This window comes from Lagenorhynchus albirostris, chromosome 6 (genome assembly GCF_949774975.1).
Source record: "Lagenorhynchus albirostris chromosome 6, mLagAlb1.1, whole genome shotgun sequence".
Taxonomy (NCBI): Eukaryota; Metazoa; Chordata; class Mammalia; order Artiodactyla; family Delphinidae; genus Lagenorhynchus; species Lagenorhynchus albirostris.
This window is the reverse complement of record NC_083100.1, coordinates 115,143,991-115,200,399: the sequence shown is the minus strand read 5'-3', so window position 1 is coordinate 115,200,399 and position 56,409 is coordinate 115,143,991. Positions and strand designations below refer to the sequence as shown.

Sequence of the window (56,409 nt, the reverse complement as noted above, 5' to 3'; positions counted from 1 at the left end):
ACACATGGAGAGACCTTGAAAACATTAGGTGATGTGAAAGAAGCTGATCACAAAGACCACAGACTGTATAATTCCATTCATTTGAATGGTCCTGTCCAGAAGAGGCAAATGCATAGAGAAAGGAAGGCACTCGTGGTTACCAGGGCCTGGGGAGGGGAAGGATGGGAAGTGGCTGGAAAGGGTGTGGGGTTCCATTCGGGTGATGAACATATCCTAAAGTAAATTGTGGTGGTTGTACAATTCTGAATATACTAATAAGCACGGAATCGTACCCTGTAAAAAAGTCAGTTTTGTGGTCTATGAATTAGGTCTCTTTCAAACTGTCATTTTTAAAAAGTACACCTAAAACAGCTATTTTGCTCAGATATTTTTTAAGGTTCAAACAAGTTTGTTGTTCTCATTTTCAGCTCTTGAAAGTGATTGTGTAGGAAGAAAAGAGATCAGCCTCTTGCCATGAAGAGGTGGTTAAGTTTTGCCTTGGGGAGTAACGGATTAGGACCTAAATCCTGTTAAATGTATTCAGCGCTTCACTCCCGTCCCCCTAGGTCTCTCCTCTTCACAGAAGCATTTTCCAAAGGCCTAAGCATGTTGGCCTAGGATCGTGTCCAGGGTTTGGGGACAGGAATGACCTCAAACGCCCTGTCCACTGGCGCCAGGGACCTAAAGTTTCCGGACACCGTGGGAGGGGCACACGCCCTCCAGGGCTCCTTCCTCCCCACCCTCCGGGCCTCTTGCTGGAGGGTCTAATCTCAACCTGCAGCAAGGCCCCTGCAATGTAACAAATCACAGAAAGACAGCTTCTCATACCTTGGAATAGCGCTGGCCTGGTGGTTTGGAGACTTTGATGGTGCTCTGATGGGGCTGCAACTCAGTTGTGGCAGGGGCATGTCACTCTACCCTTTGGGGCCTCAATTTCCTTATCTGTAAAATGAAATATTTGGACTCGATCATTTCTAAGCCTTGGGTTACATTTCCTTTCTATAACAGATACAGCTATGTGTGGTTACAGCTAACAAGACCAATATTCAAACTTTGCATTTCCTTCTCTCCTTTTAGAAATATTTCTATTTCCTTATTTAATAAAAATTAACATCCATTCCAGACATTTTATTAAACTTTGACATGTTAATTTATAGTAGTAATACTTTATCCTTGTTAAGGGGGTAAAAACTTTCAATGCAGCGTTGGCTAGCAGGTCTGGTGAGAGTGGGCCCCCCACACACACTGATGTGAGAAATCCACGTTGGTTCGTTTGTCCCCTCTGCTTACGGGCAGAGTCACAGAAAGGAAAGAAAACAAGAGCCCGTTCACTTCTCCCCCTGCCCTTCCACATCTGCCTTTCCTCTCCAGGGGAACCACTGTTAACAGTTGTGTCTATACCTCCTGTCTTTTTTACCATAGAGTCACATGCAGATAGATAAACATGTACAGAGACACATCACAGCGATTTGACAGTGATGAAATGAGACCAAGTAGGTCGCTGGCTTTTTCCCTTCACAGTTTCTTAGAGAGTAATCTTTGCTGGTGTGGGGTTCCACCAGGCTCTTTTTCCCAACCACGTGGTTTTCCTTCTATGAATCCACCATAGTGCACTCTGGACTCAGTTTCTCTGGTGATGAAATTAGGTGGTAAAAAATGCTTTTTTTGCATCGTCAACAATGCTGCACCACCTTGTATTCACGTTTTTGTGCACATGTGCGTGACATCTAGAAATGGAGTGGTGACAAAACGTAGTTCTCCGGAGGAAACTGCTAACAGGTGCTATACATCCTTCTGGTCTTTTTTTTCCAATCTGTGGCATGCAAATATATATGCATACAGAGAAATACATGTATGTATAGAAATATATCACAGTGTCTGTAGCCTAATGAAAACAGGACTAAGGTTGGATTTTGGTAGGTGCTGCTGAGGTAGGAGATCGATGGGCCCCAGGCTGAGCGACTGCAACCAGTCTCCTGCTGACGCTTCAAGATAAGATACTAGCAGGAACCTTGGGCCCTGACTGAGTGGAAGACAAAGCAACCACGTTTTCCTCATTCTCGTGGTCAAGGGGATTTCCCAGCCCAACACATGCACAGAGGATGTCCTCTAGTCTAGGGAGGGGCCAAAGGAGGGAGGAGCCACCAGCCCATAATATGTCCTGCCAACCCCTAGAAACCTTCGTGCTGGAATCCATCGTGGCTGAGAGATGCGTGCACCTGCCAGGAAGGACCCTGAGTCAGGCCAAATATGGGCACACGCAAGAAGATTGGCCATAGACAACCAGGAAAACTGCCCCCATGTAAGAGATCTAAGCACGCCTACTGGGTGCAACTCACTCTTGAGTTCGCCGTCGCGCTCTTCCACATGTACTCAGATTATGATCTGTTTCACAATCTCTGTCTCTCGGCTGAATTCTTTCCTCAAAGAAGACAAGGACCGAGGCCTTCCTCCCACCCACCCCACCCTCTCGCGGAGATCACCGCCAAGTCACTTTCCCACGGGACTGCGTCACCACTCCCCACTTGTCCACACTCCCTTACACTGGCAAGTGTCAGTAGTACTACATTGTACCAGTCGACGGTGGGAAAATATTCGAATTTACATTTTCCTAACCGCCAGGAGGTTCAATCATTTTTACTTATGTTTATTAGCCATTTGCATTGTTTATGTTATTCATTGCCTATTCATATTATGGCCAAGTTTGGGGGGGGAGGGTTGTGTGTGTGTGTATCCTTTTCTTATTAATTTGTGATTAGTCTATAATTGTGCCTTGATGTTACCATCTCATTTCAAGAAAAACAAAACAAACAAAAGCTAAGCTCCTCATTTGCCCTCTTTTTTTTTTTTTGCGGTACGCAGGCCTCTCACTGTTGTGGCCTCTGCCGTTGCGGAGCACAGGCTCTGGACGCGCAGGCTCAGCGGCCATGGCCCACGGGCCCAGCCGCTCCGCGGCATGTGGGATCTTCCCAGACTGGGGCACGAACCCGTGTGCCCCGCATCGGCAGGCGGACTCTCAACCACTGCGCCACCAAGGAAGCCCTGCCCTCTTTTTTTACACTAAGTTCTCTTATACCTGGGTATGATACATTCATGCACGTTAACTTTAACATTGGTTAAAGTTAACCAAACAAGTCTTTTCCCCCAGAACATTCAGGAACATTTTTTCTGAATTTCCCATTTGCACAGCAGCAAGATGACACGCCTTCTGAGAACCTTTCTTTCCCCCTTTCTGCTCAGGTCACCAGTCCACAGGCCCCACTCCTTTGAAAGAGCAGGTCTGCAAAGACAGAATGCAGGCGGCCATGAGCAGCACTCAGATGACACTCCCTCTGCAGCACAATTGTCTGGCTCTTGGCCTTAGACACATCTACTCATTCTTTTTTTTTTTTGGTAATAGATTTTTTTTAAATTTTTGGCTACGTTGAGTCTTTGTTGGTGCGCGCGGGCCTTCTCTAGTCATGGTGACTGGGGCCTACTCATTGTGGTGTCTTCTCTTGTTGCGAGCGCGGGCTCTAGACACACGGGCTTCAGTAGTTACAGTACACGGGAACTAGAGTGCGCGGGCTTCAGTAGTTGTGGTTCTTGGGCTCTAGAGTACAGGGTCAGTAGTTGTGGTGCATGGGCTTAGTTGCTCCTTGGTTTCTGGGATCTTCCTGGGCCAGGGATCAAACCCGTGTCCCCTGCATTGGCAGGTGGATTCTTAACCACTGTGTCACCAGGGAAGCCCCATCTACTCATTCTTTTTTTTTTTTTTTAATAAATTTATTTATTTATTTACTTACTTATGACTGCGTTGGGTCTTCGTTGCTGCACGTGGGCTTTCTCTAGTTGTGGCGAGCCGGGGCTACTCTTCGTTGAGGTGCACAGGCTTCTTATTGCGCTGGCTTCTCTTGTTGCAGAGCACGGGCTCTAGGCACACGGGCTTCAGTAGTTGCAGCACATGGGCTCAGTAGTCGTGGCTCGTGAGCTCTAGAGCACAATGTTCAGTAGTTGTGGCGCACGGGCTTAGTTGCTCTGCAGCATGTGGGATCTTCCCGGACCGGGGCTCGAACCCGTGTCCCCTGCATTGGCAGGTGGATTCTCAACCACTGCGCCACCAGAGAAGCCCATCCCATCCACTCATTCTTGATCTTTGATGTACAGATACTATGAGAGTATAATGTGGACCTCGTATACCTAGAACACGATGATGTATGGCCTTTTACTCATTGTAGGGCCAAAGTGACATGGGAGAGCATAGGGGCTGTAGGAGATGAGACTACTCCTCACCTTGGTGGTTAAGTAAATCCTGGAAATTGCTGTTACGGGAGTGATGTGTGGACGTGTCTACCATCATGTGTCGCATAGCGGGGCCTGAGTAAGTGGTGGCAATTAACACTGTGCGTGTTTTTCTTTTTTCCAAATGTTTATTTATTTTTTGGTCGCAGCCTGTGGCCTGTGGGATCTTAGTTCCCTGACCAGGGATTGAACCCGCGCCCCTGCAGTGGAAGCACGGAGTCCTAACCACTGGACCACCAGGGAAGTCCTTGTGCGTGTTAATACATATCATATTTCCACAGGCTTTAGTTGGATGACTTTACTCCTAAGTTTCACAGGATATCCAAGAGCCATTTTAATCTGTCCTGATGTAATTTCCTGCTGAGTTTCCTAAAATGTCCAGGCTGAGGTGCAGGCCAGAGAGGCCAGGACTGGCTCTTGTTGGCAGTGAATAGACAGGAAAAGCTTCCATAAAACATAAAACTGCCATTAGCTTACATTTTCTAAGGTCACTGTGTTTGGCACGATGGTCTTGTCACAGCCATTACCAGCAATGAGCTTAATGCGTGGACAGAGCAGCTGCACCTGCAGATCATTTCCTTGAAGGTAGATTGTGAACAGTGTTTCCTGGAAAGCTTCACTTTCTAGAGCAACGTTGAAAGCTTCAGCCAATAAGCTTAGGGGTTCATGGCCACTGGAGAATCTGTATCTCAAGCTGCCTGCACATCCATGGTGCAGACTGCAGTAGTGTGAGGGCTTTGCATGCAAGGTTTCCCAGTCATCATGTAATAGGGAAGAATCGGGGGCTTCCCTGGAGGCACAGTGGTTAAAAATCCGCCTGCCAGTGCAGGGGACATGAGTCCAAGCCCTGGTCCGGGAAGATCCCACATGCCGCGGAGCAACTAAGCCCATGTGCCACAACTACTGAGCCTGCACTCTAGAGCCCGCGAGCTGCAACTACTGAGCCTGCGTGCCACAACTACTGAAGCCCACACGCCTAGAGCCCGTGTTCCACAACAAGAGAAGCCACCGCAAGGAGAAGCATGTGCACCGCAACAAAGAGTAGCCCCCGCTAGCTGCAACTAGAGAAAGCCCGCGTGCAGAAACAAAGACCCAGCACAGCCAAATATTAAATAAATAAATAAATAAATTTATTTTTTAAAAAAAGAATCATTGTATTCTATCACAAGTTAATCACTAAAGGCCTATAAGCTTAAATTACACACAATGGCCCATCTCTGGGAAACTTGCCTCCCAAGTAATGAGTATTAATCTAAAATATCTTTATTTAGCTCACAGGAAGCATCCCAACCAGGTCCACCTGTGAATGACTGTAGGAAAGAAGAAACACATCCCCTCTGGAGACTGACCAGAACCAGGAAATGTTTGACTTTACTCCCTCCCCTTTTAGTATAAAACAAACCTGAATTCTAACTTAGTCAAGATGGTTCTTTGGGACACGAGTCCATCATCTTCTTGGTCTGCTGGCTTTCCAAATAAATTCACCATTCCTTGCCCCAATGACTTGAATCTTGATTTATTTTCCTGTTGTGGGGCAAGCAGTATGAGCTTGGACTTGATAACAATCACCATCATGCTTACTGCTTACTGAGCACCACTGTGTGTGTACAGGTAGAGTGCCATGACAGGGCCTTTGTGTAGGTCATTTAACCGTGGCAAATCACCTGTTGAGCAGTTATTAATCAGATGAGAAAGCTAAGGCTCAGAGAGGTAAAGTGACCTGCTTGGTAGGTGGAGGAACTAAATGCAAACCACAAATCTGTGCACTTTGCTCTGTGAACATCTTACTCTTTGTCATGGACTGGTGATCCATTCCTTACCCACTTTGGTCATTTGCATATTCACCTGGCCTTTCATCTAATGAGCAGAGCTGACACATAAGCTCTAACGAGTATGTCCTGTGTGCTAAAAACTGTCAGGTGCCTTACATATGTGATCTCTTAATCCTCACCGTTCTGAGAGGATTTGAACTTTTTATTTGAATAGTGTCAATTTTTTAAATTTATTTATTTATTTATTTTGGCTGCGCCAGGTCTTAGTTGTGGCACATGGGACCTTTGTTGCGGCATGGGGGATCTTTAGTTGGGGCATGCGGACTTCTTAGTTGTGGCATGCGTGCGGGATTTAGTTCCCCGACCAGGGCTCGAACCTGGGCCCCCTGCATTGGGAGTGCAGAGTCTTACCCACTGGACCACCAGGGAAGACCCTGTCATTTGTTTTTAAAGTGTATTTTTTAAATAAATTTATTTATTTTATTTATTTATTTTTGGCTGCATTGGGTCTTCATTGCTGCGCACGGTCTCTCTCTAGTTGCGGCGAGAGGGGACTACTCTTCGTTGCAGTGCGTGGGCTTCTCATTGCGGTGGCTTCTCTTGTTGTGGAGCACGGGCTCTAGGCGTGTGGGCTTCAGTAGTTGCAGCACGTGGGCTCAGTAGTTGCGGCACGCGGCCTCTAGAGCGCAGGCTCAGTAGTTGTGGCACACCGGCCTAGTTGCTCCGCGGCTTGCTGGATCTTCCTGGACCAGGGCTTGAACCCATGTCCCCTGCCTGGGCAGGTGGATTCTTAACCACTGCGCCACCAGTGAAGTCCCTCATTTATTTTTTAAGTAACAAGCCCATACAGAAAAGTACATAAATCCTAAGTAAACAGCCCAGTGGACTTTCACAAAATGAACACACCTGTGTGATCACAGCTGATCAAGAAACAAAACAGTGTGTCTTCCCTTCCTCCCTCCTGCCCATCCACCCTCTCTCTGGTTAACACATGTATCTTTATGCAGCTCACATGAGGATTTTTTTTTAATAAATTTATTTGTTTATTCATTTTTCACTGCATTGGATCTTCATTGCTGCACGTGGGTTTCCTCTAGTTGTGGCGAGCGGGGGCTACTCTTCGTGTGCTGCACGGGCTTCTCATTGTGGTGGTTTCTCTTGTTGTGGAGCGCGGACTCTAAGCATGCGGGCCCCAGCAGCTGTGGCACGCAGGCTCGGTAGTTGTGGCTCGTGGGCTCTAGAGCGCAGGCTCAGTAGTTGTGACACACGGGCTTAGTTGCTTCACGGCATGTGGGATCTTCCCAGACCAGGGCTCGAACCCGTGTCCCCTGCATTGGCAGGTGGATTCTTAACCACTGCACCACCAGGGAAACCTGATGACTTTTTGTTTTCTCTGGCCGCGCTGTGCGGCTTGCGGCATCTTAGTTCCCAACCAGGGACTGAACCCGGGCACCCAGCAGTGGAAGCTCAGAGCCCTAACCACTGGACCTCCAGGGAATCCCCTCACATGAAGACTTTTGTATCTGATTTGGAGAAGGTTGCAAATAATTAATGAAAAAGCATTTTTTTTAAATACAGGTTTTATATTCTATAAACTCAGAATGAAATTGATAAGCCAGGCCTCGCCTGTCACATGGGACTAAGTTCAAAGTGAAAGGCACAGATCATAATTTTAAATCAGAACCTTTGGTAAATGTCCTACACCTTTTCTTTAAATAAATTATTTAATGTATTTGGCTGCGTGGGGTCTTAGTTGAGGCACACAGGATCCTTCGTTGTGACACGTGGGCTCCCTAGTTGTGGCGCATGGGCTCTGGAGTGCGCAGGCTCAGTAGTTGCGGTGCTCAGGCCTAGTTGTCCTGCGGCACGTGGGATCCCAGTTCCCTGACCAGGGACCAAACCTGCATCTCCCACATTGGCAGGCAGATTCTCAACCACTGGACCACCAGGGAAGTCCCCTACAACTTTTACTAGAATACCCCGAATGTCCCACATTGCAAGGCATTTCAGCAATACTTATTTTAAATCAACATTTCTTCTACAGGTACCAAGCATCTGATATGCACTAGATACATGAGTAGGCCTGCCCGCCCAGGCTCCTTCCCCACAGATGTCTCCTTTTGGAGCCAGAGAAAAGGCCACGTGTACCTGTGGTTCTGAAACCAACCGTCAGACACTCTCTGACACCAACTAGATGTCCAACACTTCAAGTCAATCCAGTTCTGACCCTAACTACCCAGGTTAGCGGCAGACCCCGCTGGTTTAAGAAGTCAGTTCCACGAGACCTAACCCAGCCCCCGCTTCAGACGCCAATTGCAGGTCCTGGAGAGCCACCCCTACTTCTGACAGACCAGCTACAGATCAGGGGTACCCCCAGCCCCTCCTCAGTTTCAATACTCACTAGAATGACTCACAGAACTCAGGAAAACACTTTACTCATGGTTACTGGCTTATTATAAAGGATACATCTCAGGAACAGCCAATGGAAGAGTTGCAGAGGGCAAGGCGTGGGAGAAGGGATGCAGAGCTTCCACGAACAGATTTTGGAGGGACGCAAACATTCAGTCTATAGCACCTCTTCTATTGTAATTTATTTTTAAACCTCACTTCCTTCACAATTATTTGAAAAGGTGTTTAGTTCAGATATCTTGAGGCAGTTCCTGCTTCCTGCCAAGGTTCCTGAAATATCTCACAAAGAGTGTCACTTTGTGATGAGAATTTGGGAGTAATTTTCTGCCCAAATTGTTGAAGTCTCTGGGTCCTAATGATAAAGTTGGCTAATACAGCTTGTTATAATACTGTAGTGTGAAATTTGGGACCAGTACGAAGTTTCCTGTGGGGCAGGTGGATTGATTTTGAGATCAGAGGATTGGTGGGTTACTTGTGCCTTACCTGGGCCCCATCTCCTCAATGTCCCACTCTTCTTGCTAAAAATCAGGCTCAGCTCAGGAATTCCCTGGCGGTCCAGAGGTTAGGACTCTGCGTTTTCACTGCCGAGGGCGCGGGTTCGATCCCTGGTCTGGGAATTAACATCCTGCAAGCCTCGCAGCGCGTCCAAAAAATAAACAAATAAAATTGAAAATTAAAAAAAAAAATCAGGGGCTTCCCTAGTGGCACAGTGGTTGGGAGTCCGCCTGCCGATGCGGGAGACGCGGGTTCGTGCCCCAGTCCGGGAGGATCCCGTATGCTGCAGAGCGGCTGGGCCCGTGAGCCTTGGCTGCAGAGCCTGTGCTCCGCAACGGGAGAGGCCGCGGCGGTGAGAGTCCCGCGTACCGAAAAAAAAAAAAATCAGGGGGACGTTGCACCCTCCCGTGGACCTGTCCCAGGGAGGGTGCAATGGCCAGCCCCTCGGATAGACAGGAACGATAACCAGGCCTCTGGAGCCTGACGTTTCCTCGGCACCAGCTGAGAGAAGTGAAGGCTAACAAAGAAGGACCAGTTTCCTCGAAGCTGCTAAAACCACATTCATGTCGCTTCTCCGGCGAAGTCTGGAGTGTGAGAAACTGTGGCCTCTCCTGAGTCAGCAACACCCCACATACACACCCCAGTCTTGGCTCTCGGGGACGGAGGAGGCATTACACCTTGCCTATTTGTTACCCGTCTTTTGAGTCTTTACTCTTTAGAGCCAATCCTGGCTCCACTGATGGAACTGGAAATTTATTCCTTAGTGAGACTGATACAAAACAGGGTCAGAAAACTGGGTGACAGCCCCTGCAAAAATCTTCTGATTTCTTTAGGATCTTCCGTTTTTGTGAGGATGGAAGATGGAGCTCAGGGGATGCACAATAATTCTTCCCTAACATACTCCTCTTTCCTGTAGACTTGAGGATTTCAGCTACTCTCGCATTCAGGCAGAGGCATTTTTGTTGTCTCATGCCATGTGACCTGTTCCAGGGTCACTTTATATTATGCCTATTCTTTCAATAGAAGACCTCATTTATTGGCGCACATAAGTGATGAGCCTGGGGGCAGCTTTACCTCCAGGCATGGACTGTGTCTTAGGCTCAGATGGTACAATCAGCCTGGTGTCTTCCCAGCTCCTCCAGGTCATAAGCGACAAGGCGGCAAGACCCCAGCCGGCAGTGCCAGGAGAAAGGCAAGCCGCCAATCTTGCTCGGCAACTGTCTTTGGCCTGAATTAGATCATGGGGTCAGGCCTGACCACTCCCTGGGACAAGGAGGATGAGATGCCAGGCCTGGCTGCATCCTGACCTTGCCGTGAAGCTGAAAGCTGAGCCGACCTGAAGGCTGGGCTGAAGCATGGTAGAGGTGTGCTCCTTGAGGTCTCAGAGCCCACGGCCCCCAGGTCCTGAGCCTCAAGCTCCCTCTGGGCAGGGCTGGTCAGCCAGAGTTTGTTCACTTTTACGACTGAGCAGTATTCGAGATTTAGGCTAGTACAAATAAAGCTGCTATGACAATAGAATAAGGGTTTTTGTGAGGACATAACTTTTTTTTTTTTGCGGTACGCGGGCCTCTCACTGTTGTGGCCTCTCCCGTTGCGGAGCACAGGCTCCAGACGCGCAGGCTCAGCGGCCATGGCTCACGGGCCCAGCTGCTCCGCGGCATATGGGATCTTCCCGGACCGGGGCACGAACCCGTGTCCCCTGCATCGGCAGGCGGACTCTCAACCACTGCACCACCAGGGAAGCCCAGGACATAACTTTTTACATCTCTAGGATAAATGTCTACTGCTGCAATTGTCAGATCATATGGTAAGTATATGTTTAGCTTTCAAGAAACTGCTGAACTATTTCCAAAGTGGTCGTACCATTTTACATTGCCATCAACACTGTATGAGGAACTGAGTGTCTCTGCATCCTCACCGGCATTTTGTATATGCGCTACTTTTTATTTCAGCTCTTCTGATAGGTGTGTAAGAACATCCCAGCGTGGGGACTTTGCTGGCGGTCCAGTGGTTAAGATGCTTCCACCACAGGGGGCAAGGGTGAGATCCCTGTCTGGGGACTGAGATCCCACATGCCGCGGCCAGTGTGGTCTTAATTTGCCCAGTGGCCAGTGATACTGACCATCTTTTCACGTGCTTATTTTCCTTCCGTATATCCTCTTCAGTGAAAAGTTTATTCATACATTTTGCCCATTTCCTAATTGGAGTGTATGTTTTTTACAGTGAAGTTTTGGGAATTCTTTATATATTCTAGGTATGAGTCCTTTATTGGATATGTGGTCTGCAAATATTTTCTCCCATTCTGTAGCTTGTCTTTTTATCCTCTTAGAGGCGGTTTTTCACGGAGACAATGTTTCTATGAAACCAGCTTATCATTTTTTTCTTTTACGGATGATGTTTCTGGTTTTCATGTCTGAGAACTGTTCACCAAGCCTTAGATCTTGAAGATTTTCTGCTGTTTGCTTCTTCTAAAAGTTTTAGCGTTTTACACTTTAAAGCCTTTGATCCATTTTGAGTTAATATCAGGTACAAGTTGTGACGTGAAGCCAGATTCTTTTTTCTTTTTCTTTTCATATTTTTTTGTTTTGTTTTGTTTGCCTAAGGATATCTAATTGCTCCATCACCATTTGTTGAAAAGACTCTGTTTTCCTCCACTGAACTGCTTTCTCACTTTTTCATCAGAAGCCAGTTGGCCATACTGGGTAGCCAGTAGCCTGTCTCTGTCTTCCCTGTTCTGTAATCTATGTGTTGGTCCCTCAGCCAATACCACAGTCTCTCTCTTTCTTTTTTCTTCCAGTTTTATTGACAAATAATGGACATACATCACTGTATTCGTTTAAGGTGTACTGCGTGACGGTTGGATTTACATATATTGTGAAATGACTACCACGATAGGTTCAGCTAACATTCATCATCTCATATAGATACAATAAAAGAAAAGAAAAAAGAAAAGAAATTCTCTTTGTGATGAGAACTCTTAGGACTTACTCTTAATGATGTTCCTTTATATCATACATACATATAGCGTTGACTATAGTCATCATGTTGTATATTATATCCCCAATACTATGTATCTTATAGCTGGAAGTTTGTGATTTTTGTGTGTGTGTGTGTGTGGTACGCAGGCCTCTCACTGCTGTGGCCTCTCCCGTTGCAGAGCACAGGCTCTGGACGCGCAGGCTCAGCGGCCATGGCTCACGGGCCCAGCCGCTCCGCAGCATGTGGGATCCTTCTGGATCGAGGCACGAACCCGTGTCCCCTGCATCGGCAGGCGGACTCTCAACCACTGCGCCACCAGGGAAGCCCAGTTTGTGCTTTTTGACCACATTCCTCCAATTCTCCCTCCTCCCACGCTCCTGTCTCTGGTAATCACAAGTCTGATCTATTTTTCTATGAGCTTTTTTGTTTGTTTTTAGAGTCCACATGTAGGGGAAAACTCAGTTCTGATGGGGGGTTTTGAAGCCCTCTCTCTGAGTAGGCAAGAGATAGGAATATGTAGAGGAGATTTTGTATCTAAATCGGGTTGCTGGCAGAAGCTGCGCTATTGCTGTCCTGTCAAGGTGCGGAGTCAAAAATACGTCTGTGTTTAGAGGTTGGAAATACCGTATTCACTCCCAACCAACACAGGGAGTAGGTGGGTCCGGGGTGTGCCCACTTGTGCACACATCTCCCTGAGCAGAGATGCTCTGTTCCCCTCCCCATCCTTGGCCTCCTTTGCTGTTCTCCCTGCATCCTCCTTCCTACAGCTTTGTGTAATTTGGAAGAAAAATAATCACTCATTGAGATGTCTGGGCTCTCTCTTTCTCTGGAGAAACGTGTGCTAGGGTCCTGAGGCTCTAAAGCTTAGGAACTGTTTCTTCATCAGTTAAGATCCATGCCCTGAGAAGTAAGAAAATATTTATGACCTTTGAAATTCACCACGTATCCACTCTTTTGGATGGACACATTTGTGCCCAGTGCCGTAGCGATGTGGTACTTCATGCTTTGACATGTTCAACACACCAGCTGCATGGCTTCAGCTGGAAAGGCTGCATGAATTCTGCTGGGCAGCGAGGGACAAGGGTCAGCGAGCTAGGATTCATGATGCTTTCAGGCATGCTGAGCTGCTTTTACTCTGCCGTGGTGTGCACCCTCAGTGACTGAATGTTTTCTGTCCCTCTGTGTCTGTTCAGTGATTTCCGTTCAACGTGGTTACTTCTGTTTTCCCTGAGCAAACCCCAAGCTAATTGCAATCTTCCTGAGCACGAATCAGTCTCTGGGCTTGTGGCTTCTCACCAGCTCCTTCCTTCTGGGTCCCCGTCTCCTACCTCTACTTTTGTATTGGTTAGATGTTAACTGTTTATTCAGTCTCATTTTCCCCCATCACGTCTGCACGTAAAGATCTCCCAACAGAACAGTGAAGGAAAAAAAGGTGGTAGTCGTCAACTGCTCTCATTTGTTTCCATCTCTGAGAAACACTAAGTAATTATATTAAGAGACTCCTCGTAACATTTGTAAGGCATTGACTTTTGGAATGTGTCCCACTGACCTCAGGGAGAAGAAGGGAAAGTATATCTGACCTCTGGCCCTTTCCTTCCCCTCCTGTGTACCTAAGCACTGCAGCTTTAGGAGCTAGAAGTTCAGGAAAGTCAGCAAGCCCCAAGGTGCTAGACAGTTCAGGACAGTGCCAGCTTTCAGCATTATTGGGATAAGGCCCCAGAGGTCGAAGGTTTCAACACAAACCTGAAGGAACTGCTATTAGCATATTCTCAGAAAAACCAGAGGGCAGTCTTATTTTGGTGAAAAGTTGAAGCGATGGCTGTACCATTATTTACCTATTATTGCTCAGGCCAAGCCTGCCTTTCTCTGTTCTGTTCTGAGATAATAGGACTGGAGTCTATAAACTACATTTCCCAGACGCCCTTGCCATCTGATTTCTTTTCAGGTTCTGCCAGTGGGAGGCGCTGGTGGGAGACCGGAAGGTGGCAGGGGAGTTGAGCGTCCCTTCTCATCTTAAGGTACCGTCAAAGGCCTGAGCACCAGCTGCAACAGTCTCTCAATCCAGCACCAGCTGGTGGTGGCCCATCCCTTTGGTTTGAAACGCCTATAGCATTTCAAAGGAAAGTTTCTAGTTCCTGGTTCTTAATTGATAGGATACTCATTACCGGGATTAGGGGTTACTTCCTACCTCCTGGAGCCCATGTGAGTTTCTAATGCATCTGAGTTACTTGCCACTTCCTGCTCCTCAGTCTGTGCAGCAAGATGTCATGACTGTAATGGATCTGTGTGATGTTCTGTGGAATGTCAGGAAGATTAAGTTCTCTGCTGGCATGATGACGACAGTGAGGAGAGGTGACCTAACGCCGAGGCTAGACAAGTGAAGATGTATTGCTGACTTACCTCCTTCCCGACTGGGTCCTGACGGATACAATAGCCATTTTTAGGATTTGCCATTTGAGGATGGACTACACTGAGGTTGCCAAAAAAAAGAAAAAAAAAAAACCCAGGAGATTTTGTAAAAAATCTTAAATCGCTAGACTTGGAGAAGGGGACAAGATTGTTTTAACATAATGCTGGAGAGGCAAATTGTGGTATATTCATTCAATATGTATTGAATGGCATAGTAGTCTACGCAGCAAAGAAAAATAGTGAACTATAGTTGCACAGAACCAAAGGGATGAATTCCTAGCACAAAATGTTGAGCAAAAGAAACTAGACACAAAAGAATCCATACTGTACGAGGCCATTTCTCTGACATTCATGAGCAAGCAAAACTACTCCATGATGGTAGCAGTCAGAATAATGGTTATCTTTTGAAGAGAGATTAATACCTGGGCGGAGGCTCATGGAAGCATTCTGGGCTGCTGGAAATTTCTACGTCTTAATTTGTATGGCGGTTACACACATGTACACTAATGGAAGAATTCGCCGAGCTCTACACTTAAGAGTCTCGCATTCTACATGCGTATCTCTCAATAAAAACCAGTACAAAATTCTCAGTACAGGCTAGACATTAAAAGTATTTATAAGATAAATGGATGTGTGACTTGAGCTTTCCAACTTGGTTTCATTTATTCCACCAATAATGCTAGTAGAAGCTTAGAAACTTTTTGATGAATTGTGTACCCAAGTGACATACAAAGTCTAAAAACACATCTTCTCAGAGTAACATGGTTTAACTCTACCACAAACAAAATACTGTGAGTCTAATCAGTTTATTTAAACTACACATTTCTGAAATACGTAGACATTTGTATATACAGATAAAGATTTATTTTAATCAGGTAAGTATTCATCATCTCTTTTAAGTGTCCAAACGGATTTATCTCGTGGAGGATACACAGGAGACAGGCACTTTTGTGGAGGCCAGAGCACAGAGGCAGACTTTGTATCTCCTACCAAGACCAGACTCATGTCAGTCTGGAAAATGGGACAAATGAAATCTGTAACACCTATCAATATATCCTGCGAAATCTTATTTCATTGCCACAGGCTGGTAAATGCCTTTGGTGCACGAATGCATTGCCAATCCAAGGTGCACATCCAAAAGAATGTATATGTTTGGTGTGCAGGCTAATTTCATGCTTATTCAACACCCTACTAATGAGGCTCACAGTTACGCAGCATTTTTTGACGTGATAACCTTATCATAGCTTTATATGTATAAACTTATTTAAATCTCATAACAACTCTGAGTTAGGGACTGCTACAATCCCCATTTTACTGACATACGAACTTGCCCTCGGGTCACAGGTATTCGTGGCAGGACTGGAATTTGAAACCATGCAGTCTGATTCCATTCTCTCTCGTTTTTTAAAAGTAAGTTTATTTATGGCTGCATTGGGTCTTCGTTGTTGGGTCTTCGTTGCTGCACGTGGGCTTTCTGTAGTTGCGACGAGCGGGGGCTACTCTTCGTTGTGGTGCACTGGCTTCTCTTGTTGCAGAGCTCGGACTCTAGGCACGCAGGCTTCAGTAGTTGTGGCACGCAGGCTCAGTAGTTGTGGCGCACAGGCTTAGTTGCTCTGCGGCATGTGGGATCCTCCCGGACCGGGTCACGGACCCGTGTCCCCTGCATCGGCAGGCAGACTCTCAACCACTGCGCCACCAGGGAAGCCCCCACTCTGTTTATTTTTTGCAACAGTTCACTGTTGCCTCCTGATGTGAGGTGACCCCAAAATGACTTTTTAAAGTCCTGACCCTTTGCCTTTTGGCGTCAGTAAACAACACCAGCAGTGTCTGGGTCCTACTTCTCAGTAAAATGCCATTGACAGCTCAAGGCAAGGTTTGTTTTTGTTTTGAGAGTGTTTCAAATCCAACTTGGTTCCATCATTTACCTCCTGGCAGCCTGATAACCAGGGAGCAGTAACTCCCTTATCTGTGGGCTGTTTAATGACAACACAGTACCACCCTGGGAGCAGTAGCCTAAGGCCCTTTTCCAGATGCCATGTTTTAAGACTTTGAGCTGGAAAGACCTTCACTACGTGAAATTTATTCTGATTATTTAAAGTCAGGATTTGGTCTTCTAATTCAGAAACAAATGAACTCTGGCTTGCTGCCTCCTGCATTTCTGGCTCTAGGCCATGTGATCATCTAATTTGTAGCTTCTCAGGCCGACAGAGGTTAGGAACTGGCCAATGTGGGCCTCGACAGCAGATAAGCTCATCAAGACTGTGACAGGAATTATGAAGACTGCTATAGATGGCTTTAAAAAAAAATCGACCTCCCGTTCTGCAAGGCATCATTGTCCCTTTCTTCCACTGCTGTGCTTTGCCAGGTTCTCTGTGAGTCCCAATCACTCTCGGTGTTTGCTGCCTACAGGTAATTATGCTAAAAGTCTTGTAGTAGATCTTATTATGCTTTAGTACATTATGCATTCCAGAGCAGAAGGTTTTTGCTGGAAAGCTTCACTGTTAGATACGATTTGCATTTTTTACTAGGTACTTTTCTTTGCTCCTTGAAGACAAACACGTTAAGGATTCCTTTGTGCATAAACAAAACTGTGGGGTTGAGTGTGTGTTCTTAACAAGACTGGCAATACTTTAAAATAGGGCATGCCTTTACTGCAGGGCCTAAACGGTTTGTTTGGAGTGGTTAGGGTGAGGGAGCAGGGCAGAAATAAAAGACTTTGAGGGCAAATCCATCTGTAATTAAAATAAAAACGTTAAGTCGTCAAATCAAATAGCAAGGATTTGAAAGTAAAATGATTTACTCCTAATTTTTAAAAACTGAGTTTTTTTGTAGTGCTCTGTTTGAGGCTCTTGCCCTGCTATAGTGCTGAGGAATGTGTTTAGTCGACCTATTGAATTAAGCCTGTACTGTGGGTAATTCCACCTGAGTCGTCTCCAGGCTGGGGACGCACAGGGTCAAGTCAGAGAGGTGGGCTCCTGGCACCACCCGGGTGTAGTTTGCCCCTTCCCGTCCACGAGGAGGCTGGCCTGGAGGCCGAGCCTGGAACACCTCCCCGCAGGCCTGGCCGGAGCCAGTGGGTCAGCTGCATTTAAAGCTGGTCTGAGCTGCGCCTTCTTGGCTGCTTTCGAAGGCTGCGGCCCGGTCGGGGGAAGCGACGCGAGCGTGAGCGCTCGGGAAGAAAAGCCGTGGGCAGGTGAGTGTTGGGTCCTAACGCGGGAGAGGGCGGAGCAGCGAGGCCGGGACACCCCGGCTGACGTCCCCAGCCGGCACCTGGGCCGCGTCGCGGACAATGCCGCCCTGCCGGCCACACTACAACTCCCGGCGCGCTCTGCGCTCGCTCGCAGAAGCCAAGGCGGCCCGGCGTGCACTGCGCCGGCCGGCCTGACAGCCGGGCGCTCCGCTCGGCCCGCTCAGTGACCTGGGTCGGGGGAGAAACCAGCTGGCCAGCCTCCTCTCGTGCCTCACCGCCTCGCCTTCTTTATTCCAACTGCCGGGGACTCGGCCCGAAGACTGGGAAGCAGCCTCCTAAATACAATCCCGTAGAGTCGGCGCCAGCCAATAAAGTGCGCGGAGTCAGGCCACGTGACAATAGCGGGGTGGTGCTCCGATGGCTCCCTAATCTCTATGGTTTTGGCGACTCGCTAGAGGGCGTGTGGACCACTGGAGGACTCCCTACATTCTTCCTCCATTACCTCACTGCCTCCGGTGGCTGCTGGGATACCGGAAGACTCGGGTCCCGGCTCGGCTCAGTCCTCCAGCTGCCCCGGGGAATACCTTTAGCAATTCTTTCCTACCGCTACCGCCGCCCCGCCGCTTCCTCCTCCGCCCGCCCCCCGCCGGCCTTCTTGGCCCCGCCCCGTCCGCGCCGCGCGTCTGGCCCGCCCGCGGCCCGCTTCTCTCGGGAGCCCCCACCCAGGTGCATGGCTCCATGAAGCAGGAGGAGGAGGCAGAGCGCGAGAGGTTCCGTCTGCCCCGGCTGCGTCTGGGCCAGGAGGAAAGGTGGGAAACTCGGTCCGCGCCGCTCCCTCCTCCCCCGTGCCCGCCGGGCCGGCCTCCCTCCAGCTGCCGCCGTGCGCGCCGGGCCTCCTCACCCCGGGGCGACCGGAGGGGCCGGGGAGCGGGTCCCCCCCGGGTTCGGGAAGAGGGTCCCGGGACAGCGTTGGGGGGAGCTCCCGGGCGGCGGTGAAAGGAGGCGGCAGGCGGGGCCTGCGGGCCGCGTGTGCCCGCCTGGAGCAGGGGGGTCAGGAGGCGTGCTGGGGAGGGGGGTGGGCGGACGCCCCTGCCCCCGGGCCGCGAGGCGAGGCCGGGCGAGGCTCCAGCTCCTTTCTGCACTCCCTCCAGGAAGCAGTCTCGGGTCGTGTAAAGTTTGGTGGTCTCCGGCGCCGCCTGGCGGCCCTCGCCCCCAGTCCCACCGCCCCCTCCCCCGCCCGACGTCTGGATTCCACCCCCGCGGCTCGGCCCTCGCTGCCCTACCAGTCGCTGGGTCGTCCCACCACTACTCCCGGCGCCGCACGCTCTCCTTCCACCCCCTTTTCCTTACCATTCACCTTTCTTTCTGCCTGTTTGGTTCCTCCCCACTCTGGCCTCTCCTCTCCCCACTGTATCTCGCCCTTTCCTTGCTGAACTCTCTTTCACACGCACGCTTTTGCCTCTTCTTCTCTTTCTTCCCAACTCCACCCTCATTCTGTCCTTCCTTATCCACCCAGAGTCCCCGTTTCCATCATCCCTCCACCTGACACTCTTGTGGGTTTTATGCCTCCCTCCTTCCCAGGCTGTGAGCTTTGCCCTTCATTCCTCGCCCTCCTCCATCCCCTGTCCTGATCTGAACTCCTCACTTTGCCACACTCCCTCACCCTTATCCCTCTGGGCCTATCCTCTTTCACTGTCCTCTCCTAGGATAGAGTGGGTGGGGCCTGGAGTCTCCTGTTTACATCTTTGGGAATAACTCACATCTCTACTTCTGGGGGGGGTGGGGAGAGTTGGTGAAGAGATTACGAAGAGATTTATGCCAGCCGAAGAGTATGATGGGTGACTCTTACCTACAGTTATCATCTCCACCTGGGATAACAAGATGGCCTGGCCTCAGGACCCTGGCATGCTGTCCAGTAATCTTTCAGCACCATCTTTGCAGAGGATTTGGGAATCTGTTTGTATTCTGAAGCCAGTGGAGAACCTTGAAATGGTGTATCTTGGCCTGAGAACAAGTTTTGGTCTAAATTAGCGGTAGAGGAAGTTTTAATGTGTGTTAATGTTCAGGTTCAATAAAACCTTTGATCCCCCCGTCCTCCCTTCTTGGTGACGGCACCAGGGATGAGATGATTTTGTGCATGGGGTTGCCCTTGCTGCCTTATATTTAGATTTTGAAATGTTTTGAATTAAAGAAAGCCTGTTCCTTAGCTTTTTTTTTCTTTCTAGAAATTGCTCTGTTGAGTTGTAGTTTTTCAGAAACCATCTCTTACCCCGGCACTGCCTTGATTTTGTTCATTCACTGCACCTGCATTTCCATCTTAGGTACAGGAAGAAGGAATGGAATCGGAAGGAAGAAAATTCATTTCAGAGACAAAATAGCTCCCCTCCTCTGTTATAGCTGTTCCCCTGGCAATACAAACTTTCTGCTTTCAGTGAGTATTACCTTGGACATACTTAGACTAGAATTTTGTTGCTTTTGCTCTCTTTTTTCGTTTTAGGCCTGTGCTAGGACTTTAGGATGTAGGTTTACTTTGTTCGCTTCTGTTATTCTGCTTCCGTGAGGGTGTCCTAAAGCTGATGAATCCTTCCACTTGCTCTCTTTATATGTAAAGACAAGTTTATTTTCCATAATCCCATTAGAGTGACCTAGATGGTGGTGTAGTATTACACTTACCCTTCGCGTACATAAGGTCCGCCTCCCACCGCTTCCCAAATTATGCATTTTTTAAAGACAAAGATCATAACTTGTAGGTTAATGCAGTTCCTGTCAAGGTCAATTATTGGGTGTCTTCCACATGGGTATAATCTTCAGAGATTTATGGAACATTTTGCCCTGAATCTGCTAGGGTGATACTGTTTTCTTAAAAATAATTAAAAGTCTACACGTAAACCAAGTTCTGGAAAAATTTTTATTACTGCTGCGTTCCCCTCAAATGTGTTAATAACGGTATGCAAACACTTGTAAGAGAGTTTTCCAGATCGCTTCGCATCTTACTGGAGGCTCACAGCCACTCTGTGAGGAAGGCAGAGGACAAATATTTTCATTTTACGAATGAAAGAAGCAAGGCCCAGAAGGATCTGGCACCCTGCCATAGCTCACAGAGTAAAGGGAGGGGATCTAAAAGGAAAACAGAGCATCTGACTCCTTGTGGTCATGTTTTTCCTTAAGCTAAGTTGACATGAAAGTGTATAGTACTGTGTATTTTTCTAAATCTGTAAATTTTAAAAGCAATTGTATAGGTAGATCTCTTTTTCGCAGGGAAAATTTTCACACAGCAAATGTTTTGGCTGTTTATGTGTGTATGATGGGCTTTCGTGTAGAAATGATTATTTGAAATGATGACCAGAATGTTTGTGGGTCTTTCATCTGTTTCTTGGAATTGTTCCATAATAAGTAGGCCAGAATTATAGCTCAGGTGCCGTTTCACTGCTCAAATAATGATTAAATTGGATTTCAGTTCAACTCTGTGTCACAGAGGAAACAGCAGCCTGTTCCCTTCTGCGTAAAGCTTGGTTTGAATAGACATCCGGAGAGTAAATAATAACAGAAGAAAATACAGAGACCTCTTTTTTCTTTGCTTTTTGCCTACCTTCCAAATCCATTTTCTCTGTTATAAGGTCATGCCCCCGCATAGGCTGTTTGGGGCTTCAAAAGATGACTCTCTCTCTATTTTTTCCCCACCTCCAGGCTCTTCTAGATGTTTTAATCTGGTTATTGTTGGAAATCTAACTGCTTTGACTCAGTAGTTCTGTTAGTACTCAATATATATCAAGGTATCTGTAATAACAACAACAAATTTAGTTTCTTTTTAGTGTATGGCTGCAAGCTTAAAAGAGGACCCTTGTAGAACAGAACTGTGCACAGCTCTCAGCCCAATATTCCTTATATCTTCTGGTGTCTCACAATGAAAAAAACAGTGGATGACTTATTAGAAGCATGTCTCTCCAAAGAGGAAAAGCATCAAGGTCATTAGAGTAATAAGCCCATGTTAATAATATGATCTTTTAATGTATCTACAAAGCAGAAGTAGAGTCACGGTTGTAGAACACAAACGTATGGTTACCAGGGGAGAAGTGGGGGAGGGATAACTTGGGAGATTGGGATGGACACATACCCGCCACTATATGTAAACCAGATAACTAGTAAGAACCTACTGTCTAGCACAGGGAAGTCTACTCAATACTCTGTAATGACCTATATGGGAAAAGAATCTAAAAAAAAAAAGAAGTGGATATATGTATATGTATAACTGATTCACTTTGCGCTACATCTGAAACTAACATGACATTGTAAATCAACTATACTCCAATAAAAATTTTTAAAAAATAATATCTTTGAGCCTACATGGTAGTTCTTAATAGAATTTGATTATGAGGACATTTATCCCTCTAGAAATCGTAAGAACTCAGAGCTATGTTATTTATATAACAAACCCTACTTTTATCGGTAAAGGTAGTCCTAGTATTAGTAATAGCAGGTGCTTTAATGAATAGGAGTTCTGTGCCAGAGAAGTGCTAGATGCTTTTCATGTCTTAGTGAATTGCTCACAGCTAAGCCCTCTGTGGTAGCAGGAGCCCAGGTCCACAGAGATGTGACAGCCTGCCTGAGTTTGTACCTGGTAAGTCAGATTGGGGATTTGAGCCTAGACAGTAACCCCAAAGCCTGGGCTGTGTCCTCCAAAGATGGGAGCTGCTCTGGGAAGGCACCAGCTTGTTGTTTTCAGTGGACTTAGGAGCCTTGGAAGGGACCCCTAGCAAGGGAGGAAGGCCCTCCTGTCCAGCCAGCCACGTCTGTCAGGGTGTTCTCACATCCTCCCCTCAGTACTGGTCTCCACACCTTGTTTATGTTTATAACATCAGCAATTTATGAGACATCATTTGTATTAACTCCTTTTTTTAAAATTTTTATTGGAGTATAGTTGTGTATTAACCCCTGAAATCGTAAATTGCCCTCCAGACAAATAATGCTCCCTTGGGTAGCTCTTAAAGCGCCCCATCTTTGATAAAGAAAAGAAAATTCTTTTCAAGTGCAGTTTAGAAACTAGGTGTGTCCTTTGGAAGGAAAGCCTTGAGCAACCTGCAGTTAAACAGCACCTGTGGCCAAGTCTAGGACTGACCAGTTACTGTGTTTTAGCCAAGAAGCCAGCTACCACCATAAACCAAACCAAGAAGTTACTGTAGGGGATATTTGACGTGTTTTTTAGAACGAATTGTCCACGTTGGCTCTCCACCTTGCTATGAATTAAACCATTCCTTGGTTTGGGCTGAGTAGAGCTGATGTTGTGTTTTGGTTTGGTTTTTTTTGGCCACACCCCGAGGCTTGCGGGATCTTAGGTCCCCGGCCAGGGCTCGAACCCAGGCCCCAGCAGTGATAGTGCCGGGTCCTAACCACTGGACCGCCAGGGAATTCCCTGAGTTGACATTGTTGATAATAATAGATACTTGTATTTTGGTCACTTTTCAGCTTCTGACACACTCAGCAGTCAGCACCTCACAGGGAAACAAGAGTATCTAAAAGTCAGGTTGTGCCATAAATATTCTTTTTATTAGAAAGGCTAACTTAAATGGAATTGCTGGGAGATCTGTAGATAAGGTTGTTGGTGTGTGTACCATGTGCAAGGCACTGTGTTAGGTGTTGCGAAAGAAAAAACACAGATGCGGCTCGGCCTCTGAGACTGAAGGTGTTGGTGAGTTCATTGCTGGCTGGAATTTAAGTGGCTTTGTAGGGCCACTGGGCCCAGACCAACAACACACTGCTCAGCTTTCCCACAGAGGGGGCCGGAGAGGTGCCTTTGTTGTGCACCCTCGTGAAGGCCAGGACCCCTTGAATACTGCATGTCAGGTAAAGGGTGTGGTGACTTTTGCAACACTGAGAGCAACTTTACTTCATTTGACACTTGCTAGGTTAGGCGGTCTTAAGAGGTAAAACAGTGATTCCTGTTATTTCCTCCAGCTTTTTGTGGAAGTGTGGGTATTGTCTCCATCTGGTGGAAATCCAGTTTTAACTAGTTCTTTTTCATTGTTCATTCTAAAGTGGACAGACAGTAGGAAAATGACATCACTGCCATTGGCCCTTAAAGTGGCCCTTGAGTTTAGCTTTGAAAGAGTAACCAACTGAAGGCTCCGAAGGGTCTTAGTGATACATGTGTTGACAAAGCAAGGGTTTTTGCCTGATTCCAATTACTTCAGATGAACCAGCTTGACAGGAGTAACATTTATTTGCTCCTACTATGATCAGTATACCATTGCTGGTAGTGTTTATGAGGTTTGGGGGAAGAGTGAGAACAAATGCACACAGTCCTAGAAGAGGTAGACTGTGCCGTTGGGGTATTTGTTTTTAGCTGGTCAGACAGCAGGTTAGTCTGTTGTATTGAAATGCTGTTATTCTGAGGGATCTCACACTGTGCCCTCAGAAGCCGAGCGGTTGGAGAAATGAATGTGTCTTTGGTCATTGTAGGACAGTCCCGGGAGCCGAGTCTGGGACACTTAGCTGTGGTGAGATGCCCGCTTTGTTGGAGTGGGGTTAGAAGAGTCTCACTTTAAAGAGGAACTTGATGAAATTGATAGGTTGAGGTTGATATGGTAAGTAAAAGTACTCACTGCCAGCACCTTCAGTCTTTCCTGTCGTTCACTTAACATTTGCTTGACGCTGACAGATAGGTAAAATACTGGTCCCTTTAAAAACAAACCTTAAAAATTCAGTAGGAGGTGGGGAGATGGAGTAAGTAGGCTGCATATGTTTGAAATTTTCTATAGATTTAAATTTATGGAAATTTTTTTTTTTTTTTTTTTGCGGTACGCGGCCCTCTCACTGCTGTGGCCTCTCCCGTTGCGGAGCACAGGCTCCGGACACGCAGGCTCAGCGGCCACGGCTCATGGGCCCAGCCGCTCCACGGCATGCAGGATCCTCCCGGAGCGGGGCACGAACCCACGTCCCCTGCATCAGCAGGTGGACTCTCAACCACTGCGCCACCAGGGAAGCCCTATGGAACAAATTTTTAAAGAAATGCCTTCTAATATATTTTTGAGGCAGAAGGTCTCTAACTCTGCCTTTGGTCACTAACTGAGAATATCTATTGAATTGTTTGCTTAGTGGCCTCCAGAGAAAGCTCGGGCCTAAGGAACCACAAGATTTGGGTGGGTTCTACAGATTACACATCATAGGTGGGGAGGGGGAATTGTTAAATGTATTCTCTTGGTGTCAGTTGTGATCATGCCCCACTGCAGATCGGTGATTGTACGTGATGTGTAGGCAGAACCTTCCTAGGCTTGAGCTCACCTGCCTTGGCATGGTTTGAAAATCCCTTCTATTGCTCTGTTGTAGGACGTTTCACAGTCAGGTAGCTGATAGCACCTGCAGAGAAACACCTGAGTTGCCACTATCTCATGACATTTCGCCCTTCGTTCAGGTGTGCTTTGGTGTAAGGCGAATGAGGAAAGATTTCTTTTTTTAACCTATTTTATCCCTTCCTCTTTGCCTCTTTGAATTTTGGGACTCTCTAGAGGCAGAGCCTCAGGGCCCTGTTGGTGCTGTTAAAACTCTAGCTCTCGAGAGATGGTCCCTCTGCTTCATTCAACACGTGTCCTAAACCCCCTGCACACAGTTATGCACAAGGTGGAAAGTCAGGTAAGAGCTCAGAGGGCAGTGCCATCCCTTGTGGAGTCAAGGGACAAGGGCAGGGGTACTGATGATTGTCAGCGGGATGGCGGAGATACTGGCTTTGGGCTTAGGTTTTTTTTTTTTCCCTGCTCCATTTTTGTTGGCAAGATTTTGCAAACTATTCTTTTAGTTTTTAGTATACCCTTGATTTTTTTTCTTTTTTTTTAGTCATGCCCTTAGGAAGGGGACTGAATCCAATGGATATTATTGGCAGGCCTCGTTCTTCTTTGTGGTTTGGTGGGAAGACCCAGGCTTTGGAGTCTTACAGATGGACTGCGGTCCAAATCCTGACTCTGCCACTTAGCGGCAGTCTGGCTTTGGGCAGATTATCTTGCTCATTAAACCTAAGTTTCCTCCTTTGTAAAATGATGGTAACGTTGTCCTCCTTGCTGAGTGGTTTTGAGGATTCAGTGAAATCCTGTTTAAAGAGCACCTGGTCGATGCTCTAAGCCCTGAGTGCCCAGCGAAGTCCTGGCCTTCCGGAAGTTTCCATCCTGGTGGGAGCAGATGATAAGCCCAGATGATAAGAGCAGCTGACTCTATGCCAGACGCTGTGTGGAAGCAGCTGACACATATTAGATTCAGTTCTCCTAACAGCCCCATGAGGCACGTGCTCCTGTTATTCCCCGTTTGAGGAAACTGAGGCATAGAGAGGTTAATCCTGGAGGAATCAGGATTTGAACGCAGGCCATTTGACTCTGGAGGCAGCATTTTTTTTTTTTTTTTTTTTTTTCTGTACGCAGGCCTCTCACTGTTGGGGCCTCTCCCGCTGTAGAGCACAGGCTCGGGAAGCGCAGGCTCAGCGGCTCAGCGGCCATGGCTCCCAGCAGCATGTGGGATCCTCCCAGACCGGGGCACGAACCCATGTCCCCTGCATCGGCAGGCGGACTCTCAACCACTGCGTGGAGGCAGCATTTTTAACCGAGATCTTCTGCTCCCTCTCTTAACAGTCCGAACAAGGCAGTGATATCCGTGCTCAGAAACAATCTAGTCATTGGAGGTTTTACTGCATCACGTGCGTGAGGCTTTCTCAAAAAGAAGCCCCTGTTTCAGGCCAGACATTGAAGCATGCAAGCTGTTATTCCTCTGCTAGAGACAACTTTCATCTTCCGAAGAACTGTCTTAGATACAAAAATGTGTGTTTGTTAGGGGTCAGCATATATCAAGAACATAAGCAATATTTGTGAAATTTTTGTATCTCATTCAACCTAAAGTGGCAGGTTGTTTTTGTAGAAATTACGGCATTGCAAATGGGTACGTGCATATCTAATTTGATGTAAAAGGTTGTAGAATTTACAATCAAAATACTATACAGTAGAGCAGTGCCTAAAAGGCAGTTGTGTGCTACGTGTTCAAACCACAGGGAAAATTTTAGGTAGGGATTATATATATTTTTTTGAGTGGGAGGGCTACAACTAACAGGTAATGACTTGAGGAAAAACAAAGTGTACTTTTCTCAAGTCAGCAGAATTTTACAAACTTTGGTATTATCAACATTGAAATAACTAGGATCGCTTTTCCTGAGCCTGCTGATTACAGACACAGACAACAGAAAGGATCTTGACCATGTTATAACTATATATCTTCACCTTAGGCTTTTTAAGAAAAAGAATTTAGTGGAAAAAGATTCCTTCCTCCCCTTAATCATTTGGGGCTCGCCGGTTTCCTGGGCCATCTGATGCCACATTTGGTTAAGCTGATGGCTTTGCATCTGTCTGCCTTGCTATGACAGGGCAGAAATGGCTGCCTCACAAAAGGGCTGTGAAGCTTGGGTCATTTGTGTGAATAACGGTTTCTCCTAGGTTGTAGCTTTTTTTTGAATGGGGTCTTGACAGAAGTGTAGAACTTGGAGTGAGTTCAGAGGAGAACCAAAGAAAATGAGTAAGGCTGTGCAGGACAGCTGTGAGGACGGAAAGGTGGGAGGGGAGCCCGGTGTTAGAAAGCGTGCTCTCGTCAGAACAGCTGCTGCCTTTCATCTTCACAGAGGTCCGGGGCTAAAATTACACAGAGAAATTGAGGTTAGTGATGAGGAAAATGAGGAAAGGATGTGGTTAACAAGGAAAAGCAGGGCTTCCCTGGTGGCGCAGTGGTTGAGCGTCCGCCTGCCCATGCAGGGGACGCGGGTTCGTGCCCCGGTCCGGGAGGATCCCACGTGCCGCGGAGCGGCTGGGCCCATGAGCCACAGCCGCTGAGCCTGCGCGTCCGGAGCCTGTGCTCCGCAACGGGAGAGGCCACAGCAGTGAGAGGCCCGCGTACCAAAAAAAAAAAAAAAAAACAAGGAAAAGCATGAAAGTTCCTCTGGGGTTCTTTAAAAATAGGGTGGTTCAGTTTGGAGCCTCTAAAAAGGTAGAGAAAGCGTCCTGATGAGGCACCTGACAGGTCAAGTGCAGTCTTCCAGTAGGTCTTGAAGCGTCCCCATTCAGCTGCATGCTGGCTGCCACCCCACCCTTCTTTCTGCCCAGGGAGTCCTGGGCAAGAGGGAGCTGCTTGTGGCCTGCCTCCGTCCGTGGCAATGATAACCTTTATGGAAAGTGGAAAACAGCTCCCCCTGAGGAAGAGGTTAGGCGCCTTCAGTCTGGAACTCAGGGTCTCTTCTAGCCCACTGGTCTGCCACCCTTTGCAACCAATGTGACCTGGGCAAGAAAGAATTTGATGGCTCCTACCCTCTCCATGGAGACCCTTTCTCTTTGAATTTTGTGTTCTCCTTGCGGCTAACCATTTGAGTTAATGCTTGCATGTTCTCTTCTGGGTTAGGGTTCCGCAGCATTCCAGACCTCAAGCACTGGTTCAGGATGGGAAAAAGACGCTGCGTCCCCCCACTGGAGCCCAAGCTGGCAGCAGGCTGTTGTGGGGTTAAGAAGCCTAAGCTGTCTGCAGGTGGGACGCACGGTCACGGGAGCCAGTCCACAGCCGTCCCCGGCTCCAGCGCGGGGCCTCTTCAGAACCACCAGCATGTGGACGGCGGCGGTGGTCGCGAGAACGTGTCGGACTTAACTCTGGGACCTGGAAACCCTCCCATTACACGGATGAACCCCGCATCGGGAGCGCTGAGCCCTCTCCCCAGGCCCAATGGAACTGCCAGCACCACCAAGAATCTGGTGGTGACCGCAGAGATGTGCTGCTACTGCTTCGACGTCCTCTACTGTCACCTCTACGGCTTCCCACAGCCACGCCTTCCTAGATTCACCAATGACCCCTAGTGAGTAAAGCGGTCGCGTGTCGGGGATGGTGAGAAAGGCATGACGCCTCTGTCGGGGGCATTCTCTTGAGGGAGTCTGCTACTTACAAAAAGCTTAACATGATTTGGGCAAAGGTTGTTGGGAATAGGATGATGAGAAACGTGCAGCCGATGTCTAGAACACTCACTGGGCTCAGTAATGGAAGGGCACTAGGCTGTGTTTGCAGGAGTGGTTGGCTTGTCAAAGTAACGTTCCGGGAATCAGGAGGGTTTCGTTCTTGGTCTTCTGTTGGTTCAAATGGCAGTGGGTAGGTCATTTAACCTCACGTGGAGAAGTCACACCATCACACCATTGTGGACCCGAGCACCGTTGAAGCCCAAGTGACCTGCCAGTGTCTGGGTGCCAGGTGGGAGACTAGGAGCTCATTTAGTGGGAGCTGAGATGCTCTTAACAAGGGTCCCCTCACTTGGTTCATTGTCAGTCCCATGGGGCTGCCGGCACCCCACCAAGAATGTCAGAATTTGCTTTACTGTTTTTAGTTCAAGACTCTGTTATTTGTCCCAAGTCCCCTCGAGGTGTCAATGACTTTAATAAGGAATATGTGTAAAGGGTAAAGTTAAGTGAAGATGCTCATGCCAATGCTTTCTTTCTCAATTGGAAGCAGCTTTGAGGTGGCTTTAAAGAGCACTGCTGCTTTTTTATTTTTATTTTTTTAGGAGATGCTTTTAGAGCATTCACTGACTGATCATCATTCCTCGACTGTTAATGCCATACTGAGGCGGTGCATAGCCCCACTGGGCAGGGAATGGAGGAGTATGAAGAAACAGTCCTTGCTCTCGGAAGACTTGAGTTGGCAGATCACACACAGAAGCTAAATAGTGTTCACACACCGTCTGGGCAGAGGTGGAGAGGAAGTTACTCCTGTGATTGTGTCAGAGGAGAAGAAATGCAGAGAAAAATGTGCTCACTCTTTAGGGAAGTATTGCCATGCGATACCGTGAACAGAAAAATCCTGACTGAGTCGGTGGAGAGGCTAAGCCTTGATCTGAGTGGGGTCAGGTGTGTCCCTTGCAGGAGAGGGACGTGGGTTTGGAAGAGTAGGTGGTGGCCGCAGCAGTGTAGGGTGTGGAGACAGTGGAATTCTTGAAGGGTTTCTGAGCAGGTTTTGGAACATTAACTTTGGCTGGTGGTGTTCAGGTGTTTTCCTGGAAGGAAAAGATGGGTAGGTGGGAGATCCTCTTTGTAATAATGATCAAAGTTAGATAACTTTAAAAATTTAAGTTGCTTTTGAGAAGTGTTAACTCAAGAATCAAAGAGGTAAGGGCATAGGAATATGGAGGAATTTCAGGAAGAGGGGACAGCCCTGTAACCTCTGCCTAAAACATCTGTCAGCGTCAATCGGATGTAGCCTAATGCAGCATGACTTGGGCCTAGAAAGTGGTTAACTTCTGCTAAGAATAAGCTTTTTATTTTATCTTAGCGGCGCCACTTGGCTTGCAGGATCCTCGTTTCCCCACCAGGGATCGGACCCGAGCCCTCGGCAGTGAAAGCGCAGAGTCCTAACCCCTGGACTGCCGCGGAATTCCCCGAGAACAAGCTTTCTTGAGGAGACTTTTTCTTTTTTTCTGGAATTTATGAGCAGGAGAGGCAGAAATAATGATGGGCACGATGTGGGGTTGAGCGGAGAAGGTGTGCAGGCCCCGTGTGTCTTCATGAAGGTGGAACTGGGAGCATAGACACCTGGAAAGAGAGTAAACAAGAGGAGAAAGACATGGAGAACTAGAAGAAGAAAGAAAGAGTTGAGTCCTGGGCAGAGGAAGAAGAAAACGGCACGTCCACGTGGTGGTAGAGTGGAGTGAGGCTGTGAGCAGGGGCCTTTCTTCTCGTGCCTCGCGGCGATTTCCTCTCCATTTACACCCTGGGGCTGCGCGGCTCGGAGAGGGCAGAGAGGGCAGAGCCTTTCAGACAGCCCGCGTCAGGAAACCATCCTTGAGGGGAAGAACAGATGAACGGGGATGGAGCCGAGGCTTTCTTCTTCCCTGATTGATGTGTGCTTGCTCTTTCAGTCCGCTCTTTGTGACGTGGAAGACGGGGCGGGACAAGCGGCTTCGTGGCTGCATTGGGACCTTCTCAGCCATGAATCTTCATTCAGGACTCAGGGAATACACGCTAACCAGGTAATGGCAACCGCACGTAAGACTGGTAGATGATTGGCAAGAATGGAAAAAAAAACTGCCTGTCTCTTCTGAGTGGTGAAGTCCGAGTGTTCTCTTTTGGCTAATCAGGAAATGTAGGGGACTTAATCCGGTGAGTCACTTCCAGTCCAAGTGCAGGCAGTTTGTGTCGTCAGGTTGTTGGCAGCATGCTCGGGCTGATGGATAGTGGATGTTTTCTGCAGAGCTCAAGAGCCATAAGCGTTCGGCACATGATGTTGGCTCCCAACCCTGGAGCAGCCTCACTTGTGTTTTCTGTCCCCTCCAGTGCACTTAAGGACAGCCGATTCCCCCCCCTGACCCGAGAGGAGCTGCCTAAGCTTTTCTGCTCTGTCTCCCTCCTTACTAACTTTGAGGATGCCGGTGATTACCTGGACTGGGAGGTGAGAGCAGCCGCATTTGGAACTCTGCGTCTCTCGTTGCATTTGGGTTCGGGTTAGTACATGGTAACGTGTCTCCTTCATTGAGCGAGGGTCTGAGGATGTGAAAGCTGAGCTTGGGAGGAATTGCAGGCAACTTGGGTGACAGAAAAGGTGCTGCGGTATCAGAAGTAGGAAGAAATGGGAAGGCTTCCTTCTCCCATTCTTCCCAGTCTACTCCGTTGCACATCCTTTTCCCATGTCTAATAAGAAATAGGAATGGGGATAAAGGAGAACATTCCTGATTCTTTGTGGTAAGCCCTTATCAGGAGCCATGTGTGCAGAGTCAGGGGCCCAGATCAAAACCCTGTGGCATGTTCTCTTAATGGAGTAGATTAAAGGTGGAATATTCAAGATCTTTGGATGAACTGCTGAGAGAATTTATTTCTGTAGCCTCCGTACTCTCAGAGAGGTGGCTGCACGTAGACTCTTACTTTCCCTAAAGCAGCAGTTTCTTTGGCTTCCATGCCTGAGAGAGAGAGAGTAAGTCATGAAAGGCAAGAGCCTCCCCTTTTCTCAGCCCTGGGTCAAGCTGGTCAGGGGGCAGTGTCGATTTATATGAGGATAATTGAAGTTCCACTAGAGTGAGTAAATGCCATTTACCGGTTGTGTGTTTTTGTAGGTTGGGGTCCATGGGATTCGAATTGAATTCGTCAATGAAAAAGGCGTCAAACGTACAGCCACATATTTACCTGAGGTTGCAAAGGAACAAGGTGAGTTGGACACATGGAATTTCTGTGAATGATACAGTTCACAGTGCTGCCAAGTAAAGGGCAGGAGAGTGGAGTGTGTTGCCTTTCAGCCTAACTGTAACTAAGGATGAGTGCCTTTCTTCCTCTCCCCATATCTGTCAAGTTCTTAAAGAACGAGAAACTCCCCCAAAGATGTAGGAGCTGGGAAGAGAAGAGGGGTAAAGACTTCCCACGCCCAGCTGCTCGTTTCACGTACTTTCAGTGAGTAGTGGTATTTCTTGGCCCCCAAAACTGCAGTGGTTAACTGTAGGGAAATTCCAGCAGTCAACTTGGTCATATTCTGGAGTTCATTGTAAAGGGAGGTTGCCCGTATTAGTGGGTTTTGACCTTCTGGTCGTGAGCTACTACACAGTGTGATAATTGGAAGAATGCAGAACATAATCTCTCCTGTGTTTTGAAAGAACTCAGTAGCTACTTAGTTCTTACAGTGGGACATGAAAGGTAGGAAATGGGTCAGGCAGGTTTTCTCTTTCAAAGCATAGTTAGAAGAATACCTTAAAATGCTGCTCGTGCAGTCTGGTGTATGACCCAGTTTTCTTTCTTTCTTGGAGCTGGTCTGTGTTTTGAAAATAATATGTATCTGTTAGGTGTGAACCTGGAATAGAGAAAAATATCCGGTTCAGTGTATCAGCGAACTGATGTTGTGGAGAGGGCTTGCCTTGTTGGTTCCCGTCGTCGTTGTGTTTAAACTTTTTAAAAGCAGTGAGGATACGACATAAAAAGGAGGAAGCCTTTTAACCGCTTCATTGAGATCCTAAATCTGGCATTTCTGTCCAAGGAGGCACACCAGGAGTTACTTCCTGAGAGTGAGATGTGATGATAATATAGGTAAATAAGCAAGCACTTTTGCCGTTTGAAAACTGGTTGGGAAAATTTAAAAAGCAAGGCACCTACTGCAGTAATTTAGGGGGTTCTCTTTGGTTTTCAGTTTGATATATTTGGTTATATCTGTTGAAAATGTTTCAAGAACAACACAGCAGTAGACATGTGAACACCTTCCCAGCCTTCCTAAAGGAATAGTTTCCTTCCTGCTGTCAAGTCTCTGTAGTAGAAAACGACTCCTAGAAATCATCGCAACGAAGGAAGGCCGCACGAAGGAATACAAGCGCAGAGTATGAATTCTCTCTTCTCCCAGAACAGCCCTGGTTACAGCACTGGGCCTACAGGCTGGTCTACGCTGGGACCATGTTTGCTCCTAGGTAGTTATACTGGGATCATATCTGACAGGAAAGACTCAGAAGCAGGGGGCCTGGGGACAGCCGTTAGTGACGTGTGTCGGGCGTCATCTCACATCTCGGATTCTCCTTGGACTGCCAGTGAGGCAGACGGGGCTCCAGGGACGTGGGGCAGTGCCCAGGCTTGCTCCGCCCGCAGCAGACCGGGCTGCTTCTGTTCTGTCACTGTGGTGTCAGAGCACGGCCCCGTTCTTGTGTCGCTGTGCGCTGACCTCAGTGTGCCTGCCTTCTCCTCAGACTGGGATCAGATCCAGACGATAGACTCCTTGCTCAGGAAAGGTGGCTTTAAGGCTCCCATTACCAGTGAATTCAGAAAAACCATCAAACTCACCAGGTAAGCCACTGTCTTATTTTCCTTGTCATTTTAATTCACTTGGGGTTGGATGGAGGATACTTTTGACAGACAGGGGAAGAGAAAAATTTTCTCTGTTAATGTCTCTAAACCGAAGACGTATGGGTGAGGTTGAAGCTCTGAGGAAGCAGTGGCAGCAAAGGCAGAGACTCCCCAGCATCCTGGGCGTGTCCACGGCTAAGCTGCCAGCACAGCGGGAGCAGAGTAGCCGCTGAGCAGGTCGTGGGTGTCTTTGTCAGACCCACTTGCTGGGAGGCTGAGCGGGAAGGCTGAAGGCAGGAGAAAAGGCTCTCAGTACAGAAGTCCAGGGTCAGTTGAAGTCATCACATGTAGTCAGGTGGCCTGTTGATGGAATAGTTCCAAGGAAACGCCTCTGCCTGTTTGCGGCTAATACTTCTACAGGGAGGCTGCCTAGTGTAGGAGAATATGCATGGACTGGACTCTGAGTCCCAGCTCCACCACTTCCTAGCTGTGTGACCTGGGCCAGTTTTTCCACCTCTCAGAGCAGAAAAAAAAAATTTCCTGTCTGCAAGAGGTGAATGGTAATGCCTTGGGGTCATTTCAGGGTGTGGTAAGGTAATGTATGAAGAAGTTCTAGTCCAGGGCCAGGCAACATTGTAGTAGGTGGTCAGTAGATGTCAGTCCTCTTCCCATCCCTACTGAACTCGGAAACACTGAAAGGTTTAGCTTCTGTGGGGTTTCTGTGGACCTCCGTTGGCCCATTCATCTGTGAAATGCTGAATAATCAATATCGTAACCTCACAGGTCTATCTGGAAGATAACCCCGTGTTTTTGAAATGCTTTGGATTCCAAAAAAAAGAAAAATCTTCAAATACAAAGCATTATTATTATCATTATTATTATAATTTATTTGAACAGCCATTTCCCTGTCAAAATTCAGGAATAATCACCTTGCAGTGGAGGAGTGATTACAGTGGGAAAGAGATGGCTCTGGGTAAGGATTGTCACACCCAGCTCCTGTGGTCTGTAGTAGGCTCCATAGGTTTGTAACACCCCATGCTTCGCATCCTGACTCATGGCTCTTTCCAGAGCAAGGCCAAAGTGCTATGAATTCTGTTCTGATGACCCTGTGATATGATATGGCATATTCATCTGGAAAGTGAGACCCATCCTCTATAGCCCCAGGATCTTTTAACCTGCTTCGTCAGAATTTGACCCAGAATTAGGTATCTGTGCCCCTTTTAGTTTATAAATAACTTGTTTGTTGCTTTTCTGCAAGTTGAGGTTGCATTTCTGTCAAATTTATCACATTTTAACCTGAAAGTAGATATGCGTTTTACACTGGGCATTGGTGCAGCCATCTTCCAGTCTGCTACCCATGTAATTTGACCTTGAAATTCTTCACCCAGACCCTAGTAGCAGATTGCTTAAGAGCAGCCTGGTGATAAGCATATGAAGTGTTTAAAGGTGGGATGTGCAGAAAACAGATTCTCAGGGGTGAATTGTGAGTGTGCTTTTCCATCTCGTTCATTTGTAATAACAACACTGTTCTCTTGTGCTGTCGTCTTTCATTCTCTGTAAGTAAGATTGCTCTTGGTCTTCCATTTTATTCTTTCAAAATGTGGAATAAGCTTTTGGTTTTCTCTGCCGCGTGACTACAAAATGAAGTATCTGGGGTTCCTAATACCCTGTCCTGTTTCCTTACACAGGTACCGAAGTGAGAAGGTGACAATCAGTTATGCAGAATATATTGCTTCTCGACAGCACTGTTTCCAGAATGGCGCTCTTCATGCCCCGCCCCTCTACAATCATTACTCCTGACACACGGCTGCATGACCAGTCCCACCCCCCCGTGGCCACCAATGGCTATGACATCATTGGAGCAGATGCCTCCTCTTCCTGGTCCAGTTACTTTTATTACTGCACCATTTTATGATGCTAGCTTCCGTTGCCAAGTCTGCCTCCAGCTGACTGAGGGGGGCGGGGTTACATCGAATGAAACAGAACTTGAGGGGCCCAAGCCTTATCTCAGCCTTTCCTCAGTATGGGGTTCCGTTGGATTGGGGCTCCTCCATGACTAGTGAGAATTCCGTGTGGGTTCAGAAGACCTTGGCTGCAGGTGCCGCTGGTGATTCGCTGCCTGTGTGTTGGCCACTCAGTGGAAGCTGGAATTGATGGTCCGTGAAGGCTTAGCCCACACACACCCCTGCAGCCTCCCCAGATCGAGTAGGTGTATTCCCCTGGCAGTCTGGGCAACGGAGACCAACAAGAAACGTTTTTAGGTTGTTTTAAATTCCTTTTTTTAAACTTCCAGTGTATAGCATACCACGAGTTGATCTCAACCTCCATGCTTCGTAAGTGGACGCCATGTTAGGGTCGAACGTGGGCACCATGAGTCGTTTGCGGCTCCTGGACAGAGACCCACCTCAAGATCGGAAGCCCTTTGGATGGCGTTGCAGATCTCATTGCTCAGTTAGCCTCAAAGGTTTTAATTCTCATCCCACTATCAGTTGGATTTTCTGGCACTCTTCCTGCATTGAGTCTCCTGGTATCGAACAGAGCGCTGTGGTGTAGCCTGCAGAGGAATGGACTGGGATGCCCGCGGGAGGTCCTGACGGCATCGCTGCATGCAGTGTCGAGGGAGAGACCTCTTCCTTACCACCCGGCTACCTCACTCCTCTACTGGTGGCAGTGCCTATAGCTGGATCTAGGTTCTCAGAGGGCAGAGGTGTTCAGACAAGCACTTGGGTCGGGCTCTAGAAGGGCACGTCGGCATAGGAGAGAATCCAGGGTCTCTAAGCTGTTTTTCTGTTCCGGCAAACATCCTGAGAGACCTTTAAGCAGAGGAGTTCCTTTTTCTAGTTTGCCTGTAGAAGTGGGAAAACTGTTGCTGTTACAGTCCTTACAGGACTTTAGAACAAAGCTGTGTCATTAAACAAGGTGAATCTTTATCTTGCCTAACATGCCGGGAATCTTTACCCCACCATGGCAGAGTTCCAAATAGCTCATTTTATTCTAGGTCATTCATCCTTTCGTGTGGCATATTTCCCTTTCTCGTTGTTGCTGATTCCAAATACCTGTCAGCAAGTTTCTCCTCCCTCTTGCCTATTCTTCACTCATATGGTGGCAAAGTTCATAGAAGCTGGGGACTTGGAAGACGCTTTGAAAACATGGTCGCAGAGGCACTGCTGAAATGATTCACAGGAAGAGGTGGCCACTTGGAAGAAAGGACCCTACGGGTGATACACTGGTTTTCAACAACGTGTTTAGAGAACTCTCGACGCGGATTGGGTGTCAACCCAGTGAACACAATGTTTTAATTTATTTTTAATGTTTATGTGGTAGTGGTGTGGCTTTCCGAAAATGGGCAGATGTTCAAGTCAAAGGGTCTTTGGGGTTTGCTTCTGCCAGGAACGGGGGAGGGGGAGCAGAGGCACAATCTGAGGAACGACACACGTGCCATTCTAGGCATAGTTGTCTCGTTTCTTGAAGAGATGGGTAAGGGTGAGCAGGTGAGCTCGGCACAGTCCTCTGCTGTTGGCGAGGGTGTGGAACGGGCAAGGGAAGCGCCGGCTGACGTCTGGATACGCGGGCTGGGCTGCTGCACGCCGCCGCCTTTCCCTCGCGGTGTTCGTGAAAACAGGCTCCCAAAGAGGAAGGGGTTGTTTCGTGATTTCCTGCTGCTGAGAATAATAAATGTCTTGTTGCACATAAATGTGACGGCAGTTACTCTTAGGTGCCATGGATCGATGTCAGGGTGGTCAGCAGCTCTGGACTAAACCGCCCACCTCCAATTTGTACAACAGTATTGATACATAGGGCTACACTCATTCCTGTTCAAGTCTTCTATGTTGAAAGTTGTGTTTAATTTCTAAAGTTTAAAAAAAGCAAAAAAAATGGTGCTAAACTTTCACCCCTGAGCACGCTCAGTGAGACTGGTCATGCAAGCATTTTCAGTGCCATGCTCTTTCAAGCCTATTTTTTCTCGTAGAAATGTTGCCCTATTTGTCTTCCCCAACGTATAGTATGTTTTTTTATTTTATTGAGGGTGGGGTAGGATACCTGCCATTTAAGAAAATGAACAGAAGATTTTAAAACCCAGGAAATGGGGGGGAAAAATAGCAGTGCACAAGAATCGGGCTCCTGAAGCCCAGCACCACACTGACGAGGGCTCCGTGGGCTCTCTCCACTTTCTGGAGTGAAGAAGCCTGACTCCCTGCACATTCCCTCGCGCCCCCATCCAAGCCCAGCAGTGGAGATGCTCGAGGTCCTCTTGCCTTGGCGAGGGGACTCAGGAGTCGACCGAGGAAAACTGTTTGGCCCCGTGAGGAATGGCACTGGCAGTGTCTGTCCCGAATGGAGCCTAGTCAGGAAGTGGTCTGGAAGTATACGGTCAAGGTCACCTCCTGAAGATGTATGGCAGGTGGCTCTCAGGAAAAATACTAAGTCTGGATCATCCACGTGGCAGCTTTGCGTAGGGAGATGACAGCTCCGAACTGGAACTGACCTGCCTTCCACGTGCTTGACCACAGCAGTGATGAGGGCGGCCAGTCCACGTAGTGGGAGTGGTGGGTTTGAAGAGAAGGGAAGGTTTTTCTGCTCGGTGTTTCCTTTGTCCTTGGGCTGCTCAAGCTGAACAGTAACCACTGTTTTCAAGGAACCAGCTCCACCTTGGCTGGTTTGGTTCGGAGTTTGTTTCATCCCTAGCTGTGAGTGCCTTTTGGTCTGGAAGGTTGGCTTGTCTCATAATACCCACAGCTAGGACATTCTCTGTAATTTCGAATTGTCCTTGTTCTCCATTAACTAAAAGAGAATGTCTGATCACTAGAGTTCGTCGGTGTTGGATTGTTTCCACTGTGAGGTTCTTAAACTTTTTCGCTTCATGATATTAAAAAGCAACTCATGTTAGAGACCCTTTCAACGTGAAAGGTTTGTAGTTGAGACATTACATATATTTTATTGTTTATAATAAATATCATCTGTACAAAAGTCCTGGGTGTTAATTTTAATATTTGCACAAGATCTGTTTTCCATGATATGTTAACACCTACAATTTCACTAACTGTTGATGTTATTTTCTATTGAGATTCGGGAGCCTAGGGAGCTATTTGTTCTTTTTGTTTATTTTCATTCTTATTTCCCTGAAGCAAGAGACTTTGTATGGCCTTCAGTGCAAAGACTTTAGACCAATTCTTTGTATTACACTTGGTTGCCTCTTGGCTATATAACTTCTGAGTGCAAATCATTGAACTCTTTAACAAAGTATTGTAGAGAATAAATCATAATGGGTAAAAATTGTTCTTTGTCTTGCCTCTTTTTTTTTTTGAATAGTAGTAATAGTCATTTAAAAAATTTTTTTTAATTTTATTTATTTTTGGCTGCATTGGGTCTTCATTGCTGCGCGAGGGCTTTTCTCTAGTTGCAGCACGCGGGCTTCTCATTGCGGTGGCTTCTCCCGTTGTGGAGCACAGGCTCCAGGAGCGTGGGCCTCAGCACTTGTGGACGCGGGCTCCAGAGCGCAGGCTCAGTAGTTGTGGCGCCCAGGCTTAGTTGCTCCGCGGCACGTGGGATCCCCCCGGACCAGGGCTGGAACCCGTGTCCCCTGCACTGGCAGGCAGAGTCCCAACCACTGTGCCACCAGGGAAGCCCCTAGTCATTTTATTTTTAAAGACAGCCAACCAGATCATATTTATTCAGCCTGCATGTTTTTGTGTGGTGTTCATGATACCCAATAACCTTGCACTTTTATTTTTTTTTATGTAATGCCATTACATAAAAATGCCATTGGTTTTTTTGAGCCAACTTTTCTGAACTAAGGTTTGTGAACCCTTTAAAATTCGGATTTTTCTAGAAAGAAGGTTCATAGTTCTCATTAGGTTCTCCAGTGAAACTGACCTTGCCTAGAAAGCTACAACCTGAACTCGGGGGTGGGGGGGATGCTCAAATTTAAGATGTCATTGGGTGAGGTTAACCTAAACAAAGACCCTGGGACGTTGGTGTGGTCTGACCTAAAGGAAAATGTTTCTTGCTTTTGGGTGGCCCAGAAAGGATGAGGTGTGTTTGGAGAAAATGGCAAGGAATAATTTTTCAAACCTTACAAACATCCGTATGCTGATATTGTCAGTCTTGGTTTAAATTTTTATTTGCAAGGATGTAAAATTTTTTTTTTTTAACATACCCAGTTCTGCAGCCCTTACAACTTGGCCACAGGTATACGCTGTCAGGGTTAGATGATAATTTTGGAAATAGATCACAACAACTGGTTAAACACAGATTTTGGTAATAACTCTGGGGTGTGTGAGAGGAATTCTGTTCCTTCAAGAGAAATTATAGTTCTAGAGATTAGTATTCCATATTTGCAGTTAAACAGCATGGAATTCCATTTTTGTTTGTTTTTGGTGGTGGTAAAATATATATAACACAAAATTTGCCATTTTAAACTCATTCTGTTGTCTGAAACGTGAACTAAGCCACGTGGTCAGAGATCGGTGGTTCTTGTGAGACTGAGGGTGGAGGAAGTGCTGTAAAGCTGCTTCCAGATCAGTCTAGGGTCTGTGACCTTGGCTTGAATATCTGCCTTTGAAAGGCACTCGCTGGGCTGGTTGAAGAACTTGACCCTGAGCCAATACAGTATAAAGAACCATAGTAGCTCTTGAGGAGCATAATGACCTCTTTCTCTGTATCCTTCCATATCTCTCATACCCCTTGCCACTTTCTGTCTTTTATGATGGAAGATAAGTCCAGATCTTGCATCAATTGCTCTTAGTGAGCTCCTTTTGGGGACAGCTCTAGGACTGATTCATCTTTTTAACCTCAGGGCTTTGCACTTAAGTATTTATGATGGTTTTCCTGAATGAAAATGTAGACAGACCAACCTATGAAACATCACTATGTGTTATCTGTTATTCTCCTTTCCTCTCTCTTCACCTGTTGACTTCTCTCCTGCTGTGTGTGTTGGGTATCCGGCTAGCCCTGGGGGCAGCCCATGGTAAGTCCAGTAAGTAGTAGTTGCTCTGTGAAGCCCTGTTGGATGGATAGATGAGAGAAAGGGGCCTACGCTGAGTACAGGACCATTTCCCACACCCAGCTGCTGCATGTCCCCAGACTCCTCGGGACATCGGTCCACAGCTGTAATGAACTGTGTAGGAAAGCCCTTCAAGGCGGTAATAAGCTCTAACAATACTATAGAACCTGCCATTAATTCACCGGATACATTTCTTCTGGAAATACAGATACAAGGCAAATTAACTTTGTGAAAATTATATTTTAAATCAAAGGAATACAAGTACATATTCTCGTCTGGTAATATCCTCATTCATTTACTGTTAACAGAGTTCACATGATACCTAAACGTGGTTCACTCCGGAGCCAAGTAGCGCACTGTGATTATTTCCTTCATTGTACAGCCATCTGTTTTCTCTCAGGTTGGAAACTTTTTCATTTGCTTACTTATCTTTTTCTTTTTGCGGTACGCGGGCCTCTCACTGTTGTGGCCTCTCCTGTTGTGGAGCACAGGCTCTGGACGCACAGGCTCAGCGGCCATGGCCCACGGGCCCAGCCGCTCCGCGGCATGTGGGATCCTCCCAGACCGGGGCACGAACCCGTGTCCCCTGCATCGGCAGGCGGACTCTCAACCACTGCGCCACCAGGGAAGCCCCTCTTTTTTTAAATATTTATTTATTTATTTATTTATTTTTGGCTCCACTGGGTCTTCGTTGCTGCCGGCGGACTTTCTCTAGTTGCAGCGAGCAGGGTCTACTCTTCGTTGCGGGTGTGCGGGGCTTCTCGCTGCGGTGGCTTCTCTTCTTGCGGAGCATGGGCTCTAGGCACGCAGGCTTCAGTAGTTGTGGCACGCGGGCTCAGTAGTTGTGGCTCATGGCCTCTAGAGCGCAGGCTCAGTAGTTGTGGCGCACGGGCTTAGTTGCTCCGCGGCATGTGGGATCTTCCCGGACCAGATATTCCAGGGATTGAACCCGTGTCCCCTGCATTGTCAGGCGGATTCTTAACCACTGCGCCACCAGGAAAGCCCCTGCTTACTTTTCTAAGTATCATCCAAATGTTCCAACAAGGCCTCTCAATATCACTATCCACATGTTGAGAATTATTGGAAAAATCCCACTACAAATCAAACATTTTAAATGCTTAAGGCATTGTAAGAAATTACACTGTATGTTTTCGGAGTCACCTACCCAGCTTCCCATCAACGACAGTTCCTTGGGTCGGTCAGCGCGTTACTGCATCTCATCTAATCCTTCCCTACGCCCTGGGAAGCAGGTATCGTCATCCACACTTCACCGGTGAGTTAGCTGAGGCTCAGAAAGGTCAAGTGACCAGTCTCCACGACGCGCGGCGAAGGGCGTACTGGAGAAGAGAAGGACGGTTTCTCCGGAAGCGACCAGCGCAAGATGCCCCTCGGCCCTCCGGGAACCCCCGCGACCTCGCGGCTCTGACCTGTCTCCGCTTCCTTAAGGGAAGCGCAAGGACGCTGCAAGTCCCTCGGCTCCGCCCGCCCCGTCGGGGTCCCGCCCACCCACCGAGGCCCCGCCCACCACCATGACCCGCCCATCCCCAATGGAGCCCCGCCCCGTCACCAAGACCACGCCCCTTCCTGGCCGCGGCTCAGCGCTTCCGCTTCCGGCGGTGTGGGCTGCTGTGCGCGGCAAGACGATGGCGGCCGGTGGCAGTGATCCGCGGGCAGGCGACGTAGAGGAGGACGCCTCACAGCTCATCTTTCCCAAAGGTGCGGCCTGGGGCTGCCGGACTGCCCCCGTGGTCCTGCGTGGTCGCCGCAGGCCTGGGCAGGAGCGGCGAAGGGCAGGGAGGAGGGGGATGCGTGCCGGCAGGGCAAGGTGCCGCGGGAGCGGGCCAGCCGGAGTCCACGCCTGCAGCCCTGGAGCCGTCGGCGCCCAACTCCACACTGCCCCTGGGCGGCCTCTTGCTCCTGTTTAAGTAGTTTGTTTTATCCGATAAGCTGTGAAGTGTTGGAGGGATGTGTCAAAGATAAAGCTGGCACTAAAGGAGAAAGGACAGATTTTAATCAGTAATATACTATTGCAGTGGGACAGAGAGTCAAGCGTGGACTCATCTAAACTTCGATCTGTAGAGGTGACTGGGCATATTAAAGGGAGAATGAAGGAATAAGGAGCGGAGTGAGCGGGGCCTCAGTAGGGTCGGGGAAGTGAAAAATTACGAAAAGCGGGAAGCGGGGGGTTGGTCCATTTGAAACCCTTTTGGATTTGTTAACTGGCGTTTAACTCCTACCGTCCCACACCCCTCGCTCTGGGCTGGGACACAGGGGCCCTGTCTTCAAGTGTTGGCTGGAACAAACAGTTATTTTGGCAGCCTTTAGTTTTCATAAACAACCACTGTAAAGGGCTAGAGTCATCCCAGGGATGCGGCCTGGAGCTATTAGAAATCTTGTTAGTGTTTTAAATGCATTTATTTTATTTTTATTTATTTTTGGCTGCATTGGGTCTAAGTTGCTGCATGTGGGCTTTCTCTAGCTGTGGCGAGCGGGGGCTGCTCTTCGTTGCGGTGCGCGGGCTTCTCATTGCGTTGGCTTCTCTTGTTGCGGAGCACGGGCTCTAGGCGCGCGGGCTTCAGTAGTTGAGGCACGTGGGCTCAAGAGCTGTGGCACACGGGCTTAGTTACTCCGCGGCATGTGGGATCTTCCCAGACCAGGGATCGAACCCGTGTCCCCTGCATTGGCAGTCGGATTCTTAACCACTGAGCCACCAGGGAAGCCCTCGTCAAGTTTCTGTGGACCAAAGTTGAGTCCTTGGGGAGAAGAGGGCTACAGGAAAGAGCCTGGAGTTTGGTCAGGGAGAGAATCTTTGTCAGATGGCTGGGAGTAAAGCACGTTTTGCTATCAGAGAACTTCCTCTTTGCAATGTGATGTGCTTAATTTGTAATTTAAAAACCCAAAATAAGTAGAAAGCTTAAGATTTTAAAGTATCATATCTTACAGGTACTGGAAAACACAAAATAAGTGGGGGAAGCCGTAACAGTACCCTTCTTTTAAAAAAAATTACTATATCCACAGTAAAACATGAAATTCCACACCTTTTCACCCAGAGGAAACGACCGTAAATAGTTTAGTGCTTATGCTTCCAAACTGTGCTCATTTATAAATATATACTTATACACTTTATTCTTTGCAAAAATAGAATTATGCTATAGAAATCATACAGCTTTTTAAAAATTTGATGATATATTGTGTAGAACTGTTCTATTCTTTCAGAGGGCTAGGTAGTACTTAATGGTTGTACCATAGTACTGTTTATCTGTTGATAGACGTATAGGTTGCTTCTAGTATTGTATTTTATAGACTCAAGGTGTAATACTCCCTTCCATAGGATAGCTTCATGGAAGTTTTGGGCATAATGGAAATATATGTTTGTTTTCTTTTTTATGGTGTAATAACTAAGAGGGAGATGGTTTTCTTAATTTCATGATAAATTAAACCAGTTTTTCATATTTAGGTTTTGTCTAGGTACTTTTTATTCAGGTTTTTGTTTGTTTATTTGTTTTTTAAATGCTGTACAGTTAGAAATTCCCTGGCAGTCCAGTGTCTAGGACTCGGCGCTCTCACTGCCGGGGGCCCCGAGTTCAGTCCCTGGTCGGGGAACTAAGATCCCACAAGCCACGCGGCATGGCAAAAAAAAAAAAAAAAAAAAAAACCTGAAAAATACTGTACAGTTGTGGGATATTGAAACCTCTGGATTTCTGCAGGGACAGAGACTTGCTGATAGTCTCAAAGGCAAAAGGAACGTTTAGAAACTGACTTTTGGAGGAATATTTTCAGCTGACATTTATGCTTCTCACAAATAGAGTTTGAAACAGCTGAGACACTTCTAAATTCAGAAGTTCATATGCTTCTGGAGCATCGAAAGCAGCAAAATGAGAGTGCAGAGGATGAACAGGAACTTTCTGAGGTCTTCATGAAAACTTTAAACTACACAGCCCGTTTCAGTCGTTTCAAAAACAGAGAGACCATTGCCAGTGTACGTAGGTGAGTGCTGAAAGAAAGTTTTATTAATCCAGACTATTAGACATCTGCACGTAGCATGCTGTTGCCGCCTCCCCCGCTCTTCCCCGCCACCCCGTGGGCATCATCTGTACGATTAATGTAAGTAAAATAATGTCTTCGTCAAAATTTTGAAATAGCAAAAAAAAAAAATAAATAAATAAAAAAAAAATTTTGAAATAGCTTATATGGTCAAAACCTCCTTGGCCACCTTTTGCTGTACCCCAAATCCCAGTTACCTCCCTGCAGAGTGACTACTGTCAGAAGTTTGTTGTTAGCCCTGCAGAGCTTGTTCCATACATTGGCATACACACCATAAACACACAGCATTGTTTTATTTTGCTTTTTTTCTTTTTTTTAATAAAGTGGGCTTATTTATTTATTATTTCCCTGATGTATCCTAGAGATCTTGCTATGTTAATAAATATAAATCAGGAGCATTCTTTCTGGATCTTTGCTTGACCATTCAAAAGGTGACCGGCTTTTAGCATTTTTTCCTAAGGCATTGCTTCTCAAATTGGTTGGATGTGCTCTGGGAAACAGTGAGGTGCTGGGGTATATAGGAGGCCCCAGGGAAAACAAGAGCTGTTTTAGCATTTCTTTGATTTCTTGGAAGATGAACATTATCTCATGTGAACTAGATAATCATTTGATGTTCTGATATAATTTGAGCCACTAGAGAAGTCCGTTTTTATAAACTGGGTGTCATCAGTGTTACTTGGTGGTATGGTTTAAAACATTTCTGCATTAAAGCAAACAGATACCAGTATATTGTGAAGTAAAACAAATGATATATATGATCTCTTTTTTCTAATACTTGAGTTGTATTTATTTATTTTTATTATTTATTTTGGCTGCACCACGTGGCATGCGAGATATTAGTTTCCCGACCAGGGATCGATGGAACCCGTGCCCTCTGCACTGGGAGCTCGGAGTCTTAACCATTGGACCACCAGGGAAGTCCCTGAATTATTGAAATAAATCATGAGACTTAAATCCTTGCAGTTGCAGAAAGTCATTTGTGCCTATGCCCCCGAGTTGGTTGTGGGTACTTGTTTGCTCTACTCTGGTGAAATGTTTGAGAAGTACTGTCCTAAGGAAAAGCAAGTGGACAAAAAGATGTATATATGCAAATATTCTTCAGAGAGCTATTAATAATAGTCACAGTTTTTAAAAAAACTAAATATTCAACAGTAATTAAATAAATTGTGGTAAATCCATTTGATGGACTACTATATATTTTTTGTTTGTTTGTTTGTTTGTTCTTTTCGGTACGCGGGCCTCTCACTGTTGTGGCCTCTCACGTTGCGGAGCACAGGCTCTGGACGTGCAGGCTCAGCGGCCATGGCTCACGGGCCCAGCCGCTCCGCGGCATGTGGGATCTTCCCGGACCGGGGCACGAACCCGTGTCCCCTGCACCGGCAGGCGGACTCTCAACCACTGCGCCATCAGGGAAGCCCTGGACTACTATATTGTCATTGAAAATTATGATAGAAAATGAAATTGAAGGATGTTCACATAATTTAGGTGTGCAGAAAATGAAGTGATAAAGCTGTATATGAAGTATAGCCTGTTCTGAAAAGTGTGGGTGTATGCATGGGGAAAAGATTATGTACAAAACTGCAAAGTGTTGAACCAAAAAGATGACTTGAATAAATGAAGGTGGACTTAAACGTTCACGAATAAGAGGTCTTAATACTGTAAAAATGTCATTTCTCCTCAAATTAATGTATACATTTAGTGCCTCAAGGTAATTGATATATATTCTCAAATACACTCGGAACTTTGTAAGTAGGATTTTGGATGACAGTGCATTCATTGTTATACCATCTTGAACATCTGTAATTTGTTTTGTTGCTGTTACTGTTATTCCACTGATAAAGCATAATTTGCCGTATAATTCAATTAAGATGAGGTGGTAATAGATCATTATAAATAAACATCCAGTGGCTGAGGGAAGGCACCAATCACCTGAATCCTACCAGTGAGCAGCACAGGCTCCCTAAGTGGCGCCAAGAAAAATATATCCTCTGCTGTGAAAAATAAATAATACTAAGTTAATTAACGAATGCCCCCCCCAAAGATCTAAAATTTGTAAGAATGGTCAGAAAAACTTTTTTTTAAATAAATTTATTTATTTATTTATTTATTTTTGACTGTGTTGGGTCTTTGTTGCTGTGCGCAGGCTTTATCTAGTCGTGGCGAGCAAGGGCTACCCTTTGTTGCGGTGCGCGGGCTTCTCGTTGCGGTGGCTTCTCTTGTTGCCGCGGGTGGGCTCTAGGCGCGTGGGCTCAGTAGTTGTGGCTCTTGGGCTCTAGGCACGCAGGCTCAGTAGTTGTGGAACACGGGCTCAGTAGTTATGGCTCACAGGCGTAGTTGCTCCGTGGCATGTGGGATCCTCCCGGACCAGGGCTTGAACCCATGTTCCCTACATTGGCAGGCGGATTCTTAACCACTGCGCCACCAGGGAAGCCCCAGAAAAGCTTTTAAAAAGAAAAAGGAAGGGGAGTTTGCTCTACAAGCTGTTAAAATACATTAAAAAGTGACAGTAATGAAAATAGTGACACTTTGGCCTGAGAATAGATAGATGATTGGGGCAGAATAGAAAATTCAGGAACAGATACAAATCCAAATCTATTATGTTTTATATGAGTCCAGTGTATGGCAAAGATGGTACTGTAAGTTACTGGGAAAATATTTTTAAATGAAGTTGTAACTCTGTATACCTTATACCAAAATAATTACTGAAGGAATTAAGGATTTAAATGTAAACTATGATGCATAGAAGTGCTATGTGATAACTTGAGTGAATATACAGTTTTGGCTGTAGTTAGCAGGACTTTAAATGAGGGGAAACTTGATGGACTATAGCTGGCTGTAAGCTTTGCAAGGGCGAGGACTTGATTATATTCATCACTGTAGGCACTAAGTAATTCTTAGTTGAGTAAGTAAATGAATTTACATAAATATCTTGAAATAAAGTGCCATAGTAAAATCTAAGTATGAATAAACTGGGAAGAGGATTGATGTCCTTGATGTTAAGAGCTCTAACAAATAATCAAGAGATGACAGCCAGTTTATAAAAATGGATTTAAGGGCTTCCCTGGTGGCGCAGTGGTTGGGAGGCCGCCTGCCAATGCAGGGGACACGGGTTCGTGCCCCGGTCCGGGAAGATCCCACATGCCGCAGAGCGGCTGGGCCCGTGAGCCATGGCCGCTGAGCCTGTGCGTCCGGAGCCTGTGCTCCGCAACGGGAGAGGCCTCAACAGTGAGAGGCCCGCGTACCGCAAAAAAAAAAAAAAAAAAAATGGATTTATTAGTCTCTAATGACTTGATTTATGTCAGAACTTCAAATGACTATCTAATTCAAATGAAATAATGTTCATCTTCTAGGAAATCAAAGAAATGCTAAAATAGCTAAGTAGGTTTAAAAAGAATGGGAAACCTGGGACTTCCCTGGTGGTCCAGTGTTAAAGAATCCGCCTTCCAATGCAGGGGACGCGGGTTCGACCCCTGGTCGGGGAACTAAGATCCCACATGCCACGGGGCAGCTAAGCCCGCGCGGCACAACTACTGAGCCCGCACGCCGCAACTACTGAGCCCATTTGCCTCAACTAGAGAGAAGCCTGCGTGCTACAAACTATAGAGCCCGCGCGCCCTGGAGCCTGCGCGCCACAACTAGAGAGAAAAACCAGCATGCCACAGCTAGAGAGAAGCCCACATGCTGCAATGAAGAGCCCACGTGCCACAACGAAAGACGCTGCCACGAAGATCCTGCGTGCTACAACGAAGACCTGACGCAGCCAAAAAAAAAAGAATGGGAAACCTAGTGTAACAAGTAGGGGAAACAGGCACCATCTTTTATTGCTGGTGGCAGTGGAGTGTATATTGGTAAAGCCCTTTTAGGGCACTGTCTCTCAGAAAGAAGCCATCCAGTTATATCGTATCCTTTGACTGAATAATTCTGCTTCCAGGAATTTATCTTTAAAGCACAAAGTAATCAATCAAGTGCACAAAGAAGTATACATTTACAATGATGTCTAGAATGATGAATAATTGGAAACAACAGAAATGTTCAACAGCAGGAAATTTGATATATAAATTTATGGCACAACCTTTCAGTGCAATGCCATGTTCAAGGTAAAGTTATGTGTGTACTAATATGGAAAACAGCTTCTGTATTGTTGAGTGAAAAAAGGCCAGTTACAGAATAACATTTGTTATAATTCCTTTTGGGGTTTGGTTTTGTTTTGTTTGTTTATTTGTTTTTAATTATGGAAAGGGCGGGTGGACTCTCCATGAAAATGTTAACACTGGTTATTTCTGGGTAGAATTTCAGGTTATTTTCCCATGTTGGGGTTTTGTAGGGGGTTTTTTGGTATTTTTTATAAATGAACATGTGTTCATTTTACAACAGATCCCTCCATATAATACATACACTACATTATGAACCTCTGCCTGTGTAACTAAGTTTACAGTATTTTGTTTACAAAATGAAAATAGCTTTATTAGGTGACGAAAAGTTACAAAACAAAATGAGTGAGTTTGTATTCTAAAACATAGAAAGACGTTTGGAATGGCATACTAATATGGTAACATTGACTTTGTTTAGGTAGTGACTTTCATTTTTCTGTCTTTATTTTCTCAATTTTGAACAATAACTAATAGGCTTGTAGTCAAGTGGTAAGGACAGGAAATGTTTATTTCTGAACAGATAATTAAGGTCCTCTCTGAAACCAGATTTACCATGGACGACCTCTGTTTTAAGAAGTCGATGTGTGAGAATCCAGGATATGATTTGTATTGATGATGTTCTTTTTTACAGTTTGAACTAGAAGTACATTTAAAATAAGATGCAGTTTATACATAGATTTGTACAAAGTAAGATATGCTTGTATTTGTTTATTTTTTAGATACTTTTTTTTTTTTTTTTTTTTTTTTTTTTTTTGCGGTACGCGGGCCTCTCACTGTTGCGGCCTCTCCCGTTGCGGAGCACAGGCTCCGGACGCGCAGGCTCAGCGGCCACGGCTCACGGGCCCAGCCGCTCCGCAGCATGTGGGATCTTCCCGGACTGGGGCACGAACCCGTGTCCCCTGCATCGGCAGGCGGACTCTCAACCACTGCGCCACCAGGGAAGCCCTTAGATACATTTAAAAGAGAATTTTCTTCAAGTCAAGATGCCTGGTAGATGGGGGACATCTGACATCATGTGTTTGACATAAAATTAATAACAAAGAAAGCAAAGAACAGTGGTAGGAAGAGCAAAGAGCAACAGAATAAATTCTCGGGGGAAAGCTTGTATAGTCCTCGAGGTACATAGCAGTTTCTCAGAAGTTATCATCGCAAGCATTCTCTGCCTTGGTGTGCTCCCCTCGCTTTCACTGTCTCTGCCTGATTTCGTTGTAGCTTCCTGTTCTCCAGGAAGAGGAACAGGAAGTGATTTGAAAGTGGGATTTTGCAGCAAACCTAACCATAATGGGAAGATTGCAAGTGCTTTATTTTTCCTCTTCCTTGCTAGCTACATTTGATGCCCTTTTTCCTATTCATCATTGTTTGATTTTGTTTGTCTTGATTTTCTTCCCTGTGATCAGCTTGCTGCTCCAGAAGAAGCTTCATAAGTTTGAGTTGGCCTGTTTAGCCAACCTTTGTCCAGAGACTGCTGAGGAGTCCAAGGCTCTGATCCCAAGGTTAGGACTGGGTGTGAAAAGCTCTGTGTGTATTGGATAAATTCTTACAAGTAGAATTACTGTGTCTAAAAGCTGTGTGCATTTAAAATCTAGATAGATATCACCAACTTTGGATGAGTGCCTTTGTAATGAGATTGATGGTTTTATAGCACACCGATTGTTGGCAAAAATGTGAAACAGCTGAAACTCTGGTATACTGATGATAGGAGTGCAAATTAGTATGGTCACTTTGGAGAGCAGTTTGGCTACATCCAGTAAAGCTAAAGATGAATATACCCCATGACCCCAAAATTCATTCCTGGGTACGTGTCCTAAAAGCAACGCATACGTAGTTTAAAAGAAGACATGTATTCCAATGTTTATTGCTGCATTGTTAGTGATAGCAAAAACTGGACAACTGTCAAGACTGGAGAAATAAATCATTGTATGATCATATAATGTTTATTATATAGCAGTGAAAAAACTAGTGAACTAGGACAACGTGGAATAATGTCAACAAATGCCAAATTGAATTTTGAGTGAAAAAATTGCAGAAGGATACATACAATACGATGCCATTTCTTTTTTTTTTTTTTTTTTTTTTTTTTCCGGTACGCGGGCCTCTCGCTGTTGTGGCCTCTCCCGTTGCACAGCACAGGCTCCGGACGCGCAGGCTCAGCGGCCATGGCTCACGGGCCCAGCCGCTCCGCGGCATGTGGGATCTTCCCGGACCGGGGCACAAACCCGTGTCCCCTGCATCGGCAGGCGGACTCTCAACCACTGTGCCACCAGGGAAGCCCTATGATGCCATTTCTTATAGTTTAAAACCAGTACTGCATATTGCTTGTAGATACATTTACATATACTATAGTAAATATTAATATAAAAGTACACGTAGGGATGATGAATACCAAATTTAGGATAATGGTTACTTCTGGGGAAGGAAGAAAAGGAATTGGAATAGGGGAGCACACACAGAACCATCGATTTGTGTCTGTCATATTTATTAAAGAATCAAGGGGAGAGGGAATTCCCTGGCGGTCCAGTGGTTAGGACTCCGAGCTTCTACTGCAGGGGGTCTGGGTTCAATCCCTGGTCGGGGAACTAAGATCCTGCAGGCCACACAGTGTGGCAAAAAAAAAAGGGAATCAGGTGGGGATAACTTTTTAAATGAGCTTATTTTCTATACCTTTTATATGTTTGAAATACTTCATAATGTTTTTTAAAGGAAAGAAGTAAGAGTTGAAATGTAAAGGTGTCAGCGTTTAGGGGTAAGCGGAGAGGTGGGCCAGTGGTGCTGGAAAATTAGCACGCACGAAAGAAGAGGGCGGGGAGCACTGTCGCTGCGACGCTCACTTTTTTTGTTTTCCTTCTTGTAGCCTGGAGGGGCGGTTTGAAGATGAGGAGCTACAGCAGATTCTTGATGACATCCAGACCAAGCGCAGCTTTCAGTATTGATCTCCAGATACCACTGCTGCTGGGGGAGCCACATCACATCCCCAGCACAGCGCCGCTGGCCCAGGATCCGGGGCTGACTTGCACAGAAAATCTATTGCAGAAGACACTTGGGCTTCCTTTGGATAGAACAACCCAGTGCTTGGTCTTGATTTAGGTTGCTGTTTCAGGCTCGACCGTTGGACGCTGATGGCCAGCATAACCTTGGAGAGGCCTTGCAGTGGCTGCCTGAGCTTGCCTCTGGGAAGGGTGAGGTGGGGTGATGTGCATCTAAGCCATACTGCGGACGCCTCACATCACGGTCTTTGGCCCTTGTGTTATTTTTGATTCCTACTATTTCATGTTTTAATTTCAGTGTGTTCATAGTTTTTGAAGCTATACTAGAACATGTAAAACTGGTATGGGAAACAGTCTCACCTAAATGCAAAAAGAGCAATTAAACGAGACCTGTATCATTGTTTGAAATTCTTAAAGAGAGGGTGATAGCGCCTTGGCGTCATTGTGCTTCACTAGGAGACAGGGAAGAGGCTGCCGCGAAGAGTAGTTACACCTGAGGGTAACTGCTGAGTGCTGTGGGGCACACAGCCTTGAGATGGACAAGTACTGTGCCTTTCTTCTTGGATTGCTGCACAGCATAGATTTGGAGTAAGTGGTCTTTAAGCACTTACTTTGTCACTGCCACATTCAGATTTTTCCTTCCTGGGCCAGATGTGAAGGAGTGAGCACTTCATAGTGTCCTCATATGGGGCATCGGGTCCAAACCTCTGGCCTCCTGCTTAGCAGTAGGTGTTCTGGGATGGAGGAGACGTGGGAGGAGGGCGCCTGCCACTTCCCAAGCCACTACAGTGGCCTCACTGCATCTGAGGCTAGTTGCGGAGAAAACACTTTAATTACTAAACACTGCGGCTCTGAATTTTCTGAAGGGAAATATGCCTGTTTTCTTCACAATTTGGTGATTTTTCTTTGAGGCACTTGTTGGCTCCAAGTGAATTCATGGTCCAGCGAAAAGGCTGGGGAAAGAACAAAGCTGCCTTTAAAAGTCAAGGTGGTTTTATGTCAGCTGCTGACTAAGGCAAAAATAAAATTTCTTAAATAAAGTCTTTCAGTTTCTGAAATGACATGGTTTCTGAGTCACCAATATTCTTGATCATTATTTGAAGGAAATGTCATTCATACCTCAATTAAAGAAGCATTTGAGGAAATAATCTTTTCATCCTTGGGCAACTTTACTTCTTTGAGACTCAGTGTTCTCAATTGTAAAATGTGGATAATAGTTTCTATTCCACAGATGTTTTTAAAGATTGAATGAGAAAATTATTAAAAAGAGCCTATTGGTGTCTGACATACACTATACCCCAGTAAATGTTAGCTGTTATAGTCAGCTTGCTTTGTAGAAATTAGTGCAAGGGGGACTTCCCTGGCGGTCCAGTAGTTAGGACTCTGCGCCTTCACTGCCGAGGCCCCTGGTTCGATTCCTGGTCAAGGAACTAAGATCCCACGAGCCATGTGGCACAGCCCAAAAAAAAAAAAAAAAAAAAAGAAATTAGTGCAAGGAATTGGTAGCATACCCACTGGTCACTGGTACTGGCATCAGACTATGAAAACAAACCCAACTGCCTACTCAAAGTCTGCAGAATTATCTTTTAAGAGAGTCAGTTCCATGGTTGGCACCAGGCAATGAAACAAAAAGAACAGGCCTGGATGGCAGACCCGAGCTGTAATCCAGGCCGCGTGTGCTCGGTGGCAGGAGCAGGGCGGTGCTACCACCTCCACCAGGTGCCCACCTGTGAGCCACCTGGGAGTATTAAACTGTGCAAAGTGCCCGGCATATAGTTAGGCACTAATAAATGGCAGGTAGTAAGGCAACTAGAAGCAGTTTAAAACAACAACAACTCATACTGGGGGATTACATGTAAAAGCAGCCTCATGCCATGTTACAGACTCAAAGCCTGGTCTGTGCCTTCTGGTCAGGGTTCTGTCTAGTCCTGGACAGCAGCTCACTGTCCAGTGAACAGGAGGCCCTGCAAAATCTTTAATCATCTGTGAAACATCGTTAGACTCACTGCACCGTTTGCAAAAGCAGAATTCAAAACAAAGATGTCGTAGGGGCTTCCCTGGTGACGCAGTGGTTGAGAATCCGCCTGCCAATGAAGGGACACGGGTTCGAGCCCTGGTCTGGGAGGATCCCACATGCCACGGAGCGGCTGGGCCCGTGAGCCACAACTACTGAGCCTGCGCGTTTGGAGCCTGTGCTCCACAAGGGGAGAGGCCGCGACAGTGAGAGGCCTGCACACCGCGATGAAGAGTAGCCCCCGCTCGCCACAACTGGAGAAAGCCCTTGCACAGAAACGAAGACCCAACACAGCCAAAAATAAGTAAGTAAATTAATTAATTTTTAAAAAAAGATGTCATGTTGTCAAAGCCTCACTTCACCAGAAAGCTACATTAACCAGAAAAGCTTTTCTGAAAGCTCTTGTCATCTTGGTTTTATAAAAATGTATTAAACTTGACTCTTGAAAAAGCATTACTGGATGGGGCTTGAGCACAAGCCATTCTTACTAAAAATTATTGTTTTAAGCTTATTTCTAAAACCATTGAAGCCTACACAAAGACTTCTGTGTGAATAATCATTGCGGCATTATTCATAATAGCTGAAAAGTGGAAACAATTCCCGTGTCCACCAGTTAGTGATTTGGTCAGCAAAGTCTGATACAGCCATACAGTGGAATACTTTTTAGCAATAAAAAGGAATGAACTAAAAAAACAAAAACCCGAAGCATTGAAGCCCACAGGATATGCCAGTGGGGTGACATTTTTTCAATTTTTTATTGTGAAAAATTTGAAGCACAGAAAAGCCGAAAGATTAGAGCATTGATCATTCCTAATGTTTTTCAGCTGCATTTAACAAATAATGTTTGTCATAGTTGCTTTATTACATTTTTCTAGGAAGCATGTGAAAGCAGACAGCATGACACTTCATTGAAAATTTAAGCATGCATTTTAAAAATACACTTTCCTCTGTTAAGTACAACTGTTGCACTTAGGAATATTGACAAGCATTTCCTGATAACTTAATATTCAGTTCAAACTTCTCCTGAGGAGGGTTCTGGGCCAGTAGTCAGTCCCAGTGTTGGTATAATTTAGTATATAAAATCAATCGTCATAAAGGATCTAAATATTGAAATTGAAATATTGAAGAAATACATGTGGCTACTGCCCTCAAGTTGCTGGACGAAAATACCCGTTTGCAACCCCTAGGTGAAAAGTGGGCCTAGACAGAGTTCAGGCCCTAAACAGTGATCGGTAATGTGTCTGCCTGTGGCTCTCCGTGCCTGTTCCTTCAGCAGCAGCAGGAGGGCAGTTTGGGACTAAACAGGCAGAAAGTGTGAGTGGCGACAGCAAGGTGAAGGTAGGTCTGTCTACTGGAATCACGTTCAGACTTGGGTTCTGTGCGCCTCGCTCCCTTTGCGTGGCTCCCAGGGGGTGCTAAGTAGTGAGTGTTGAGTAAATACACTGCCCCCGTTTGCCGAAGGTCGACTTGGAGTGCAGGGAGAACGAGAATGTACCTGAAATAATACAGTTGAAGGAGAGGACTTTGTGAGGGGGCAGGGGGGAGGTGGGGAAGCAGCCCAGAAGACACCTGGGAATTTTGGAAGACAAGGCAGAGCTGCCCAACAGAACTTTCTGCAAGGTAGGAATATTCCTTATCTGCACTGTCCAGTGCGGTGGCTGCCTGCCACAGGTAGCCCTGGAGCACTTGAGGCTAGTGTCACTGGATTGAGGAACTGAACTTAAGTAGACAGCAACACAGAAAGAATTGGTCACATAGGCTAGTTTCCATTCAGTCAACTTTCTAGCTGTCTCAGTTGGGATAGAGGCATTTACAGAACTGGCTGTGCTTGAGCCTTCTTTGCAAGCAGCTTTTATTTATGCATGCATGCTTCACCAGGTCTTAGTTGCAGCATGTGGACTCTTTGCTGCAGCTTGTGGGATCTAGTTCCCTGACCAGGGATCGAACCCAAGCCCTCTGCACTGGGAGTCTTAACCAGCGGACCACCAGGGAAGTCCCATGAACCGTAAATTTTATTTAAGTTTGAAATTTAAAAATTTAGATAGTCACATGTAGCTAGTGGCTACTGTAGTGGACAACACAGCTCTTAGCTCCCAACACAAATGTCCTGCAAACCACTGAGCGTTACAGCAAGACTGACAGTGCTCACAGGAGGAGCAGTAATAATGGGAGAGCATTCATCCAAAAGGGGTCCCCAGAGTTTGGAAGTCTAAAGATGTATATCACTTTCTATGTATCGCTGAATCCAATTTTTGTGTATAATACACATTCTCTTTTTAAAAATCTGCCTCTTTAGTACTTATGCTCAAGGACAAAATTATGAAGGCTGTTTTAAGGAAACATTTGGGAATAGTGAAAAGATGAATGCCTCATCTTGTGGTGAGAACCTCTTTCCTAATTAATTCTGCCTTTTCAGTAGGCTGATAACTTGTACGTTGAATTTAAAAAAGCAAAACTCCAAGGTTTATTACCTTTTAAGGCTTCTGATATTTATATTTTGTAATTCTACTAATAAATATGGTCCAGGCACAGGTTACTCCCGGATTCACAGACTGATGTCCTTTTAAATTCAGACTAACCTCTACCTCCTGAGCCATTTCAACACCAGCCCGTGTCTGCATGTGTCCTAAATACATTCCCCTTGTTAATAGGGAACTTAACAGTTCTCCATATTCAAAGGCAATGGAAATTAGAAGATACTTGACAAGCAATACTTTCTATACTTAATGATAGAAGAAATAAAAAAGACTTGATTACATAATTTTAAATTGTGTAAAATCACTAGAAAGGCAATCGAGAGAAAATTTATAGCAGAGAAGACGAGCAAAGGGTGAAGACGTTTATAAAGAGCTTTTAAAAATAAATTTTAAAATCTTAGGACCCCAATTTCAAAAAGGATAAAGCATAC

The 56,409-nt window shown here is 46.4% G+C and overlaps 2 protein-coding genes and 1 non-coding gene across 10 annotated transcripts; 2 read left to right on the top strand and 1 right to left on the bottom strand.

The window, feature by feature from the left end:
• Positions 1-6,388: 6,388 nt before the first annotated feature.
• Positions 6,389-6,461, bottom strand: TRNAG-CCC (transfer RNA glycine (anticodon CCC)). The gene has a single exon. It is a non-coding gene; the product is annotated as a tRNA-Gly (tRNA).
• Positions 6,462-18,103: 11,642 nt separating this feature from the next.
• On the top strand, positions 18,104-38,580 carry AMMECR1L (AMMECR1 like). Of its 7 annotated transcripts, none has more exons than XM_060153105.1 (9): positions 18,104-18,323; positions 19,836-19,945; positions 27,928-28,372; positions 30,419-30,529; positions 30,834-30,948; positions 31,607-31,697; positions 33,209-33,305; positions 34,225-34,278; positions 34,994-38,580. In XM_060153105.1, the coding sequence occupies exons 3-8, from the start codon at positions 27,966-27,968 to the stop codon at positions 34,250-34,252; spliced, it is 849 nt and encodes a 282-aa protein (XP_060009088.1). In that variant the 5' UTR covers positions 18,104-18,323; positions 19,836-19,945; positions 27,928-27,965; the 3' UTR covers positions 34,253-34,278; positions 34,994-38,580. The 7 variants fall into 7 exon arrangements, with proteins under 7 accessions (XP_060009088.1, XP_060009089.1, XP_060009083.1 ...); XM_060153106.1 differs by lacking the exon at positions 34,225-34,278 and adding an exon at positions 32,936-33,052; XM_060153100.1 differs by lacking the exon at positions 34,225-34,278.
• A 3,340-nt stretch (positions 38,581-41,920) lies between these two features.
• POLR2D (RNA polymerase II subunit D) lies at positions 41,921-52,548 on the top strand. 2 transcript variants are annotated; one of them, XM_060153099.1, is made up of 5 exons: positions 41,921-42,024; positions 44,115-44,295; positions 49,901-49,996; positions 51,204-51,246; positions 51,355-52,548. In XM_060153099.1, the coding sequence occupies exons 1-4, from the start codon at positions 41,952-41,954 to the stop codon at positions 51,226-51,228; spliced, it is 375 nt and encodes a 124-aa protein (XP_060009082.1). In that variant the 5' UTR covers positions 41,921-41,951; the 3' UTR covers positions 51,229-51,246; positions 51,355-52,548. The 2 variants fall into 2 exon arrangements, with proteins under 2 accessions (XP_060009082.1, XP_060009081.1); XM_060153098.1 differs by lacking the exon at positions 51,204-51,246.
• The last annotated feature ends 3,861 nt before the right edge of the window (positions 52,549-56,409 follow it).

What these genes read in the sequence shown, in the direction of transcription:
- AMMECR1L (XM_060153106.1), top strand. Translation starts at nt 27,966, where the DNA reads ATGGGAAAAAGACGCTGCGTCCCCCCACTGGAGCCCAAGCTGGCAGCA. An exon ending in AGATTCACCAATGACCCCTA is followed by an intron (nt 28,373 to 30,418) that starts GTGAGTAAAGCG and finishes TTGCTCTTTCAG; the next exon opens with TCCGCTCTTTGTGACGTGGA. An exon ending in TGAGGTTGCAAAGGAACAAG is followed by an intron (nt 31,698 to 32,935) that starts GTGAGTTGGACA and finishes GTTTGCTCCTAG; the next exon opens with GTAGTTATACTGGGATCATA.
- POLR2D (XM_060153098.1), top strand. Translation starts at nt 41,952, where the DNA reads ATGGCGGCCGGTGGCAGTGATCCGCGGGCAGGCGACGTAGAGGAGGAC. An exon ending in ACAGCTCATCTTTCCCAAAG is followed by an intron (nt 42,025 to 44,114) that starts GTGCGGCCTGGG and finishes TCTCACAAATAG; the next exon opens with AGTTTGAAACAGCTGAGACA. An exon ending in TCCAAGGCTCTGATCCCAAG is followed by an intron (nt 49,997 to 51,354) that starts GTTAGGACTGGG and finishes TCCTTCTTGTAG; the next exon opens with CCTGGAGGGGCGGTTTGAAG.